The sequence below is a fragment of the Gastrolobium bilobum genome, unplaced genomic scaffold, assembly GCF_033153095.1.
Source record: "Gastrolobium bilobum isolate Gb01-03AN ecotype WA unplaced genomic scaffold, APGP_CSIRO_Gbil_v1 utg3836, whole genome shotgun sequence".
Taxonomy (NCBI): domain Eukaryota; kingdom Viridiplantae; phylum Streptophyta; class Magnoliopsida; order Fabales; family Fabaceae; genus Gastrolobium; species Gastrolobium bilobum.
In genome coordinates, this window is record NW_026897300.1 from 159,816 (window position 1) to 231,904 (window position 72,089).

The window sequence follows — 72,089 nt, forward strand, 5'->3', positions numbered from 1 at the left end:
CTTTACTTTATTATTGAAATTGCATCTTTAGATTATCTTTATCCATTCGCTTGCTTACTTTGTTAATCTCTACACTTGATTTGACACTTAGATTTTTCCTCATTAAATCACTTTATTGAAGAAATAGTCTTTAAAATATCAAAGGAGGCACTTTGCGAAAAGATTTTGTAAAACTCAATTCACCCCCTCTTGAGTATTGAAGCCACTTGTCCAACAAGTGGTATCAGAGCTTGAACTCTTGTGTAAAAAGCTTAACCGCTTCAAGAGAAGGGATGGCTTCTTTGAACCATGATATGCCCCTTGAGGGATCTTCTAGTACTAGACCTCCTTTTTTCAATGGCGTCGATTATTCCTATTTGAAGAGTCGAATGAAAATATTTCTTCAATCTAATGATTTAAGAATATGGAGTGTAGTTGAAAAAGGGTATACACCACCTACTATAAAAAATGAGAAAGATGAAGATATTCCTACAGATATAGATAATTACACCGAAGATGAAATTAAGAAAGGAAATTGGAATGCTAGAGCTCAAAACTTGATTACAAATGCCTTAGGTCGTGATGAATACTTTCGTGTTTCAAATTGTAAGAATGCTAAGGAAATGTTGTATATTCTTCAAATAACCCATGAAGGAACTAGTGATGTTAAATTTACAAAATTAAATGCACTCACTAGAGAATTTGAAATGTTTGAAATTCATGAAAATGAAAGTATTCAAAGTATGCAAAAAAGATTCACACACCTTGTCACTCATCTAAATGCTTTGGATAAATCTTTTACTAACCTAGAGTTAATTGCTAAGGTGATGAGAAATGTTCATAATAGGGAATGTCAACCCAAGTTGACGGCTATTACGGAATCAAAAGATTTGAAAACCATGGATCTTGCAACCTTGTTCGGCAAGCTCCAAGAGTATGAAATGGAGCTAACTAGAATAACCTTGAAGGAACAAGCCATCGAGAAAAGTAAAAGAATTGCCTTGAAGGCCTCAACACCAAGCAAAGAGAAGGATGAGGAAAAAGAAGATGGAGATTCCGAAAATGGCCTTGACGAAGATGAGATGAGTCTCTTCGTAAAGAAGTATGAAAAATTCTTTAAGAAGAATTTTTCAAAGAAATCCGCATTTCCTCCTAGAAGAAGATCTAAAGATGAAGGATCCTCACAACTCACCATCACTTGCTATGAATGTGGAAAAACCGGTCACTACAAATCAAATTGTCCAAATATTCAAAAGAAAGACAAATATGAAAAGAAGCAAGACAAGGATAGAAAGAACTTCAAGAAGACTTATCTTGCTTGGGATGACGAATCTAGTTCTTCCGATGATGACTCCAAGGAAGAAGCAAACCTATGCTTCTTGCAAGATGGGAGACCACCAGAGAAATCAAGCAAAGGAACTCAACATATATGTCTCATGGCAAATGAGGACAAAAATGAATCTGAAACCGAGGTAAACTCGTCTTGCTCTACTCTTTCCCCTTCATATGACGAGTTGTCTGACATGTTTGAAGAAATGCATAATGAAACACTAAAACATGTTAAAACTCTTAGAGCATCAAGGAAAACTATTAGTTCTTTGGAAAAACAAATTGCATCTTTAGAAAAGGAAGTGAAAGATTTGAAAGATGAAAATGAAACTCTCAAATTACTTGATGCTAGCACTAGTTGTATCAAATGCCTATCTTCAAATGATAATGCATCTTCATCATCATGTACTTCATGTAAAAATCTAAACAATGAAATTGATGATTTAAATGAAATTATAAGCAAATTCACATGTGGAAGAGATAACTTAAATGTGTTGCTTGGTAAACAAAGAAGCATGTTCAACAAATGATAATGCATCTTCATCATCATGTACTTCATGTAAAAATCTAAACAATGAAATTGATTATTTAAATGAAATTCTAAGCAAATTCACATGTGGAAGAGATAACTTAAATGTGTTGCTTGGTAAACAAAGAAGCATGTTCAACAAATCCGGTTTAAGCTTTGACACTAGCACACAAGAAAAATCATATAAAAACTTTTTCATTTCTCCATCCTACATGACAAGTAGTCCATTCATTAAATGTTTTCATTGTGGTGGAAAAGGTCATAGTGCATCCACATGTAAAGTTAGAAAGAATGGTATTATTGGGCAAAAGAAAGTGTGGGTTCCTAAGGGAACTAAGCCCAAGACTAACACACAAAGACCCAACAAGGTTTGGGTACCAAAAATTAAATCTTGACTTTGTGATGTAGGTTTGCTTGAAGGCTAAAAGCTCTAAATGGTACTTGGATAGTGGTTGCTCAAGTCACATGACGGGAGATGTGACTAAGTTCCAATCATTCACCAAGAAAGAGCATGGACACGTTTCCTATGAAGATAACAACAAAGGAAAGATTCTCAGTATTGGAAAAGTTGGTAATTCCTCCTCCGTTTCTATAGAAAATGTTTTGCTTGTTGATGGCCTTAGACATAACTTGCTTAGCATTAGTCAATTATGTGATAAAAATTATAAAATTATTTTTGACTCAACCTCTTGTAAAATTGAAAGTCTAATTGATGGGCAAGTTAAAATTCTTGGTCATAGAGTGGATAACATTTATATGATAGACTTAGATGGTATGCCTTCAAATGACGATAAATGTTTGATTAGTAAGGAAGATGACTCTTGGTTATGGCATAGAAGAATAGCACACATTGACATGGGTCAATTGAGCAAATTGATATCCTTAGACTTAGTGATTGGATTACCAAAGCTCAAATTTGAAAAAGATAAAGTTTGTGATGCTTGTCAAATGGAAAAACAAGTAAAGACTTCTTTTAAATCAAAAAATATTGTTTCTACCACAAAGCCTTTACAACTTTTACATATGGATCTTTTTGGACCAACTAGACCCATGAGCTTTGGTGGCAATTACTATGCCTTGGTCATTGTGGATGATTATTCTCTCTATACTTGGACTTTATTTCTTACATATAAAAGCGATGCTTTTAAATCATTCAAGAGACTAGCCAAGCTTATTCAAAATGAAAAATCTTCAAATATTGTTTCAATTAGAACCGATCATGGTGGAGAATTTGAAAATCAAGAATTTGAAATGTTTTGTGAAGAAAACGGTATTGAACATAATTTTTTCGCTCCTAGGACTCCGCAACAAAATGGAGTTGTAGAAAGGAAAAATCGTGTATTGAAAGAACTTGCAAGAACCATGTTAAATGAAAATAATCTTCCAAAATATTTTTGGGCGGAAGTCGTTGGCACCGCGTGTTATGTTATGAACCGTGCTTTAATTAGACCTATTTTGAAGAAAACTCCCTATGAACTTTACCGAGGAAGAAAACCCAATATTTCATATTTTCATGTCTTTGGTTGCAAATGTTTTGTTTTAAATAATGGAAAAGAAAACCTTGGCAAATTTGACTCTAAAGCTGATGAAGGAATATTTCTAGGATATTCACTTACAAGTAGAGCTTATAGAATCTATAACAAAAGAACAATGGTTATTGAAGAGTCTATTCATGTTGTATTTAATGAGACTAACAATGCCTTGCCTAGAAAGGAACCTTGTGATGATGAGGTTATAGAAAGCATGGAAAACATAAACTTGAATGACAAAGAGGAAGACGAATGACAAAAAGAAAAGGAAGCAAACAATGAAGAAACACCAAGTCAACAAACCAATGATGGAAACAATCTACCACAAGATTGGAGAGTAGCTAGACGACACCCCATTGATGCGGTAATTGGTGATATATCCAAAGGGGTAACTACTAGAAACTCAATTAGAAATATTTGTAATCACTTAGCTTTTGTTTCCCAAATTGAACCTAAGACCATAAATGAAGCAATTATTGATGAACATTGGTTCTTGGCAATGCAAGAAGAACTAAATCAATTGAAAGAAATCAAGTTTGGGAACTTGTGCCAAAACCAAATGATTATCCAATAATTGGAATCAAATGGGTCTTTAGGAACAAGCTTGATGAAAATGGCATAATAACTAGAAACAAAGCTAGACTTGTTGCTAAAGGATATAATCAAGAGGAAGGAATTGATTATGATGAAACTTATGCTCCCGTTGCTAGATTAGAAGCTATTAGATTGCTACTTGCGTTTGCATGTATAATGGATTTTAAACTCTTTCAAATGGATGTTAAAAGTGCCTTTTAAAATGGTTATATTCAAGAAGAAGTATATGTTGATCAACTTCCCGGTTTTGAAGATAATGATTTACCTAACCATGTCTTTAAACTTAAAAAGGCCTTATATGGTTATGAATTTGTGGTTGAAATTAGTGATTGATGGAAGTTAAATCGAGTGTGGGACCCACCTAAGGAACAAAGTCACTTAAGTGGGGCATGTGTCACCAAATTCCCCTCACTTTTTCTCTCTCTCCCTCCCTTCTTCTTCTCCTTCCCGTGCGCGCTCCATGGGTGAAGGTTGGAGGTTTTGATTTTTTTCAAACTTGAAATCTAGCCACCAAATCACTTAGGTCCCAACATCAAAGTTGTTTGTAGTGAGATTGTGAGTACATTTCCCTTCTTGAGAGTGGCTTGAAAGTGAGTGTGTGAAGAGATCCTCCTCCACCTCCCTTGGGCGAATTTGAGGTGATTGGGGAGATTGGGTGGTGCTTTGGCTTGTGTGGAGACTTGATTATCACTCCTAGGAACATTTGCAAGCTATTGGTGGTAAGAATCATTGTTTTCCTTTGAATTTTGTGAAGATCATAAATATGAGTGTGGGTTTGATGATGTGTGATGAATGGGGGTAATTAGGAACCTTTAATGGTGTTGCCCCTTTGTAATTTATTGCTTGTAATGATGTATAATGAGGATTGGTGCAATAAAATTTATGGTGATATAGAAAGTTGTAACTTAGTGAAATTGGTGGAAATAGATGAAAATTTGGGATGTGAACATGGATTGTAATGGTTAAGAGTGATTGATTGTGTGTTGGAATATGTAAATAATAGGATTATATGATGAGTATAAGTGTGGATTGGATTGAGAACCTTGATGGATGGTTCCTTGTAAATTTCGAACCATGTAGTGTGCGAGGAAAAAATGATGAGAAAATGTGGTTTTAATCAATGGTTGATACATTGGTAGATTAGTGAGCTAGATTGATGATTCTAGTGGTTGGGATGATTGAATAAGCTGTATGATGGTCTTTGAACCTAAGGGATAATTGTTGATCATAATTATTATGAAATTGATGTGTTGTTTGCAAATGGTTTGGTGGTCATTATGTTGATCAATATAGGTTGCCTCTCACGGACGCTATGGAAGCGGATTAAGCTTGGAGCTTACGTTGGGGACCATTGGCTTCGGAGTTGAGGTAAACCTTTGGAACTTGATTTTCTGGTAGTGATAGAAGGAATTTCTAAGAAGAAAGTTGAATATGGTCAATAAAGCATAAAGCATAAATTGATTAAATGAAAATTTAGCAAAGTCATTAGTGTTATAAGACTTCATCTTTCTCGGTTCTTCATCTTTAAAAATGGATACCCCATTGTTAACCCACTTCAAAACCTAGCTTTTGATTTAGGGGCTGAAACACTTTTGTGTTGGAAGGTTAATTGCTTAGAATTCTCTTGTGAGTAAAACTCTACAAACCATTTCACTTGAGAGGCCTTGTGTGAAGAGAGATCATCATCCAAAGAAATTAGTTATTTCAAGCTTTTGGAGTTTTGAGTGTTGTTTGATTGCTTTGAGCTTGGAAAATCATCACCACTTCATCCTAGGTTGATCTATGGTGAGTAATCTCAACTTGCTTCATGTCTTTATCAAGAATCATGAATGTTGATTTTTGGTGAATAGTAACCTATGAAAATCAGATTTGTGGAAAGAGTTTAATGGATTTTGATGAGTTATTTGATGTTTTAATATTATAGATATGAGCCAAATGATGGTTTGGTGGTAGAAGGTTCATTGGATTCAACATTAGGTTGAAAAATCTAACCTTGGAGTCAAGAACAAAGAGGTAAGGCAATGTCTAAGTATAAATATTGATTCTTTAGCCACAGACTGAGTAATTTATGTGATGTATGTGTTAATGATCACATTTACACATTTGCACTAGGTTGTTATTGTTTTGAAGTGTTGGTTTTTGGCGTAAAGAGATAGAAAAGAAGATATAAAGAGCAGAAAACAGAAGTTTTACAATAGGTAAATTTCCAAACCTTGGGCATCAGTCCTTTGTGTGTTCCACCATGCTTCCTTAGGGAGGAATGGTTTTATATTGTGCATTGAGTGTTAAACTTGTATTATGTATAATGAGAAAGAATAGAAAGTAGACAAAACATAATAGGAAGTAGACAGAGCACTTCCTTGGGTATTTATCCTTTGGAACAACCCATAGAAGTATACCATCCTTGGGTATTTATCCTGTGGGACAATCCTTGATAAGGTATTATACATCTTCTTCGAAAATGCAATGGTTGGCCATACCAAAGAAAAAATAGAATGAATAGTCAAAATAGAAGGAACTTCCCTTGGAAAGCCTTCGGGACTCCTTGGAGTAAAGACACTTAAGAGCCACAAGCAGAGTGGATATGCTTAGAAGTTCCGTCACATAATATTTTTATGTATACATGCTTATTTTAATATTGTTGATACACTGAAAATGAACTATAGGGTGGAGTGATTCTCCAAGGACCCTTAGTTTACTGAGAATTTTATGTCACCCCACGTTTAGGGATATCATTTTAGGTACCTCCACTGATGGTGAGGGAACATCTCTTGGCAAGGGGCCATCTTAGAGTTGATTTCATGCCATGTTGACACATTAGTATTACTTTTGTTGTAAATATAATTGTAATCCCATTTTAAGAAGAATTTTCTTTATGTAGGAACTTAAAAAGATGATCATTGTTATTTTGTATTACCCTTGATGAATACTTCTGTAAGGAACTTTGATCATGTTATGTAATTAAGTTCCCAAAGTTATAATAGATATGAGACATAATGATATACCCTATGATGATATTCATTGGTATGTTTCCATTAGAAGAGAATGTGTATGTTGATATGCAAATAGAATGATTTATAATGTTGATGCATGTATGAAATGATATATGCAAGAAATGAGAAGAAAGATAAGTGTCTATTTTGCATGAGAAAGAGTTAGAAAGATGCATGATAATAAGATAGAAGATACATTGTTATTCAAGTAAAGAAAGAGCAATTGATTGCAACCCAAGAAAGGGATATATTTAAGGATGTAAGTGCATCTTAGGCATATGGTTGCCATTCCAAGTTAATGAAGTACAAAAATGAGGCAAGTGTTCTTAAGGATTGGTTCATAGAACCAAGGGAACCGTTCAAAGTGCAGAGTTGCTCGCTGATTTGCTCACTTAAGTGAGCAGTCCAGCGAGCAAATATAAATGGAGACAGTAGCCACTGTCTGGACAGGGCTCTGCTCGATGTCATACTTTCTTAAGCGAGCAGTTGCTTGGGATACAAGTTGCTTGGGATACAAGAAATCCCTGTTACTCCACTCTCTAAATTAAGAGGTTTTTCATTGGCTTGATAGCTGAAGCGAGCAGCCTAACGAGCTAAATTTGGAGATGGCAGTAGCTACTGCCTTGATTTTGAATTTGCTCACTCACATGCTCACTTCAGCGAACAATGGAGCGAGGAAATATGATCTACTTGCTGAAGCGAGGAGATGCGAGACAACCTTTGCCACTGTCTTGTATTTTAATTGCTCGCTGATGATGCCCGCACAAGTGAGGGGCTTAGTGAGCAAAGGAAAATAAAGAATAGTTATATTAGGACCATGCATGTTCATGGGAACAATGTGGATATGTAATCAAATGAATGTACGATACATTTAAGCAAGATTTAAGTCTTCTGCATAAGGTTGAAGTTACAGTTTTAGATTGTTTTAAATATGAAAAAAGTTTAAAATAAAAAATAACAATTGTTAACAGTAAAGAAAAAGTTAGCCGTATTTTAATTCAACTGCTATGTTTATAACTGTACTTAATGCCATAGATAATGATAGAAATCGGTCATGAACGAGGTGTTACAAAAAGAGAAAAAAAAATGGAATGAAACTTATAGTTAGAGGACGCTCAGAGTGGGCATAGGAGAGAGCTTCAGTAATGTCGGAACAATTGTCGTCAGAGATCAGATTGGTGGCGCAGAAAGCAATTGCTTGTGGTTATTGTGAGACGTCGAAGTCCTCCTGTTGCAAGCGAATTTCTGCCATTGAAGAGAGAGAAAAAGAATACCAAAAAAGGGGATTTTATGGTAGTCAATATATAGTGCGGTGCAGAGGGCTCTTAAATGGTAGAGAGTAGAGACTATCGTGTTGATAACGTTTTGTGAAATAAAATATAATTAGAAGAAAATATAAAAATAAGAGAGAAATAAGAGAATATATTCTTTTTGTACGTGGTGTGTCTTGAAGCTTTGTACGTGTATCTATTATAGGCTCTCAAAACAAGGTATGTTACAATAGGATAAATGACGACAATTACACTTCTTCAATGGTTATAATTTGGGATTAAATATCCAACTATCATATCCAGAGTCATATTATTTTTGAGTTATGGACATCCAAGGATCATTTTATTTATAACAATAAAGGATTTTTTTATTATTTTTCACATGACAAAAACAAATTCCCAGTTGTGAGTTGTGACCAATAGATCACCAGATGTTTGAATTGCAATGCCGTGTTTGTTTACCTTGCTAAGTTTCCTGTAAAATGGCATTAACGGAATTACACATTAGAGAGGAGGACAGTCAAAGGAAGTTTCCTTTTGTACCTACAAATACAAAATATTTCAACAGAAAAGGATATCACAATTCACCTTTGCCAAAAATAACAAAAGAACGAAAGAAGAGAAGATAATTACATATGTAAAAACTGGATTTTCGTAGTGTAATTGGTGTGAATAGGACAAAATTGGGAAAAACAACAGCTCATTGATTTTACCTTTTTCTAGAAAGAGAAAAAATCTCATGAAAGAAAAATAAAGAGAAACAGAAAGAGAAAGAAGATTAAAGAAGAAGAAGAAGGAGACGATGGACCAAGTGTCTGCGGATCAAGTTTGACCCTCTCCTTCTTCCCTCTTCCTTTTCTCAATTCCTCTTTCTCTCCCTTCTCAAAAACCCTCCCTTAAATCATCATTTCTCACAACCCTCTTAACCAATTCACATTCCAATTTTTCTTTCCTTTTCTTCATTACCTTCATTTTCTAATTCAAAAATTTGACGCAAAGATCTTGAATTTCGAATACCCAATTTAACGTAATCGTTATTCAATTATTCCACGTCAATGGGTAATTGTTGCGTAACGCCATCGTCTGGTGGAAACAACAAGAAGGGAAGGAAGAAGCAGAAGCAGAGGGAAAACCAGTTCGAGGATGGGCCGGGGAACAAGCTGGTGGTGCTGAAGAAGCCCACGGGCCGAGAGATCGGGCTTAGGTACGAGCTGGGCCGGGAGCTTGGGAGAGGGGAATTCGGGATAACGTACCTTTGCATGGATAGGGAAACGAAGGAGCAGTTGGCGTGCAAATCGATATCGAAGAAGAAGTTAAGATCCGCTGTGGATATTGATGATGTGAGGAGGGAGGTTGAGATCATGAGACACATACCTAAACACCCAAACATCGTGACCTTGAAGGATACCTATGAGGATGACAATGATGTCCATCTTGTTATGGAATTGTGTGAAGGTGGGGAGCTTTTCGACCGGATTGTCGCCCGCGGCCATTACACCGAGCGCGCCGCCGCCTTCGTCACCAAGACCATCGTTGAAGTTGTGCAAGTAAGTTTTTATTTTTAATTTTATTTATATACGGAGATAGGATCCTGTAACACCAGTGTCAAAATTCAAATTTGACACCCATCTGAGAGCCGTTAGATAAAAAAAGATCAACGACATTGGCAAGCATGTGACACCATAGATATTTTTTGATCTAACGGCTCTCTTAGATGAGATGTCAAATTTGAATTTTGACACTGGCGTCAAAGGATCCTACCTCTTTATATATATATATTCGTTTTATTTACTGTCAATGTCTCAAATGTAAATAGTTTATCTACATTAAACCCAAAATGAATTCGTTTTTAGTATGAAATCAAGCTATTTTTATAATTGTACTTTAATTCAGGATTATAATAATTTTTTTGTTATAATTTTTTAATTTTTTAATCCAAAATAATCTCGTATTGGAAGCAAATATAAATAATTTATCTATATTTATTTTAGAAAAGAAACGTTAAAGGCGTATATATACATCCTTAGATTCTTTCATGTAAATTTTCATTTTTTTAATTTCTCCATTTGTTTATTCATTATATCACTGATTCGGTTATATATATATTTTTTAAAAAAATCGTTGATTATTTGATTAATTCGGTTCAAGTTAGTATTTTTTTTTTAATTTCTTAGTTGGTTTATTGGTTATGTGACTAATTCGGTTTAAGTTGAGTTTTTTTTTTTTTTTTTTTTTTTTTTTTTTTTAATTTTTCCGTCGGTTGGTTAATTATTTGATTAATTCGATTTAAGCGGGGCAGAAGCACATACAAGATTCGGAACTCGAACATGTGATTTTTTTGTATTTATTTATTTTTAGAAGTCGATAAATTTTAATAAGGTGTAGCTATTTAATATCTATTTTTGTGTATTGATTTATTTAAGGGTTATTGGTTTTTTATTGCATAATTAGTTTATAAGATTTAGTGTTTAATGAAATTGGAGCATCTTTAGTGCCTGGATAAGTATATCTAATGAGTTAGTAGTATCTACCAAAAAAAATAAAAAATGAGTTAGTAGTAGAAAATAGTGAATGTAAAATTTTGAAAACTATGTTTTCTTGTGTTATGATTTGTCTTGGTGATTTGACATGATGAATACGGGGTATATGTTATAAATGGCGTTTACTGTGTTATCTGTTGGTGAAAGAGCTAATTGTCGATCACACTTTAGTCAAAAAAATTGTATATTATTTATAAATGGGGTTTTGAACTTTTAGAGTTGAAATGTTGGGGCCAGGTATAATTTGTTTCTCGGTTTGGATGAGGATTTCTATTTTTTCTCTTAATCATTAATTTTCAATAAATGATAATCGTTAATCGACAGAAATCAACGGTTAGAATTTGGTGTCAAAGAATCTCGCCCTATATATATATATATATATATATATATATATATATGGATGGAGTGAATTATTTAATGAATGAATATTCTATTTTTCTTCAATCTTGAATTGATTCACAACTTTCGTTTGTGATAGAGATATTCACAAATAAAATAGTATTTTAGTACATATGTACTAGACATATGTATAGATATATATATATATATATCTATGTTTTTCCTTGATTCTTTCTGAAATTTTGATGGAAGGATTCCTCTTTCCTAGTAGGAATTCTTAGTACAAAAGGAAATGTTGTCAACTCTATTTGTTTTGTTAGAACAGCTTCCATATATATATATATTGCTATTAAAAATTTGGGATTTAGTCATGATTGTTTTGAATTTTTGTTGGTTTTTAGATGTGCCACAAGCATGGTGTGATGCATCGGGATCTTAAACCTGAGAACTTTTTGTTTGGAAGCAAGAAGGAAACAGCACCTCTGAAGGCTATTGACTTTGGATTGTCAGTTTTCTTTAAACCAGGTAATACTTTTGGATAGTAATTGAATATCTTGATGTTGTCGCTTGATCTTCATCATTTTGTTGCTTCTGTATACATTTACAATTAACTGAAGTTTGCCATTTTCTACAGGTGAAAGATTTAATGAGATAGTTGGAAGTCCATATTACATGGCTCCTGAGGTATTAAGGCGGAATTATGGCCCTGAAGTAGATATCTGGAGTGCTGGAGTAATTCTTTACATCTTACTTTGTGGTGTCCCGCCATTTTGGGCAGGTTGGTTTTTGTCTTGTGAATGATGTTTTAGGCTTTTGTGAGTCTGAGATCTTACATATCTAAGGATCCACTTTTAGGGCTCTATGGAGTTCTAGCTACTAACATAAATATATTTATATTTATATTTATAATTGTAATAGAAACTGTTGGAAGTAAAATAAATGCATGTTTTTGAATTTTAGTTCGGTAAAAAAATGAGTGGTTTGTTTGTTACTAAACAAATCTTATCTTCTAGTTCGTCACCTTTCTGGACTGTGACAATAAAGACAATGTCTTTGTTACCCTTCCTTATTCACTAATGATCTTGAACTAACCAGCATGATCTGTTGTCTGAAAATGAGATGATGAGATGATTAATTGCATTACTGGGGATATTTGGCTAATCAACATCTTTGTCCAATGAATTGACAAATCCTTGAAGAATTCAACAATTTTTTGTTTCCATTTCTTTATGGATAGAATATACTCTAGTTATTATGTCCTGTTTGGAATGGATCTTATTCTCATGCAATCATTTACCATGATCTTTATTATGCGGATGAAGTGCTATTTTTGTGCTGATGTGATGTTTTTCATATAATTTATTTGCATTTGTATGTTTGATGAGATAAAGGATGATGATAAAAGTCATCTTTCAATTATTTTCCTTTGCTTCAGTGCAATTTTTATTACATCATTATTTCTTCCTTTCTTCTGTGTGATATTTTTGATTTTCTAAATCTTCTCTCTCTTAAAATGCAGAAACTGAACAGGGAGTTGCCCAAGCAATTATACGATCAGTAGTTGATTTTAAAAGGGAGCCATGGCCAAAGGTTTCAAATAATGCAAAAGACCTTGTGAAGAAGATGCTTGATCCTGACCCAAAGCGCCGGCTTACTGCACAGGAAGTGTTGGGTAATATGATGTTCATATTAGAATGCTTAGGGAGATGAAGTATAAACTGTTGAATTGTGTGGAGTATTGTCTGTTTAGCAGATGAACAGTTTTCATGTTTTTTTAATTTAACTTTGAAATGTAAGGATGATAATGTTGGTTGTTAACTATATGCAGATCATCCGTGGTTACAGAATGCAAAGAAAGCTCCTAATGTTTCATTAGGAGAAACTGTTAGAGCAAGGCTCATGCAATTTTCTGTAATGAACAAGCTTAAGAAAAGAGCTTTGAGGGTAATGTTCTCAACAATATTTGGATATCTCATGTGGAATAGTCCCCAAAATGTTTATCCATATATGACCCTCCTAATTTGGAAGTTATTGATTTTGTTCTGTTGGAATTTCTTATGAGCAGGTGATTGCAGAGCATTTGTCAGTAGAAGAAGTTGCTGGAATTAAAGAGGGATTTCAGCTGATGGATACAGGAAATAGAGGCAAGATTAACATTGATGAGCTACGAGAAGGATTGCATAAGCTAGGCCACCAAGTTCCTGAAGGAGATGTCCAAATAATTATGGAAGCTGTGAGTATTAATTACCCTTTACCTTGAATCTTTCTTCGTTTGTTCCACAATTGATATGTAAAGAAATAATTGTTTTTCCATAGTGTTGTTTTTGTAATATATCAAACTAATTGCAAACTTGGATTGTTTTACTTCGTATTAGTGTATTAGTGTATTAGTTCATATATGCTAACACAAACAGGTTTTATTAGTAATGTTTGAACTAATAAATTGTCACAAGCAGACATTCTTAATTCTCTTGGTGCTGTTTCCTCTTTTACTTTAATAGAAAGTTCTACATGAATGTACTGTACTATGTGTTAATTTATTGTTTTACATATATGGCCTTGGAAAGTTGTCTCTTCTACTTCTAATCTTCGGGGATTGCTTTTACAGGGTGATTTAGATAAAGATGGGTACCTAGATTATGGAGAGTTTTTAGCCGTTTCTATTCATCTGAGAAAGATGGGCAATGATGAACACCTTCACAAAGCCTTCCAATTTTTTGATCAGAACCAAAGTGGGTATATTGAAATTGAAGAGTTACGTAATGCCTTGGGTGATGAGGTTGATACGAACAGTGAAGAAGTCATTAATGCAATCATGCATGATGTGGACACAGATAAGGTCAGAATTTCATTCTTTTATCAATTTTATTTTTTCTGGGGTTAAGAATTTAAATTAAAAGTCTTGTTTTATTCAGTTATGCTTTAATACCCAGTTGAGTATTTGCTTGACGATATTCTCAGATCCAATTTTAAACAACTTTCTTGTGATGGGCACAAAATTATTAAATTAGATATCCCTTAGACCTGCATTATACTCATAAGATTGCCACTTAAGGATTATTTTTTAAATTAATTTTACAACTTACCCCTTCCCTCTAGTTTAAATTTAACTTTCCAAATGGGGGAATAGAGTTCCCTCCTATCCTTTAAGTATATCCCAACAAGGGGAAGTAACCTCCGCTCATTTCTTCCCTCACTCCATGTTAAGTGATCTAGGGGAGACTTCTTTCAATGGGCTAAGTAGCATATCCAAACCACCAAAAAATGAACTTGAATCATATCTCAATCTAAAACCATAAGGAAAAGAGTTTATTTGTTTATGGTTCTTTTCACGCGAATGGATCCTCTTATATGTTATTTAACATGACCAGGTCATATAAGACAATCTTAATCATTCATGGACAAATCAAAAGTGATGAGAGAGAAAAAATATCGGAATAGGAAATGACAAAAAACAACCGTTAATTTGATCATAAATGATTAAGATTGTCTCATATTTAACATGAGATGATCAATTTCCTCTTTTTACTTATGTGGTCCTCATTTAGTTCATTCCTACCTAATATGAAACTTCATCACTCACACTTGAATTCCTAATACTCGTCTATATGGATCTACAAATTGTTCTTGGTCTGGATTTTGATTTTACAAAATTGCTGATAGATCTTTTGTCAAATTCGGATCCAACCTTTAATGTCTTTTCTTCATGAAATTACAGGATGGAAGAATAAGTTATGAGGAATTTGCTGCAATGATGAAAGCTGGCACAGATTGGAGAAAAGCATCAAGGCAGTATTCGAGAGAGAGGTTTACTAGTCTAAGTCTGAAATTGATGAAGGACGGGTCGTTGGAATCAAACAATGAGAGTAGATGACTTTAGAAATGGCATATTTTACTTGTGGAAAGGCAAATATGATAAAGGAGAAGTCATCCTTTTTGCTTTTTCTTTCATTGCAATTCTTTTATTTTAATTTTTCTTATATCCTTTCGAGAATCACCCATTTTTGGGGTGAAATTGGATATAGGCCTGAGCAGTGATGTCTGAGTGATTTTCTTCTTTTCTTTTGGTCCTTCTGGTTTGTTGAGGGTGTCATGGGAGAAAGGCGAGGATGGGAGGATTGTACAAGACTTCAAATTGTGACTGTAAATATTTTCAAATATTATTATAATCATTTTGCATTTTAAGACCAACCTTATAAAAAAAATTCATGTCTAAATTAACAATCGATTTCACATTTATAGTTATATTCACCTTATTGTTGTTATTTTCTATTAATGCATAAGCCATGATTAAATATAGATCACATATAACTCCATAACTTTAGGAATATGAAGAGATGTCATTGGCTTTTGGTTTTATGTCTATGGTCTATTTACACAACTAATGGTGATGGACAGAAAATTGCACTTCATTTGCACCAATTAATAAGGCTATTGGATATGTTTAACACTGGAGGATCTGTGGAGCAGTTTGAAATCTATAAAGCATGTGACACAAAACAAGTATTTGATGACACAGCAACTATTGCTTTGAGAGAAGTGGCAGATTTGAGGTTTACTCCTCTCAGCGGCCACTTAAGTGTGTGGTGGGTGACACTGAAACGGACTTCAACTATGACTCAGAAACTGGGTTGACAACATTCTCCATCCCAGTAACTGATGAGGAAATGTACAAGTGGCCAATAGTGATCCAATTTTGTGTTGTTAATTCTTAGCATTGTGGGAATTGTTGGGTGAGTGAGAGGGGTTTTGTTTTAATTTTACATCTACTAGTATCATTAGAACAATGAAATTATATGCCTAGGTGTTTGTTTCTTTTGATTAAAAGCTTAACATGTTTTCCCAATTTTGAGTGAATTCATATTTTTTCTTGCAATCGATCGGAAGAAATTGAAAACATGAAATACAATTGTTTGGATCTGTTTGTATTACAGTTAAAGCATTAATTAATAAAATAAGTTAATGGCTGAGGGAGGGTAATTAGTATACTTTTACGTCCAAACTGGCAAAGCAGACGTTTAATATTGCAATGTAATTATTACTTCCTCTAAATAAGATGTTTTGTCATGTGCTGCAAATTTGGAGTCTTGCATGGGAAATTCAAGCATGCTTATCAATTCTTGTTGACCTGAAGCTCTTTTTATTTGTTTAATGCTATTGAAAACTGTTAGCACATCAGAATAGATTGTATTTGAAAGTTCAGTAATACTGGATATAGTGGAGCTTGATAAGAATTGGAGAGAAGTAAGAGAATGGAGACACTCATAGAGGAGGATGAATGATGTCTAGGGGCATGTTTGGTGCATAGTATAAGATAAGGCCTGATAGTATAAGATCTGATAGTATAAAGTCTGATTGTATAAGACTTAATACTATCCAGCGTTTGGCACGGTATTGTATAAAATAATATATTGTATAAGATAATGTCATCTAGTATTTGGTAATGTAATATATAATACTATATATGATAAATATATCCTTTAATAAAGAATTTATACAATTCTTCAAAAAATGTCATATAATATTAATTTTTATAAAAATTTATTGATCAGTGTGTTCAAAATATAAATTAATTTTTATGAAAATAAAAATATTCAATATTTTAAAATTAATATATTGAAAAATTAATTTTTATTTTAATAGATTAATATTAAAATAATATATTAATTTTTGAGAATTATATTGGTTAACGATGTTAATACATCAATCTCTTATCAGGCATTATCCCTCACCTTTAGGCCGGATTAAGTTATACATCATTTTGATGTATTAAGGGATTATGCTGTATAAGCTTATACTATACGATGGTCACACCAAACAACTGAAAATATCATAACATATAGTATAAGTTTATACTATCATGCCTTATACATCACACTAAACACGCACCTAATCTACTAACAAATCTTCTTGTTGGGTTAAGCCATTCTTACTAGGAAATAGTAAAAATATTTTTTTTACAATACATATTCAATCTTGTGGATCAACTTCTTGTGCCCGACCTCCAACTAATTACAACTGATATCTCTCACCTCCGTTCACCATCTACGAGATAATTGGGTCATTTTCCACTGCTCTGGGCCTAATGTATACCAGAATAGTGACCAAGTGGGTCACATTCAGTGCATTGCTTATTTTTATTTATTTTTTTGTAAGTTTTACAAAAACCCTGCTACAATGAAAAGATGGTTTTTGCTTTACTCATCCTTTTTAAATTTAAATATATATCTGTTGCCTCACACTCACCCTGCTACATACAGCAGAGAGAGAACAGCAGAGAGAGAACAGCAGAGAGAGAGAGAGAGTGCATTGCTTATTCTAACCTATAGCTTTCACAATCTCCAGGTGAACAAATACACAACCCTGATATTTGCTCGTTGGACTATTGGATAAAGGTGTTGCTCGTATATATAATCACTAGCTTATCAACTAGACGTTCTTTATTTACCGAACATAATCCAACTTGTCAATTATAATAAATGTGTTAGGATCAAATCTATTTTATCATGCGTTAGAATATCTAAAGCAATAAATACATTGATAAGGGAACATGTAAAGCTATTAGGGAGTTATGAAATCTTATCCACTTGACAACCTAATTTTCTAATGAACTTGTAACCACAAGATTAGTTAGGCCATTCCTAATTATACTTTTATACAAGTTTTGATATTGCTGATTTAAATATAAACAGCACATAATATAAAGTATAGAATGACCTTTTTTATTTCTTTTTAAACACTTCTTTTTTGTTTACCAAGAAATTTTAATTGTCCATTTTTTTTGGTTGTCCATTTTATCAGTTATACTTTTAAAAAAGAAAAAAGAAAAAACCAGTAATATGTACCCTAACTTCTCTGGCCATTGACTTCTCTTTCTGAATTGTACAATTTATTGATTTTTTTTTTTTTTTTACCTTGAAGGGAAAGGTGCCCTGGTTCGGCGTCACAATAGGTTTTAAGGCTAATTAACTACACATAACTTTAAAATAGAAAATTCCTAAAATTAAATCCAAATTATGTATTTATTATGGGCAAAAAGGAAAATAGATAGGTCAACTCCTATTTACGAAGTAATCGGACCTTTTTACCCGGGTAAACATGTGCGGGACACTTATGATAAGTGCATGTGTTTATGGCTATAGGTACAGTGCCCTTTATTCATAACATGATTGACAAATTTATTGGTTTATTCAAGTTGCTTCAATACACCGTATTCTATCCCTTTTGGCTTGTTTATACCTAAACACATGACAAAACTTTGTTGTGCAATAGCCAATATGTATATCCAATGGATGAGTTCAAACCAAAGAGTTAGTAAAACATGTGGACTTAATTATAGATGCCAATCACATTTTCATCCATGCAATTATACTTCTTGACAAATCAATATGAATTCTACTAAGATACCTCTCTTTCTATGTTTCTATCTTAAATTCTGTCACAAATTTGTATTAGAGAAATATAATATAAAAATATTAAAATAATACTCTTATAACAATTTAAGTTTTTGAATTAAATAATTTTTTACATGATATCAAAATCTTCACGCCCCATTTTATTAATAAATTATTAAATATTATAGAGTTTTTTAGTACATCTATACATATATTGTTCATCCTTCAAATCTTCTTTTTTACAAATTGCGTGCGATTTGCGATTTTTAAATAGATGCAAATTCTCATAATAAGCTTTGCCTTTCTTTTTAACATCTTTCTGATCAACTTGTTATGTCACCTACAAATTATCTTCAAGTTTGTTTACCCAATTTTGGATTATATGATTTCATGCATGTACAATCGTTTGATATACGCACATGATTATGTCTGTATCCACTATGAATTCATACATTCATAGAGTAAGAATACGTTACGCTAATAATTAAGATCAAATCAAACTTTACCGTTCAACACGAAATTTCTTATCTTGAAGTTTCTAAGGTGGTTATGTATCTAATCCATCCACCAATTGTGCTCCATACCATGATGATATAACAATTCAAAATTTGATGATTATCCTTCTCATGCATGCATCTCTCCCTAACACTACAGTCATGGGGTTTCAATATATAATATTGTGCCACAAGGCACCAACCAATTTCTGCCACGTGGTCATCTTACGTGGAAGGGCATATTTCCAATATAGATTCTTAGGCCTTGATCACTATAGATTGGTTGCTTGTTCTACTACCTTACTAACCATTGCATAAATGTAAACAAAGCTTCTGCATGAAAATTAACAATATGGGTGAACAAACACGTGGAGAGAGAGATGCATTGAGGTCTAACATTTCATCATGGCAGCATTGATACAGTAGTGACAAATGTTCAGGGAACTTTAGAGGCCACAAAAAAAGGTTAATGATAAATTTTTCAAAGTGATAAAAGGAAATGTCTTGTAATCAAAGCCATCCCCTGCACCCAACTACTCAAGCATTTTACGATATCTAAAGCTATTTTGTGATGATGCTGACAAATTAAATAGAGACTGCGTGAACGAATAATAAGCGCCCTCAAAGTGACAAGTATATGTCTATGGTTGCATCATACTCTTGTTGATTGAGATAAAAATAAGGGAGTGCATCATCTCACATATAAATTTTATTAGTCATGGAAAAATTTTATGTTTATTTTGTTGGGTTATGCTCTTATTAATTTAAATTTTTTTTTTTTTTTTGGGTTTTAGTATATAAAAAGGGTCCAATGAGTCCTAGGGTTATGTTTGATCTCTATATATATTTACTTTAGTTTCTGAAATAAGTTATAATGTCCACATATCTCTCTCTCCTCTTGAGTCATATATCACTTGGAAGATATGTCTATCTCATAACCGCTACCTACGAAAAGATCATCCATAATTGTCTAAAGAATGGAGATTTAACTCTAGGGAATGGCATTTCGCACGCTTATACTACAAGAGATACACTGTTAATAAACTATCATGATTCATTAAGGGAAACATAAGAATTATGTTGGAGGAAGGATATTGTTCATTTATGCAACTATTTTTTAAATATGTACTCCTGAAAGTATATAATTAAAAATGACATCCAAGAATAATTCTTTTTTAAGTGGGGAGAGATGGTTGAGTGGACTAAATTAAAGTGTCAAATTGCTAATTTATTGTACGAATTTTTGCACGGAAGGATTCGAATCCCTCTCTTTCCATCTCCGTTGAGGATTTGGTAATTTTTCCTTTTGAAATTACCAAGATTTGTTTGATTTTTGTAATTTATTTTTTAATTTACACTAGTTAGTGAAATATGTAAAATAGAAAAAATACTCAAAATAAATACATCAAAATTCAGCACAAACAAGGAAAACAGAAAAAATAAATTTTTTTTTTTATTCTTCACGTTCATGATTATGTCCTGAGTCGTTAGATAGGAATCCGAAGATAAAAAGAAAAACAAAAAAATATTACTAATGTGTAAACAAATAGTTTTAGAGTAAGTATTACAAAATTTCCAAGATAATAAAAAAAACGACAGAGAAAAGAATAGATTCTCTTTTATTACGCATCCTTCATTAACATCCCAAAACCACAATGATCTCGTATCATCCGTCCGATTCAATTATTCCATCGCATCTCTTTCCTTAAATAGGTGGGCCCTATTAACCGTTGTAAATATTCATGAAAAGGGAAATAGAAACAAAATTTACACATCACCCACATGACCAAATTATATAAAATTAATACATGTGAAGATCTATTCCTATTTCACAATTCAACTGTACATGCCAAACAGTTTGACAAAAAAAGTTTAGTCATACTGAATCCTAACTGTCCTAATTTTTGTGAGTGAGCACCTGGAAAGATAGAGCCGAAATTCCCTACGCATACGAAGAATCAAACATTCATTAGATGTCCTCCGTCATTTCATGCAATGATATGGGAATGTCTCTGTGCTTCAAAATAATAAAATGGATGAAAGAACCAACCTCACGAAACCCCACTATATCCCAAATTCATTACCTCGAGGGGAATAAAAACGGCTACAATAATTTTTTTTTATTTATACATAACGGCTACAATATTTAAATATTTCCATACATGTACATAGGTATTTTTTTTTCTTATTTTAAAGTTCAAAACGCAATATATGATGTGCGCTCAAGCGTATACTTATTAATCATCAATACACGAAAGTCTAACGTGGCAATTGGTAGAAGGTTTTTTTTATGATTCCCGGAAAATTAAGGATGATAATCTTTTTTACCTATCTTTTGGTACGAGAATTCTACAATTTTTTCCAGGAATCTTATTTTTTTGAAATTTTGTTTTGTGTGTAAATTTTTTTGAAAATACTATCCAAAAAGAGGTGGTATTATAGAATTCTCATGATAAGGAAAAAATTAACACACAAAATTGATAAAAATAACCCTCGTAATCTCTCTGTATCAAAAGTCAAAATAATTTTTTCGGAAATATTTTGACCTATTAAATAATTTTTTAGTAACATTTTCGGGTAACTCATTTTTCATCGTATTTCTGTAAATCGTGATTGATGGGTAAAAAAAATAAAAGATATATTACAAGATAAAGGAATAATCATCTTTTTCATTAATTGTCACTGTTTACAAAAGAAATCTATATATTGAAGATGGAAATGAATAACCGTAAGTAGAAAACACAACTCATACCCGTGAAAAGAGGGCAAGAATAACAAACTCTAACAAACCTCAGGTATTCTAGAAGCAGCTAAAAACTAAATGAATAAGAATCAAAATAATACCAACAACTATTCAGACCATAAAACAGAATTAAAACTATTTATTCTAATACTCCCCTTCAAGATGGAGCATGAATATTGAGGATTCCCATCTTGCTTAGTAAGGTCATAAACTGATTTGGATGCAAGGCTTTGGTAAGTAAGTCAGCCAGTTAAGATTGTGAAGATACATGTAAGGCCTTCACATCTCCTTTCAAGATTTTTTCTCTAACCAAATGACAGTCAATCTCAATATGTTTTGTTCTCTCATGCAAAACAGAATTTTCAGCAATATGAAGAGCTGCCTCATTATCACAGAAGATCAATGCTGGTCCTTGATGTATAAATCCAAAATCTGACAGAATAGCACGTAGCCAAACTAATTCACAGGTGACATTGGCCATTGCTCTATACTCAGCTTCTGCTGAGGATCTGGAAATTGTTGGTTGTTTCTTTGATTTCCAACTAATGAGTGAATTTCCCAAGAAAACACAGAAACCAGTCACAGATCGTCTGGTGTCTATGCAAGATGCCCAATCCGAATCTGAAAAGGCTTTAAGTTTCAGATCACCAGAACTAGAATAGAAGAGTCCTTGACCAATGGTTCCTTTAATATAGTGGAGCAATCTGTATGCTGCATGCAGGTGAGGAATCCGAGGTTGAGCTAGAAACTGACTTAGTTTATTTACAGCATAGGAAAGGTCAGGCCTGGTGATGGTTAGATATAATAATCTACCAATTAGTCTTCTGTAAACTATTGGATCTTCAACAAGGTCTCCTTTCTCTTGTGAAAGTTTCAAATTGGTTTCCATGGGTGTTGATTTGGGTTTACAACCAGTCTGTCCTGCATCAGAAAGAATTTGCAAGGCATAGCTGCGTTGGCAAATACTGATCCCTTTAGTTGATCTAGCAACTTCGATTCCAAGGAAGTATTTCAAGTCACCAAGATCTTTGAGCTTGAAATGACTATTCAGAAGAGTTTTCAAGACTTGAACTTGCATATTATCATTGCCAACTATCACAATGTCATCAACATAAACTAGAAGAGCAAGGAAAACCTCACCTTGTGTCTTGATAAATAAGGATGAATCAACCTTTGATTGCTGAAAACCATTCTCGGTCAGAACACTGGAAAATTTCAAGAACCATTGTCTTGATGCTTGTTTGAGGCCATATAAAGATTTGTGTAGCTTGCAAACAATATTTGAATGTATAGACTCCCCTTCATGGTGATATCCAGGTGGAGGAAGCATATAAACTTCCTCGGTGAGGTCACCATGCAAAAAGGCATTATTGACATCCAAGTGAGTAAGAGACCAGCCCTTAATAGCAGATAAAGCCAGAAGGAAACAGACATAAGTAATCTTGGCCACGGGGGAGAAGGTATCAAAATATTCGATCCCTTCTTGTTGGGTAAAACCTTGAGCAACCAATCTGGCTTTGTATCTCTCTAAAGAACCATCTGCATTAAGCTTGACTTTGTAGATCCATTTACTACCAATTGGGCACTTGCCATGAGGGAGAGGAACCAGAGACCAAGTCTTATTTGCTTCCAAAGCAGATATCTCTAACTGCATAGCAGTGCGCCAGGAAGGAGTTTTATTTGCTTCATGAAAGGAAGAAGGTTCAGGGTGCAAAGTGATTGAATTAATAAAACCAGCATAAGAGGGAGACAACCGAGATGCTGATATAACAGAATGGAGAGGATAATTGATGGAAGATGCTACTGAGGAACAGAGGTAGTCTTTGAGGTAAGTAGGAGGATGTACAATACGAGTAGAGGTCTTCAAAGGAAGAGGAGGAGAATTATGAGTAGGCAATACTGTATCAGAAAAAATATCAGTGGAAGGAGATGGTGGTAGGTGGGTAAAAGGGAATTCTGTCTCATGGAAAATGACATCACGAGATATAAAAACTCTGTTGGTTGACAGATCAAGTACCTTGTAGGCCTTGTATCCAGGAGGATATCTAAGAAAAACCACTGGGATGGCTCTGGAAGAGAACTTATGGCGATCACGAGGCAAGGTGGAAGCATAACACAAGCATCCAAAAGTGCGCAAGTGATCATACAGAGGAGGTTTTCCCATTAAGACCTCAAAAGGAGATTTATTGTCCAGCAAAGGAGTTGGTAACCTGTTGATCAAATAAGAGGCTGTGAGTACACAATCAGTCCAGTAAGGAAGAGGAACATTTGATTGAAAAAACGGTGATCTAGCCACATTAAGCAAATGCTGATGCTTCCTCTCAACCACAACATTTTGTTGGGGACGATCCACACAAGCATGTTGGTGAACAATACCATTTCCCTTGAAGAAGTCAGTAAAATTGAATTCAGGGGCATTATCTGATCGGACAGATTTAATATGAGCATTAAAATGAGTAGCAATCATGGTATAGAATTCAGGAAACACTCGCAAGACATCTGATTTAGTCTTGAGAAAATAAATCCAAGTGAACCTGCTGCAATCATCCACAATAGTTAGAAAAAAACGGAAACCATCAACAGAAATGGTGGAAAAGGCGCCCCAAACATCCATGTGAATTAAGTCAAAAGGTAAATTTGAAGTATTATTATGAGAAACAAAAGGCAATCGCCTTTGTTTGGACAAAGGACAAACAAGACATGTGTGAGATGCATCAGAAACTAATGATAAGCGTAATACATCTTTTAAAGCTTGTAAACGGGAAAGGGAAGGGTGACCAAGGCGTTGGTGCCAGAGAGAGCAGAGATTATTTGACAAGACATGAGCCTCATGACTAAGAGGTGGTCCAGCCAAAATATAAAGATTGTCGTGTCGATCAGCAGTCCCAATCTTGTGCCCCGTAGTAGGATCCTGTAAAACACAAGATGAAGAGGAAAAAGAAAGAGTGAGGTTAAAATGAGAGGTCAAGGCACTGATGGATAAGAGGTTGTAATGAAAAGCTGGGACAAATAAAACAGAGGAGAGGGTAATATGTGTAGATAAACGAACGGAACCAATGCGAAGGACAGGAATGGATGTACCATTTGGCAAGTTGACAGAAAAATCAGTAATAGGATGTGAAGATAGGAATGAATTGAGGTCACAGCAGACATGGTGTGTGGCCCCTGTGTCCAAGATCCAAGAAGAAGAAGAAATTGTAGGGGACTCACCAGACACATGGGCAACAGAGGAAACTGACGCAGACGAATCTAACCCAGATTCGATGGCGGTGGCAGACGGTGAAGGAGACTGAGACGAATGAAGAAGGGCAAGCAACTGAGAGACTTGCCCTGGGCTGAGGGTTTGATTTGGGCTGATCGGCCCAATCGAATTAACACAGCCAGCTTTGGATGGGTGGGGATTGGAGTTGTGGGCTGGCCCAGATCCTGTTGAGGTCCGTTTTCCCTTGTAACCGGGTGGGTACCCATGGATCCGAAAACACTTTTCAATAGTGTGCCCATTCATGTTGCAATTGGTGCAATAAGGACGCCTCTGCTTCCCCAAAACCTGCGCCGCTGTCGTCTCAGTCACAGGAGCGGCATGGACGGCATTCATGGTAGAATCACTGGAAAGAAAACCAGAATGAATGTTTCGTTGTCGTTCCTCCTGAATCACCAGAGAGAAAACTTTCCCAAGAGAAGGTAACGGTTCCATCAACAATATTTGGGCTCTGGTAGAGGAAAAAGATTCATTCAAACCCATCAAAAATTGTAGGGAATGTTCTTGCTCACGGTAGAGAGTCCATGGTTTCATGCCTCCACAATGGCAGCTGGGAACGGGTTCGAACTCCTTTAATTCGTCCCAGAGAATTTTCAGACGAGTGTAGTAGGCGTTGACGTCAAGAGAACCTTGGACCAATGTTGTAATCTGAGATTTCAACTGGAAAATACGAGGGCCATTACCCTGTTGAAACCGTTCTTTGAGATCGATCCAGATGCTGGCTGCCGTGGGTGTGTAGAGAAGGCTGTCTGCAATCTCACGGACCATTGAGTTCAGCAGCCAAGAAGTCACCATACTGTTGCAACGAGTCCAGAAGGAGCTAAGTAAATCATCCGGATCGGGTTGAGGAATGGATCCATCGATGAACTGAACTTTGTTTTTGGCAGTGAGGGCCATTAACATGGCTCTGCTCCAAGTGTGATAATTGGTTCCGTTGAGAAGATGCGTCACAAGCACAAGTCCCAGATGATCTGCGCTATGCAGGTAGTAAGGACTGGACACATCCTCAATGGCAGAAGACGATGAGCCACTAGGTGGCTTGGGTTGTTGGCCTTTGGCCATGACAGAGAGAAACAGAGGATAAACGAAAGCAATTTAGCTCTTGATACCATATTACAAGATAATGGAATAATCATCTTTTTCATTAATTGTCACTGTTTACAAAAGAAATCTATATATACAGAAGATGGAAAGGAATAACCGTAAGTAGAAAACACACCTCATACCCGTGAAAAGAGGGCCAGAATAACAAACTCTAACAAACCTCAGGTATTCTAGAAGCAGCTAAAAACTAAATGAATAAGAATCAAAATAATACCAACAACTATTCAGACCATAAAACAGAATTAAAACTATTTATTCTAATAAGATATATACCTATATGGTATAAATGAATTTATATTATTTTAATAATGGTAAAGGAAAGATACCTACCTGGAGTTTACGGTAAACAAACAAGCAAGTTGTAATTCAAATCTCAATAAAATGAATAACATCGACCAATTAAAGGGGATGAAATATCATAAATATAAAAAAAAATTATTTTAGTCTCATAAAACATAGAAAATCAAGTGGGGAAAAGTGGGGAAAAAGTTTGAATTTTAAACTTAGGTATTAAAATTAAAATACGATATAAATTACAATATCTATCAAGTATCCAGTATGGTATCGGTATCATTTACGTATTCAATACTGGTACAGCGTACATTTTATAGTATACATTCTTCTTAACCTTTTTTCGGATCAAAAAGTGATTGCTACTTACGACAAAGTTCTCCCTACTAAGTTTTAACACATTGTAGTAGAAGGAACTCAAACTCAAGATCATTAATTAAATCGGAACAATCTCTTACCAATTAATCCACGTATTTGGTAATTTTAAGGGTATTTATAAATAGCCTATATATCAGAAATTTCTGACGGCGAAAATCAAACTTAATCATTGCAAGTGAAGTGTTTGGATCCTTTCTAGTTAAACCAACTAACATTGGTATCACTTCATATATAACTTAAATAATACATAATGGAGAGAGACATACGTACAAATAATATTTACAAAATGTTTCCATAATAATAATAATAATATTTACAAACATTATTAATATTTAGAGTAAAGTCCATTTTTCGTCCCTAACAAAAAACACGGTTCTCACCTTTATTCCTTACAAAAAAAAAAAAGTCAATTTTGGGTCCCCCTACAATTCCAGTTCTTTGAAAATGTGATCTCATAGAAATTCAATAAATACCCAATTCAGTCCCTAAAAAAGACTAATATAAGTATTTTTTTTGTACGGGACAAAAATGGAGAATGTATTTTTTTGCTAGGGACCCAAAAGAGACTTCACTCTAATATTTTAATAGTATACGTTGATGCACATAGTCACGTAGACACATAAATGACACATTCATGAACGTTTTGGGTACAAGCCCGTATGGAACAAAAGTCAGAGAGTACCTGAGAGATCCTTTCGTCTAAGTCTCTCGTATCATCCCATACCGTAATACCCTTATGTAGATTAGGAACAAATGCTAACATCATTTTCATTTCTTTGTCTATAAATACACAATCTTAACATGACATTGCTCCTCAACAATTCCACAAAGCAAGCTCTAGCTAGTTATAGCCATTTTCAAAACAACATTCTAGACCTTCATTTCAAAGAGCATCTATTCTCAATAACACACAAAGGGAAAAGTAATAATGGCCCTCCACAGATATGTCTTATTCCTTGTCATCATGGTTTCGTTTGGTGCTTGTTATGGCACCTTGCAAGAGGACAACCTTAGTTTATATGTTGAGGATTCACCCTACATTGATGATGGTAGCTCATTCAAGGACTTCATCAAGCCAAGTACAGATGTTCTGAGGACTAATTCTCGTTCGCTTAAAATGGTCAATGTCAATAATTATGGAGCTGTAGGAGATGGTAGAACTGATGACACACAGGTACATATTTTCACCAAGCCCAAATCAATGTTACATGAAAATACTATTTTTTTTCATTCTTCTAGTTCTTTTCATTCCTATCTTAGCAAAGTTGAATAGCTTTTATATGATAACAGATTTAAGGGAGCGGCAAGGATTGACAGTCTTCTCTCCCTAAATTTTATTTGATTTATTATATATACAAAATGATATTTTTGTAATAATAATAGACTATTAGTGCTAATAGTTAACCCCTCTTAACAAAAATACTTGAAATAATTAGGCCCTCCCAATAGCCTTAATAACACTTATAATTTTTTTTTATTTTAATTTTTCCCCCATCATAAAAAATCTTGGGCCAGCCACTGTTTGTACACAGAGTTTGCCCTTTGCCCCCTTTATTCTTTTCCTAGCAAGATTTATTAATTTTGTGGTTAACAATTGAAAAAAATGATAGTATTTGCTCTCATGGCTATGTGGGTTATTTCAGGCATTCAAGAAGGCTTGGCAAGTAGCATGTTCTTCTCGTGGAGCATCCGTTCTTGTAGTGCCTAAGAAGAATTATCTACTCAAGCCAATCACATTCTCTGGCCCTTGCAAATCCAACATCACAGTCCAGGTTTGTTACTATGAAAATTGCTAGTTAGTTCCCAATTTTTTTTATATTTTTAAGAATTAACTAATTAAACTTCAAGCAACCTATAACTGCATGATATCAGAAACAGTAACTTAATTATAATTGACTACAAATTACAAGTCAAATATATAAATTATGATTATTTAATTTGTTTACATATAATGTAATATTTTTATAATTAATGATTATAAATCTTGACTACTCATTCATAAATCTCTATTATTTGGGATAATACAACATTTCAGATATCTGGAACTCTTGAAGCATCAGATAATCCATCTGATTATGGCGAAGACCTCAGACACTGGCTTTTATTTGAAAGTGTTCAGAAACTTTCAGTCAAAGGTGGTGGAACCATCAATGGAAATGGAAAAATATGGTGGCAAAACTCATGCAAAACTCACCCAAAGAACGTAAGATACGAGAAAGCACAACAATATTGTTATCCCTTTATTTGGTACATAAATCCTATTCAAATGCTAACCATTATTTTCATATTTCTCTCTTTTGCAGCCTTGCAAGCATGCCCCTACGGTATGTATAGCCTTCTCACAAATATAATTTAGATTATTCAATCATAAATGTTGATCAACTTGCATAAAATGGGTAAACTCTGGTGCACAAGTTACCGGACTTACGAGGGTAGGGACGAGAGTCAATTATATATCTTTTTATCCTTGTATCTTTGCAAAGAGATTGTTTCTCATACTCAACCCGTGATCTTTTAATCACGAGGAGCAACCTTGCCACTTTTCTAAGGCTTGCTCTCGATCTACTTACACATAAAATCTCTAATTTATTAGTCACGTAAATGTTAAACGCAAGCGGAATCAACGACTAATATTAAAAGTATCATATTAAAAGTGTAACTAAGACCGATTTAAATGTCTCTATATGTGTTATATTTGAATTTTAACCATAGTTTGCCATTACAGGCCGTGACTTTCTATAAGTGCAACAACTCTATAGTTGAGGATTTGACGATAAAAAATGGCCAACAAATCCATGTCTCATTCGAGGACTCCAAGAATGTTAAAGTTTCTGGTCTCACTGTGACAGCACCAGAGGATAGCCCAAACACAGATGGAATTCATGTTACAAATACCCAAAACATTCAAATTTCTAGCTGCGTTATAGGAACAGGTATTCTTAATTGATACTATCCCATATTTTCAAGACAATAAAAATGGTATATTAAAGTATTAAAAAAAATTAAATCTTTCTCTTTCTTAATCCCTTTTGGTTTCAATATTTTGCAGGCGATGATTGTATCTCAATTGTTGATGGATCCAAAAATCTACAAGCTACAGACATAACTTGCGGACCAGGCCATGGTATCAGGTATTTAATTAATTACCTTCAATAATATCTTAATCTCGTATCAGCATCAACATTATCTTTATCCCAAACTAGTTGGATATCTCATACCAATATCAAATTTAATAATTAAATATTGATTAAACTTTGCACATGTTAACAATTGAAAATGTGATTATGTTTGCAATTATGATTTCAGCATCGGAAGCTTAGGGGCTGGGAAATCCAAGGAATTTGTTTCAGGAATAGTGGTGAACGGAGCTAAGCTTTCTGGAACTACAAATGGAGTAAGAATTAAGACATGGCAGGTAATTTGAATTCTGAACAATTTTAATCACAACCCACATTCAATAATATTTGTATATTCTTACATATAAATTGCAGAATTCAATAAATTTCTTTTTTTGGTCTAATTAGTATATATGTATATATGTATGCAGGGAGGGTCAGGAAGTGCAAGCAACATCAAGTTTCAGAATATTCAAATGAACAATGTGACCAACCCCATAATAATAGATCAGAGCTACTGTGACCAAAAGAAACCATGCAAAAAGCAGGTATATTATCAAACAAACTCTAGCTATTACTAGCAAATTCTACTACTATACATAATTTTGTTTATTTAGTGATGAAAAGTTAATTCAATCTAAAAGTTTAAAACTAAGATAAATAATTATTTCAACGCTAAAGATTAAACTGTTAGATGAAAACATATTGATGATATATTATATTTCTTTAACATGCCCCCTGTACACGATATTCTTATTATATCTCTAACTGATTTGGTCTTGTCCTTGCAGAAATCCGCGGTTCAAATTAGGAATGTGTTGTACCAGAACATAAAAGGCACAAGTGCTTCTGATTTGGCTGTGCAATTTGATTGCAGCCAGAACTTTCCATGCCAGGGTATAGTGTTTCAGAACATTGACCTGAAACTTGAAGATGGAGGAAAGGCTAATGCTTCATGCAACAGTGTTAATTTGTCCTACAGAGGAAATGTTAGTCCTCGCTGCCCATAGAAAGAGAGGGAAAGGCATTTATAAATATTTACCGCAGCATAGAATGACTTGTAGCATGAAATTCTATATGCAATATTGCAAGGATACGTATACATGTCAATTTATTTGCTTTGTACAAATGTTCAACCAATTAGGCTTATTCATATGTGACGAATAATGTGATTAGTGTGTCATTATTTGTACCTTATGCTATAAATAAAATCTTACTCATTATTTTATTTTGTGATTTGCGAAATTGTATACAAGCTTCGATGTAAATAAATAAGCAATCTCCACAAACAAAATTTGAATAATCAATGTTAAGTCTTTATTAAGGAAGTATTGTATATTGTAATTTAATTTTTCATAAGATAATTATGAAGACTGAAAACTCCTTGTTAGAATTCTGTGTTTAAATTTTTTACAAAATGTACCAATTAATCATGTAAAGAGTTTAATATTGTAGGGGAATTATATAATTGTAAACACTAAAAACTCTTAATGTAAATAACACATCTTATTACTAAATGCGCTCTTAATATCTCCTAACGAAGAAGTTAACTTAATCTCAATTGATGTTAATATTAATTAAAAAATATGTCGTATTATACAACTGAAAAATTTGTAGAAAATTGAAGAAATTTTGTCACAAAGTTAAAGGCTCCAACAAAATGAGGTTTTCTTCTTCTTCTTTGAATATCGATACTTCCTTCTTCTTCTTCTTTTCACGTTTTCATCACAATCTTCTTTATTTTTATAATGCTGAAAATAAAAATGATATACTTTTCTTGAGATAGGCCGAAAGGTGCCTTGTTGAGTGCAGTTTCCTAACAACGTGTTGAAGGCAGTTTGCATACACAATAATAACAAAATTGTTAGAAAATGAACAGAATGGAGAATAATTCATATCTATGTATTTCCTTCATTCACAGTAATATATGCATGATTTGAGAGTTCCTATCTGCTATACACAAGGAAACAGAATAACAAGAAATAGATAAGTCTTATCTGCTATACATCATAAAACAGAATAACAAGAAATAGATAAGTCCTATCTAATATAAATCACGAAACATAATAACAATAAATAGATAAGTCTTATCTCAATTCAACTTAAATCTCCTACATTTGCTACAACAAACTGATCAAAGATTATCTAAAAAACAAGCTTCTAGATGTAATTCGACACTCCCCTTCAAGTTAGAGCATCAATATCTATTATGCCCAACTTGCTAATTGCATTTTTGAAACTTGTTCCTATCATGGCTTTAGCAAGTTGATCTTCAGATTTAAAAATGGGAAGTGTATACTCTTTTTGATCTAACTTCTCTTTAATGAAGTGCCGGTCAACTTCAACATATTTGGTTAGATCATGTTGAACTGGGTTGTGTGCATTTTCAATAGCAGCTTTATTATTGCAGTGCAGATTAATAGGCTGGTCATGACTAACTCCCAAGTTTTTAAGACGCTTTTGATCCACAACAACTCACAAACCTCATGAGCCATTTCTCTAAATTCAGCTTCTGCACATGATCTTGCTACAACTTTTTTCTTTTTACTTTTCCAGGTAACTAGATTTCCTTGCACAAAGGTGAAATAACCAAAAGTAGATTGCCTGGTAATTTGGTTTGCTTCCCAATATGAATATTTGTATCCCTCAATGCAAGAAGTGTTATTTTTTAGAATAATAACCCTTGGCCAGGAGAACCATTTTAGGTACCTTAGGATTCGATACACAACACTCATGTGGTCTACGCTAGGAGCATGCATAAATCTGCTCACAACGCTCATTGTATAAGCTATATCTAGGCTGGTATGTGATAAGTAGATTAGTCTTCTAATTAACCTCTAATACTTGCCTATATTTTTTATGGAGATAACAAGGAAAGAAAATAACAAATAACAAAAAGATTAAATCCTAGTTAGTCTGGGGAGAGATTAATACTAGCACGACTTATCTACTTGTATTCGAATACAAGGTAAAGACCTCATGAGCTACAGATATGGAGATGTCTTAGCTAAAGTCGTGGGTGGACCTATAAGGGTATAGCTCACACTGAACAGACCCACAAAGAGACTCTATGAGGAAATCTTACAAAAGTATCATTAGAGCGGTCTCTTAATATTTGGGTATGTCTTTTCTTAGACCATAAGTTGTCACCTAGACTGTGTTCTAGAAGGCATATTTTGATTGTATACCTCGTCTGCCTGAAACATGGAGACTCATAGGTATCTTTTGGGCATGTCCTGAAAGAACACAGGCCTAAGGTGATAGACTAAAGGAATTCGTCAAATCTCTGTAAGGGATTAGGTTATCTGTAAACCGGAGAAATCGGGATGACATTTACAGGACTCAGGAATGTATGCATAGTAAAAGAGATCATGAGATGATCTGCCTTTAGAGTCAGTAAATTGAAGATTCCCTATTTCGAATTAAAGCTTACCCTAAACCGCAAGGGTTGATACATTTCCTCACCCTAGGAGAAGTTTGGACCTGATAAATATTATTAGCCCAAGAAAAAGTTTGGAAGCCCCCTTAAGAGGGAAAGGGCGCATGGTACATGTAATGTGCTTGGATGGTCCAAGACATTATTAATTAATTTAATTAGTTGAATTAATTATCAAATATTTAAATTTTGAATTTAAATGTTTGAACGTTTGAATTTAAATGTTTCAATTCGAATTTGAATTGGCTATGAAAAGTTGTTTCATAACAAAAGGATAAGATAAGATCTTGTTGGAACAAATCCCAAGTATCAAGAGGAGATCTTTGCGCATCATCCAAGGCTGATTTGGGGCGCTGATTTTGGGGTCTTATGATGGTCATATGATCAACCAAATAAGCTCCAATCAGATTTGGTTGGTTGAGAGAATAAGTGAGTGAGTTGGTTCAAATTTGAATACAACTACTCAATGTATTTGGACTCTTTTTGGGCTGAATAAGGGCGCACCATATGGCTGGCCATATGATGGTTATTAAGTCAGATTTTTGACTAGGTATAGACTTAGTCTCATGAGGATATGATAGGAGGTTGTTGGCTAGATTTGAATTGCAACAACTCCACTTATTCCTCCACCATTGGGCGCTACATAGGTCAGATTTTTGGGAGAAAAATCTGATTCAATTCAATCATTCTCTCATCTTCAAGTGTGCTTCCTTTTGTGAGGTTCTCTTTAGGGATTTCGAAAATTACCTACCCTTTTCTCATAGAATCCATGCGCCACTTTGTGAGTTTTTCATGCTGAAAAATTCACTCATCTAAATACATTAACCTTGCCTCCTTCTTCTCCTATTGGGACGCCTAAAGTGCCTTCCTTGTGGTGTTCGTTTGGTGGCTTTTCAAGAAGGGTTCTTGCATCTTGACGTAGGGTGGTGAGGATCAACGTTAGAGGGTTTGAACCTTCAAACCTAACACTGATCATCTTGGAGTTTTGAATCACGAACAAGGTACATCGAACTGTCTTAAAGCATGTATGTTGATTAGCATGTGTGATTTCGCTTTGAAAATTTTTTGTTTTCATCCTCACATGCCATCGGCCTTCAAGGCCATTTTCTTTCAATCTGCACCTCTAAAGACACCACCACAACTCATTCTACCAGCAGCTAAATCACAAGCACCATCTGCATTTAACTTCACCCAACCATCTATAGGGAATTTTCAGGAGATAAGAACTTCCTTCTTTGTTTTTGGAATCAGGCTCGCAAATTTCAACAACTGGTTAGCATGCTCAAAGCCATTTATATTACCTTTTTCCCTATACACCAAGCCAAAAGGGTTGATGCTTTTGCCATTTAAAAACCCTGTTGTTTTGTTCCTGCCATAAAGAACAACATACCATACCAAAAAGAGACCTCCAATCAATTTGGTCTCCATGCTTTTGGTGATCACCTAAGTTGTACGAGAGCTAGTCATTAAAATTCAAGCTGTAGAAATCGTCTCTGGAATGTTGCAGAAGAAGAGAATTCCAAACTTATCTAGCAAAGGGACAATTTTCAAAAAATAAGGAGAGAATCCTCAACAGGAAAATGGCATCTTAGGCAAGCAGAATCTTGGAACATATGCCTTCTAACTCTATGACAATTTGTTAGAAGTTTATCATCCAAAAGAAGTCAGAGAAAAGTTGAAACTCTTTGGGGACGTCTCCAATTTTTAAGAATCTTACCTGAAGAGGAGTTTGATCTGGAATCGATACTACACAAGGAATTACAAGCTAACTTAGAGAGGCCCCAGATGACTCAATCTTCACCATGCACAGGGAAGGGGGGAATAGAAGCAACAATACAGTCGCAAGTCTCTTTCGGAAGAAGAGGAGACATATGATTCCAACGCTATAGCCCTTCAGAAGTTACATAATGAGCCACACTGAGGTTAAGGATATCTTACGAGATCTCTCTATTAGCCGTAAAGTCTCAAGGGACAAAATTCTTTTAGCCATATATTAGTCCAAAATTTGGTTGTGAAATTGTTACCAATCAAGATTCTAAACCCATTGGAGATATGATTCCAAGAGCCCTTGACACCTTTCCACATGTTAGATCGATTTTTGGCCCTGCTGATAGAGGGGATAAAGTCTTTCCCCACATTGTACTTACCTCTAAGGACTTGCGCCCAAAGAGAATCTTTCTTTGTCAACAAACCATGACCTATTTTCATAAGCATGGCACTGTTGTAAGGCTTGAATTTTTTCACTCTTAACCTACCTTTCTCAGAAGGTGAACAAACCACATCCCATTTAATAAGGTGAACTTTCAGTTTCTTCGTAGTGGACCCCCAAACAAATTATCTCGTCTCTTTCTCAATTTCATCACAAACCAAGAAAGGAACTAAGGTAGACTGCATTGAATAAGAAGGGAGGGCAGCAAGAATAGAGTTGGTAAGCGTGAATCTACCTGCTAGGGACAAAGAAGACAGGTTCCAAGCATTAAGTCTCGATTTGACCCTGTCCAGCACATGAAAAAATGGCTTTGTTGACTCTCTTGTGGTTGAGAAGAACTCCAAGGTATTTGCCAAGATCACCAGTCAGCTTAGGAGATCCAATATATATTTCCTTTGTAAGAGCGATATTCCCATATTTGAACTGGAAATTTCAATAACTAGAAAGTATTTCAATTCTCCCAGATCTTTCATTTTGAAATCAGTTGCCAGATATTCCTATAATAACTTTATTTCACATTGATCATCCCCAATTAACACCATATCATCAACATAAACAATTAAAGTAGTTATCTTTCCTTCTTTGTGTTTTATGAAGAGAGAGTATGATCTGCATTACTCTGCTTATACCCTAAAGCTTTTGTGGCTAATGAGAATCTATCAAACCATGCCCTAGGTGATTCTTGAGCCATACAATGCTTTCTTCAACCTACAAACTTTGTTTCTTCCTTATTGACTTCCCTTGACACCTAGAGGTATCTCCATGTAGACTTATTCTTCAAGGTCACCATTCAAATAAACATTATTGACATCAAATTGCTTTAAGAACCAATCTTTATTTGTTGTTGTAGATAAAAAGATTCAAATTGTATTGAGCGTAGCTATTGGTGCATAGGTGTCTTGGTAAAGCTCTTCATACTTCTATGTATATCCCTTTTCAAATAGCCTAGCTTTTTACCTATCAATTCTTCCTTTTTCCTTTAGTTTTACATGCAATGGTTTTCTTTCCATGTGGTAAAGGAAAAAACTCTCATGTTTCATTCTTTTGTAAGGTCTCCATTTCTACATTCATGGTTTTCCTTCACTTTGGATCATCCATTACCTCTTGCACATTGTTAGGAATATATACACTAGACACATGATTTATAGTCAAAGCATATCATTTAGACAATCGATGAGTGGATACATAGCTACTAATTAGATATTTGACATTTGCTTTTGGATATGGTTCGTATTGTTTCCTTGGGATACCCTTACTAGGTCTTTATAAACGCCTAACACTTATATTAAGAGAATTCACAACAATCTCAAGAGAGGCATTTATTTTAGGTAATAAGTTTAAGTCAGGAGTTACCTGTGTAGTGATTTTATGTGAGGCATTTAACACATTCCAAGTTGATTCTTCTATTATGGGTGTTAAAGTTGGCAGCTCAGGAGATGGAGTATTTATGCTACCAGTAGAAGCATATTATATGCATTTCATTAGGTATAGGGGAACTTTCAATTGTATTCTTAGTAGAGACAATAATGCACTCAATTTTGTTCCATTTAGCAAAAAGACTTATGCTCCATTATAACTCTTCCCTTGAGGAAAAGTCCCAGAGGCTCCCCCTTGAGTAATATGGCTCAGATTCTTGAAATTATGCTTCGAGGGTGGCATGCATTTTGTGAAGAAGAGGATCATAAAATTGATACATTTTTTGAAGATCTGAATAGCCCATAAAGACACACTTCTTAGCATATGGATCCAATTTATTGTGCAAAGCTTTAGGGACATGAACATAAAATATGCAACCAAATACCCTATGCTTAAGATTAGAAACATGAAAGAGGAAAAAATAGGGCTCCAACTTTTGTTGCGGTGTTTGAAAATTGTGAACCCTTGAAGAAGTTTGATTAATCAGGTATGCCGCTGATTTAACAACTCTCCCTAGTAAGGTCGAGGCATATTCATGCCAAATAAGGAAGCACAAACTATCTCTAGAAGCTTCCTATTCTTCGGCTCTACTAATCAATTTTGATGAGGAGTATAATTGCAGGAAGTCTGAGGTCGAATGCCTTGATGGCTAAGAAACTGAGCAAAGGTGTTGTCTAGGTTTCCATGCCATTATCTAATTGTAACACACATATTTTACATTGGTACTAAGTGTTAACCATGTTGTGAAAGTGCTGAAAAGTTGAAAAAATATCGCTCTTTTTATGTAATAACGTCACCCTAGTCATACGAGTGCATTCATAAATAATGGTAACATAACTGAAGTAAAATGGCCTTGAAGGCCGATGCATGTGAGAGGGAAAAACAAATTTTTTTCTCAAGCGGAATCACACATGCAATCAAGATTCATGCTTTAAGACAGCATGATGTTACCTTTGTTTGTGATTCGAACTCCAAGTTGATCAATGTCAGGTTTGAAGGGTTCAAACCCTCTAACGTTGATCCACATCACCCACGTCAAGATGCAAGAACTCTTTCTTGAAGAACCACCAATTGATCACCACAAAGAGGCTTGCTATGCGCTCAATAGGTGAAGGAGGAGGTAAGGTGAATGTGTTTAGAAGAGTGATATTTTCAGCAAGAAAACATCACAAAAGTGGCGCATAGAATGGAGTAGAATTGGCTAGGTGTTTTGTGAAAAACTCTAAGGAGAACCTACCCAAGTTGGCGCACAAGAGTGTGATGAGAGAGTCATGATGCAATCAGATTTTTCACTTAAAAAACTGATTAAGGTGGCGCACAAAGAGGGAGAAAAAGGTGGAGTTGTTGCAATTTAAAATTCTCAACAACCTACCTTTGAATCCTTATGAGATTAGGTCTTAACCTAGTAAAAATTTTGATCTAATGGCCATCATATGCCCAGCCATATGTGCGCCCCCTTCAGCCCCAGAAACGGTCCAGATACGTTGAGCAGTTGCATTCAAATTTGAACCAACTCACTCACTGATTTTCTCAACAGACAAAATCTGATTTAGAGCTTATTTGGTTGACAAGATGACACTCACCACAACCAAAGTGGTGCCCCAAATTCAGCCTTAGATGTGATCAAAGATCTCCTCTTGATACTAGGGATTTGTTCCAACAAGATCTTATCTTATCCTTTTGTTATAAAACAACTTTTCATAGCCAATTCAAATTCGAATTCAAACATTTCAATTCAAACGTTCAAACATTTAAATTCAAAATTCAAATTCAAATTCTAAATTTAAATTCAAAATTCAAAATTCAAAATTCAAAATTCAAAATTCAAATTCAAAATTCAAAATTCAAAATTCCAAAATTCGAATTTCAAAATTCAAATTCAAAAATTCGAATTTCAAAATTCAAATTCAAATTTCAAATTTCAAAATTCAAATTCAAAATTTAAATATTTCGTAATTAATTTAACTAATTAAATTAATCAGTAATATCTTGGACCATCCAAGCCCATTACATGATCCATGCGCTCTTTTCCTTTTTAGGTGTGCTTCCAAACTTCTTCTTGGGCTAACAACCATTATTAGGCCCAATACCTTTAATGCTAGATCATCATGACAATGAGGTGTTAGTGTGTGACCCATTAGGTCCAACATAGCCACTGACATAAATGGACTCGGGCCTAACAAGCCCACAAACCATTTAATGACAACACAGAGCACTAGCAATGCTTTGTTGCCCCGAAACTAGTTAGATTAATGACTTGATCATCCTTTTATACATATTTGGTTGTTGTATATATTTCCTTTCGTCTCGGTTAGCTTCCCATTAAACCTGGGGTAAGGAAACGTATCAACCCTTGCGGTTTAGGATAAGCTTTATTCGAAATAGGGATTCTTCAATTTACTGACTCTAAAGCAGATCATCTCATGATCTCTTTTACTATGCATAGATTCCCGAGTCCCTGTAAATGTCATCCTGATTTCTATGGTTTACAGATAACCTAATCTCTCACAGAGATTTGACGAATTCCTTCAGCTCATCACCTTAGCCCTGTGCTCTTTCAGGACAAGCCCAAAAGTGTACCTATGAGTCTCCATGTTTCAGAAGACGAGGTATACAATCAAAGCATGCCTTCTAGAACACAGTCTAGATAATAACTTATGGTCTAAGAAAAGATATACCCAAATATAAAGAGACTACTCTAATGATATTATCTGTGAGATTTCCTCATAGAGTCTCTTTTTGGGTCTGTTCAGTGCGAGCTATACCCTTATAGGTCCACCCACGACTTTAGCTAAGACATCTCCATATCTGTAGCACATGAGGTCTTTACTTGTATCCAAATACAAGTAGATAAGTTGTGGTAGTCTTACCCGAGATCACTGATCCCCATTCTCAGTGTCTCTAGACTAGGAACATAAAATTAGGAATAAACGTGCGGTATCCTTGAATCCTATGATCATGATCTCATTACAGATACTCAAGAGATACCTGTTCTATTCCAAGGGGTTTATCCAGTTACTCATATAAAATATTAACAATAATATTGAGACAAAATATGAAACATGATAAAGAGTGCTTTTATTTATTTGCGACAATATAAAAGGTCCACATATATCCTAATCTAATCAAAAGATTGTCTCTAGGACATCTATATACTAACAAGCTCCCACTAGGCCTAGAGCCAATCTGACCTAAGTCGTATACCTAAAGCCTTATAATGACTATCATGTTTTCTCTGAGAAACAGCCTTTGTCAGAGAATCGACTAGGTTATTATCTGTGGGAACATAATCCATCTTTACATACTTCATATCAATGATTACTCTAATCAGGTGATATCTGCGGAGCACGTGTTTAGATCTTTGATGAGACCTAGGTTCCTTTGACTGCGCAATGGCTCCAGTGCTTTCGCAAAGCAACTGTATGGGCTCATCTATGCTTGGAACCACCCTTAGTTCAGATATGAACTTCTTGATCCACACAGCCTCCTTAGCCACTTCTGAAGCAGCTATGTATTAAGCTTCTGTCGTTGAATCTGCTTTTGTTTCCTGCTTGGAACTCTTCCAAGATACTGCCCCACTATTTAAGGTGAATACGAACTCTGATTGTGACTTACAGTCATCTTTGTCACTTTGAAAGCTGGCATCAGTGAACCCTTTCACTGTAAACTCATCAACCCTACCATAGACTAGAAACACATCCTTAGTTCTTCTTAAGTATTTAAGGATGGTCTTGACTGCTGTCCAGTGACCCTCTCCAGGGTCATACTGGTATCTGCTCGTAATGCTCAAAGCATATGAGACATCTGGTCTCGTACATATCATGGCATACATGATGGATCCAATAGCCGAAGCGTATGGAATTCCACTCATGAGATCCTTCTCAGGCTGTGCCTTAGGACACATAGCCTTTGAAAGGTGTACCCCATGACTGACGGGAAGAAAACCCTTTTTTCGACCCTTCCATGCTAAACCTCTTTAGCATCTTGTCAACATACGTGGATTAAGATAAACCCAGCAGCCTGTTGGATCTATCTCTATAGATTTTTATACCAAGTATAAAGGACGCTTCTCCCAAATTCTTCATGGTGAAGCTTCTGAAAGCCACTCTTTCGTTATTTGTAATGTGGGGATGTCATTTCCTATAAGTAATATGTCATCTATATAAAGCACCAGGAAGACAACATTACTCCCACTAACTTTCCTGTAAACACAAGGTTCTTCCTCGTTCTTGATGAAACCATTACTCCTAACGACTTCATCAAAACGAATATTCCAACTCCTTGATGCCTGTTACTATTGCAAGCATGATCCTAATAGATTTAATCATGGCAACCGGTGAAAAAATCTCATCGTAGTCAACTCCTTGTCTTTGACGATACACTTTCACCACCAACCTAGCTTTGTAGGTCTGAACGTTGTCATCTGCATCAGTCTTTCTTTTAAAGACCCATTTATTACCGATAGAAACTATTCCTTGCGGTTTAGGAATCAAGGTCCATACCTTGTTTTGATACATCAAATCCATTTTAGATTCCATGGCTTCAAGCCATCTAGAAGAGTCAACATCCTTGACTGCCTTTTCATAGTTACTTGGTTCATCATCCTCGACGGTTTGCTGATTCTCAATCACAAACCCATACCTCTCAGGTGGATGGATGACCCTCATAGACCTACGGAGTTATGTGTTTACTTCTCCTTTGGAGAACGTCGCCTGCGGAGCAGACTCGGGTTCCTCAATCTGTTCTTGTGGTCCTTGAACTTCTTCAAGATCAATCTTACTCCCACTGGCTCCTTGAGAGATCAAATCCTTCTCAAGGAACTCAGCATTCTTGGACACAAACACCTTGTGTTTAAAGTAGTATCCCTTAGAACCTCTGCTATACCCCACAAATTGACATTTAGTATTCTCAGCACTAAGCTTGTCTGATGCCAACGCTTTGACATAAGCCGGGGATCCCCATACCCTGAGGTAACTCAGGTTGGGTCTCTTACCATTCCATATCGTATATGGTGTGGTCTGAACAGATTTAGACGGTATCCTATTTAGAAGGTATGCCGCTTTGTCTAAGGCATATCCCCAAAACAATTTTGGAAGTTGAGTCTCACTCATCATAGACCTAACCATGTCTAACAAGGTCCTGTTTCTTCTTTCTGAGACACCATATTGGTGTGGTGTGTAAGGTGCAGTAAACTGCGAGAGAATTCCATTTTCTCTCAGATAATCCCGAAACTCATGGCTCAGATATTCACCATCACGATCTGATCGCAGTGACTTAACCATCTTGCCACGCTGTTTCTCTACTTCATCCGTAAAGGTAATGAAATAGGAGTATCCTCCTCTAGCCTTAATAGACATTGGGCCACATACATCAGAGTGAATGAGTTCTAATAACTCACTAGCCCTATGAATCTCAAGCCCTTTGGGCTTTTGACGAATCATTTTCCCAGCTAGACAAGATTCACATTGTCCATAGGATTCCAAATCCTTGGGATCTAGGCATCCATCTCTATGCATCCTAGACAATCTTGTTTCATTTTATGTGCCCTAGTCTACAGTGCCAAAGATAGGATTGATTATCTATCCTAGGTCGTTTCACATCTACATTGAGCACTTCAGTTCCCATTTCCAAAACATACAAGCCATTTATTAAAGAAGCAGTACCAAAAACAATATCATTCAAAATGATAGAAAATGTACCATCCCTAATAGTGAAAGCAAAACCATCTTGTTCTAAACAAGAAATAGAAATAATGTTTCTAGAAATGCCGGGAACATAAAGACAATTATTCAAATGCAATAAGGGGCCCGTAGGCTAATGAGGTCGGTATCTCCAACAGCATGAGCAGCAACTCTTGCTCCATCACCAACGCGGAGGTCCACCTCGTTCTTCTCCAATCTTCTAGGGCTCCTAAGCACCTGCAACACATTGCAGATTATGAGAACCACAACCGGTATCCAATACCCATGAAGTCAGATTAGCACAAGAATAATTTATCTCAATCATGTGAATACCTGAGGTAGAAGCATCACCATGCTCCTTCACACTCTTCAGGTAGTCTGGACAATTCCTCTTCCAATGGCCCTTTTTGCCACAATGGAAGCACACAGCATCGCTTTGGTCCTTGGGTGCACTCTTACCCTTCTTTTTGCCTTTCTTCCTTTTGGACTTTCCTTTGGGCTTAAGGGAGTTGCCTTTCGCAGGCTCCTTGCCCTTACCCTTGGCCCTTTCAGGCCCACCAATCAGAAGAGCTTGTGTCTCATCCTTCTTGATAGACATTTCAGCAGTTGTTAACATACTTAACAACTCTGGCAAGCTCACAAGCATCCCATGCATGTTATAATTCATTATGAATTCACTGAAAGAAGGAGGAAGTGATGATAGAACTAAGTCATTAATTAATTCAACATCCATTGTGAACCCTAGACCCTCTAGCTTCTCAATGAGCGCTATCATCTTCAGTACATGGTGGTTAAAACACATGCCTTCAGTCATCTTGCATAGGAACAATTCCCTAAAGGTCTCATACCTCTCATGTCTGCCTTTAATATCATACAACTCCCTGAGATGCAGGATAATAGAGGGGGTATCCATATGCTCGTTATGTTTACGTAGTTCAGGCGACATGGATGACAGCATGATGCAACAAGCCAACACATTATCATCCATGTGTTGCTTGTGGGCCTCGAAATCAAATTTCGCGAACCCATCTTCCCCTTCCTTAGGCGCAATAGGTAAAGCCGTGTCGAGGACATAAGCAACTTTTTCGGCCCGCAGAATATTTCAGACGTTCCGATACCAGTCCATAAAATTAGGACCAGTCAGTTTGTTCGTATCGAGTATTGAGCGCAGTGACAGTGGATTAGTCATACTAAAAACTGAAAATGTAAAGATAGATTAATTAATATATATTGTCGTGTTACAAATTATTAAAGACTTTAAATAATTTGCCCCTCCCACTATTTTATCTAAGTCAATGACCCTTACCATTTGACTTAGGGTTAATGTACTTTTAGACTTTACCTTAGTGGGATTAAGAGTGCGATTATTTATTTTAACCCCCGTCTGAGACCGCAAGATTAATTTAAATAATGGGTTGATCCTTATCAACAGTATCTCATACCCTCTCTTAACATTAGGTTGACAACTCCTTGTCACTTAGTGGTGCATCTCATACAACCAACCTAGCACTATTACCCTAAGCACATAAGTCCGGCTAAGCCTGCAACTTATGCCTTAGTTAAGCACTAACCAGCACCCTAAGTGTCTCACACTTCTAACACTACTCTTGTTCAACGAAACAGTGGGTCCCAACTGAGTTGAGGAGCACCACTATTTAGAAGAGGTTTGAGTAATATTGGTGGTGGGAGGTAATCATGCGCTTAATAATTTATTCCTTTTAAGGGTTCCTTTTATTTAGGGTTTACTAAGTCTCATCAAACGCATATGTATGTTATCATGCTAGTCATAACATATGTCAAACATCTATCGGTTTACACTAGTCGGAATTGGACATGCATAATAAGGCATACAAACGCGATTTGTCCAATTTATGCATACTAGACGTCTTAAGTCATAAAAGCATACATTCGTGATACACTATCTCATGCATACTAGTCGTACAAAGCATACAAGCATATAAAACACTTTTATTTGAGACAGTCATGGTGCTCGCGCATTCGTCCATCTTGCTTCTCAAGCCACAGCTGCTTCTCGTCTAAACGCCACTAGCCTAATTCTCTAATTACAAATAATTAAAGAAACTCCAAAACATCTTTGGAGGGACAAATGAAAATTACAAAATTCAAAATTCAAATTACACCTCTAATTTAAATAGAGCAAAATTACACCTTTAATTTAAAATTTGAAATTTAAATTCTGGGCACCATGACCATCCCCTTCCTCTTTGCACCTGAAAGGTTAAACAACTTTGCAAGCATAAGATATCAAATATAATAAAATATGTCCTTCACACGTCTCAACATTTTAACAATTAAAATATAATTACAAGAATCATGATTCAAATTTTCTTAATTTTCTCTTAATGGCCGAATTATATAACAACTTTTATAATTCAAATTTTGTTAACTCTTTCTTAAAGAACACAAAATTAAACCATGCATGCAGCCATAAACCCTTTAATGACCGAATCATATATGCATGTATATGATAAATTTTGTCACAAAAATTCATGCTATACTCATGAAACAATTCATGGAGAAAAATAAGAAAACAATCAAGGTACTCTAAGCACCCTTCATGGCCGAATCATCCATTTCAAAAAGTTGTTTCATTTTAAAACTTTCACAAAGAAAAAGAAAAAAAACCATGACTACATATAGATATATGAACATAGCAATCACATTAACATGTTCATAAAAACAAAAAATTTAAAAATTTAAAGCATTGTATTTCAAAATCCATATGCAAAAATTCAAGCTTTAACACTTTAAAGTTTTTTGACCGTGAAAAACAATTTTCACAAACAAGGTACCATCACCCGCCGATGGTAAAGCAAACGAGCTCTGATACCACTTGAAAGTAAAATGGCCTTGAAGGCCCATGGATGTGAGAGGGAAAAACAAAATTTTTTTCTCAAGCGGAATCACACATGCAATCAAGATTCATGCTTTAAGACAACATGATGTTACCTTTGTTTGTGATTCGAACTCCAAGTTGATCAATGACAGGTTTGAAGGGTTCAAACCCTCTAACGTCGATCTCCATCACCCACGTCAAGATGCAATAACTCTTTCTTGAAGAACCACCAATTGATCACCACAAAGAGGCTTGCTATGCGCTCAATAGGTGAAGGAGGAGGTAAGGTGAAAGTGTTTAGAAGAGTGATATTTTCAGCAAGAAAACATCACAAAAGTGGCGCATAGAATAGAGTAGAATTGGCTAGGTGTTTTGTGAAAAACCGTAAGGGGAACCTACCCAAGTTGGCGCACAAGAGTGTGATGAAAGAGTCATGATGCAATCAGATTTTTCACTTAAAAAACTGATTGAGGTGGTGAACAAAGAGGGAGAAAAATGTGGAGTTGTTGCAATTCAAAATTCCCAACAACCTACCTTTGAATCCTCATGAGACTAGGTCTTAACCTAGTCAAAATTCTGATCTAATGGCCATCATATGGCCAGCCATATGTGTGCCCCATTCAGCCCCAGAAACGGTCCAGATACGTTGAGCAGTTGCGTTCAAATTTGAACCAACTCACTCACTGATTCTCTCAACCAACCAAATCTGATTGGAGCTTATTTGGTTGACTAGATGACACTTATAATCACACCGAATCAGCGCCCCAAACAACCCTTGGTGATCTCCAAAGATCTCCTCTTGATACAAGGGATTTGTTCCAACAAGATCTTATCTTATCCTTTTTTTATGAAACAACTTTTCATAGCCAATTCAAATTCAAATTCAAACATTTAAATTCAAACGTTCAAACCTTTAAATTCAAAATTCAAATTCAAAATTTAAATTCAAAATTCAAAATTCAAAATTCAAAATTCAAAATTCAAAATTCAAAATTCAAATTCAAAATTCAAATTTCAAAATTCAAATTTCAATTCAAATTTCGAAATTCAAAATTTCAAATTCAAATTTCAAATTTCAAATTCAAAATTCAAAATTTAAATATTTGATGATCCATGCGCCCTTTTCCTTGCGCCCTTTTCAATTAATTAGTAATGTCTTGGACCATCCAAGCCCATTATATGATCCATGCGCCCTTTTCCTTTTTAGGTGGGCTTCCAAACTTCTTCTTTGGCTAACAACCATTATTAGGCCCAATACCTTTAATGCTAGATCATCATGACAATAAGGTGGTAGTGTGTGACCCATTAGGTCCAACATAGCCACTGACATAAATGGGCTCGGGCCCAAGAAGCCCACAACCCATTTAATGACAACACAGAGCACTAGCAATGCTTTGTTTCCCCAAAACTAGTTAGATTAATGACTTGATCGTCCTATTATACATATTTGGTTACCGTATATATTTCCTTTTGTCTCGGTTAAATTCCCATTAAACCTAGGGTAAGGAAATGTATCAACCCTTGCGGTTTAGGGTAAGCTTTATTCGAAATAGGGAATCTTCAATTTTCTGACTCTAAAGGCAGATCATCATGATCTCTTTTACTATGCATAGATTCCCGAGTCCCAGTAAATGTCATCCTGATTTCTCCAGTTTACAGATAACCTAATCTCTCACAGAGATTTGACGAATTCCTTCAGCTTATCACCCTAGCCCTGTGCTCTTTTAGGACAAGCTAAAAAGCGTACCTATGAGTCTCCATGTTTCAGGAAGACGAGGTATACAATCAAAGCATGCCTTCTAGAACACAGTCTAGGTAATAACTTCTGGTCTAAGGAAAGACATACCCAAATATAAAGAGACTACGCTAATGATACTATCTGTGAGATTTCCTCATAGAGTCTCTTTGTGGGTCTGTTCAGTGCGAGCTATAACCTTATAGGTCCACCCACGACTTTAGCTAAGACATCTCCATATCTGTAGCACATGAGGTCTTTACCTTGTATCCAAATACAAATAGATAAGTCGTGCTAGTCTTATCCGAGATCACTGATCCCCATTCTCAGTGTCTCTAGACTATAAACATAAAATTAGGAATAAACGTGCGGTATCCTTGAATCCTCATGATCGTGATCTCATCACAGATACTTAAGAGATACCTGTTCTATTCCAAGGGGTTTATCCAGTTACTCATATAAAATATTAACAATAATATTGAGACAAAATATGAAACAGGATAAAGAGTACTTTTATTTATTTGCGACAATATAAAAGGTCTACATATGTCCTAATCTAATCAAAAGATTGTCTCTAGTACATCCATATACTAACAGAACACTCTTCCTTCAAGTGGTGCTGAGGAGGCTAAAAGGGACGTCAATCCAAAGTTTAATGTGGATGAGGTGTTTGGTCATGTACACTTAGAGCTGGGGATTGAGTTTGTGAGTTTGCAACACTTTAAAAATGTTGTCAAAGACTATAATATTAGTCTAGGAAGACAATTCAAGTGGGTGAAGAATGACAAAGTTAGAGCCCGAGCCAAGTGTAGTAATGAAGAATGTGATTGGATGATTTTTTGTGCTTGGAACAACAAAATGGCCGCTTTCCAAGGAAAAACTTTTAATGACTCCCACACTTGCTGCAAACTTTTCAGAAACAAGAGGGCAAGTAGGGATTGAGTTGCAAATAAGTTAGAAAAAAGGCTAATGACGTAGCCGAACATGACAAGGGCTGAGGCCTGTGAACATATGAAAGAGGAGTACAAGGTCCATGTCCTTTTGAAGAAAGTGACGAAGGCACTTCATAAAGCCAAGGTCAGAATTGAAGGGTGTGAAAAAGAGCAATATGCAAAATTGAGAGACTACTTAGGAGAGCTTTTGAGTAGCAATCCAGGCTCTACTTGTCAAATGCAAGTCATACCACAACCTGATCCACAAGCCCCACCCATATTTTCTAAGTTGTACATTTGTTTTGATGCATGCAAGAGAGGGTTCAAAGCTGGTTGCAGGCTCTTAATTTGTCTGGATGGATGCTTTTTAAAAGAATATTATGGAGGACAGTTGTTAAGTGCAGTTGGGGAGGATGCGAACAAGAGCTTCTATGTCATCGCATATGCAATTGGTCTGGAAGTGGTTTTTAACCCTGTTACAAGAAGACATTGGCAAACTTTCATTGAATGGGTGGAATTTTATTCCTGTTCAACAGAAGGTTTGTATTGCTTATTCAATTGATCTTACTTTATTTCTTCCTCTGTTTTTTTGACAATGTTCCTTATATTAGCCATGGTTTTTTTGGTTCTTTGGTGTCTATGTGCAGGGGTTGATTCCGGCACTACAAGAGGTGATGCCTGGCGCGCATCATCGTTTTTGTGTGCAACATGTCTAGAAGAACTTTAAAAAATAGTGGAAAGACAAGACAATCAGAGGCATTGTCTGGGAGTGTTCAAGATGAAACACTGTCCCCCAGTTCCAGAAGTCAATGGCACGTTTGAAAGGGATGAATGAGGCAGCATGGAAGTACTTGGACAACATTGATCCCTCAAGTTGGGTAAAAGCTTATTTCAGCCACTGGCTGAAATGTGAAAATATCACAAACAACATGGCAGAGATATGGAATGCTAAGATTGTTGGGTATAAGTCCAAACAGATCATAACTCTCTTAGAGGAATTGAGGTGCTACATTATGAGGAGGATGGCAGCACATCAAAGGGTTTTAGGAACTTTCAGGGGTAAAATAGCTCCTGCTCAACAAAAGAAACTAGATCAAATAAAGGTTCTGAGAAATTCATGGACCCCAACTTGGACTGGAAATCTGCAGCAAGATATGTATGAAGTCAGTGGGAGGGGTGAGAGAGTTGGAGTTAATTTAACAACACATACTTGTGCATGCAATGCGTGGCAGTTAGCTGGACTGCCATGTGAGCATGCAATCGCAACCATTTGTCACCAAAATGAACCACTTGAGAACTATGTCCATCAATGGCTTACAGTGGATGCATTGCATGCCACTTATGCACACACCTTGAACCCCAGTAAATTCAGCCAAGTATTGGCCTGCATCTGATGAACCCAAATCTCTTCCTCCAAAACTGAAAAGGCCAATTGGGAGTTCCAAGAAACACAGGAAGAAGGATCCAACTGAAGAGCAAGGGAGCAGTACAAAGAAAGTGAAGAGGACATATGCAGCCAAGTGTCCTAAATGTGGTCAGACTGGACACTATGCAAAGAGCTGTAAGGGACCACCAACTTCCAACAAAGGTAACAGACAAGCAAGACCAGAATCTGTAAGGATTGGATCCAGGTCAGTAGATGAAATCCCATTAAGTCAAGGAGGCCCTGCAACACTTTCTAGTTCTCAGGCACATGAAGGAAACTTCAGAGGAAGCAGCCCGTCTCAATCAAATCCACAACAAGCAAGTGAAATGTTGAGTGAGGAAACAATGAATGCATATAATGTGACTGACTTTTTTTGTAAATTCTGGCCATTATGTTTTTGGAGGCCTTATATAGTCAATGTTTTTTTTTGTGAATTCTGGCCATATTATATTTAGAGGCCTTTCTTTTGATTCCTGGCAGTTGGCTTTATTTTGTAATGCACTACTGGACATCCATGTCTTGAAATATAATGAAACTGAAATCATGTTCCAGCTATTATGTGTCACAAGGTAGATGAATGCTTAAGTTTACCATTTTTTATGTTTTTTAACTGGTATATGTAATTGTAGTTCTTGGACATCTATATCTTCTGGTTTAACAAATTTGACAGCACTCATGTATCTGATGTAATGCACTTCTGCTTTGTAAACTTGGACTGCATACAAATGCAATGAGGTCATATGCCTATTTTTCTCTGGTTAGGGACCAATAAGGGCCCCGTGCTTTTTGTCAGGGACCAAAAAGGTCACATGGTAGTATTATGTTTGATAAACCCCTGGTTTACCATGTCTTTAGGCTAAATTATACAAGAATTATGTAGTAGAATGCATGGAATTCAAGGTTTTACAACATATAAATCATAAAATAGGAAATTGAGCTGACGTTTTGATGTTTTTTGCATTTTGAAGGTAAAACCACACCTATTGGTGCTAAGAAGTGCTAAAAAATCGTGACGAAGGACCGGTGGCTCAATATGGACCAAAGGAAGCCAAAAGATTACAATTCAAGGGCCAGAAGAGCACGCTCAAGGGCACAAGAGGACGCTCGAGCGCTTCATAGCAGGGAAAACAACCAAACTAGACAAGTCAGGACGCTCAAGCGCACAATAGCACGCTCAAGCGCCCAAGAAGGCAAGAAATTATCCTCGAGGAGCACGCTCGAGCGCCCAGTAGCACGCTCGAGCGCGCTCAGGCAGGAAGAAACAACAAATTGAGGCATATTAGCACGCTCAAGCAGCCACAGCGCGCTTGAGCGCCGAAGCACATTCCAGACAGCAAAGATTTACTGAGATTTGCTGAGATTTTCCAATGGATATAAGATTTTGATATCCGAAATTAAAGCGGAAGCATATCAAACCTGATTTAAAGAGATTCATGGAAGATTGAAGCAAGATTATAACAAGATTCAAAGTCTGAAATCTGTCACCAATCTACAAGATCTTAAAGGCAAAAGGAAACAATTATGAAATCAATTACAAATCTGATACGGATTCGGTGGGAGATGCAATGAAGGATACAACTCCAATGGCTATAAATAAGGAGTTTGAGGGTCAACACCAATACACACGTCCAGAGAATTACATAGAGACCTGAAGGAGGAATCTTGTTGCGGAGCGCTGGAACACTGAAGAACCAAGTCAACATCACACCAATGGAGGCTTGGGGTTCTCTTTTCTTTACTATTATTTTTGAATTCAGTATGCTAGGCTAGATTTTTATGTAGTTAAGGATAGATGGAACCCAATTGAATCTTTATGTTTACGAATTAAATTGTCTCTGAATTCTTTTCTTTTTATAATTGAATAAATTTATCTTTTTTTAATGTTTTCTATGAGTTTGCTCCTAATAGAATGATTTTGGGGAATTGTATGACAATAGGGATGTTGGTGCATGAACCCCGACTTGATAAATTTATCACAATCCTTGTGATCTAGGGATAGACATAGGGTAATTGTGCAATCTTGGAAGTCTTGATCTTAATGCATGTTTTCTTGGGGAATAACCGGGGTACTAGGGTTCTTTCAAGATCACATAGATTTAGGGTAACAAGGAATTGAGCCATAATTTACTTAGAAAGAATTGATTGGCAATATATTAAGAACGAATTCTTGACTTTTTAATTCATAACATATTGAGGAGATTGGGGAAAGTCGAAACCTTAACTACGCTTGTTTTAAATTCTTAATCCAATCATCATCTTTTCAATTGTCTTTTTAATTCTGAAATTTCTTTAATTGCATCTCATTACTTGTCTTTAATTTTTAAGTTCTTCAATTACGATTCTCTTCATCTAAATTCTTGATTGTCCAACTAAAACGCAATTAGCGAACTAGTGCTTGAAATTTCGATCCTCGTGGGAACGATCTCGTACTTCGATACACTTTATTACTTTACGACCGATGCACTTGCCGAGTCGCTATCAATGTTCCAGCAAGTATGTTAGTGGATGATTGATGAATGTTTAAGTTTACCATTTTTTATGTTTTTAAACTGAGATATGTAATTGTAGTTCTGGACATCCATGTCTTCTGTTTTAACAAATTGGACAGCACTCCTGTATCTGTACATTTTGCACTTCTGCTTTGTAAACTTGGACTGCATAAAAAAGCAATGAGGTCATGTGCCTATTTTTCTCTGGATAGGGACCAATAAAGGCCCCGTGCTTTTTTCCAGGGACCAAAAAGGTCCTCGAACAATTTGTCAGGGACCAAAATGGTCCTCGTGCATTGGCATGAATGAGAACTCTATTGTCCAACATGGAACTTCTGTAACAACAATTTCTTGATTTAGTCATCTATATCTGTACATTCTGGTTTGTGATACAATGCAGCAAACTGACACATTCATTCCATCCCTAAGTATGCAATATACCATACTAAGTTTGCAATATGCCTAAGTATGCAATATTCCATGCCTAAGTATGCAATCAGACATAAAGGAATACATTGAAAGCTTCTTTATTATTAATCCAGTAATGTATGACGCAAACAGATTCCAACCAACACAGAATAGGCCATATAATACATCCTTCTTCATTAATTTGGATAACAAGATTACAGAGTACTCATTACACTATTGAAGGAAAAATACATTGGGGTAGCTTGTTTTGACTGTTACAACACTAACAACAAACATACACATGATGATCACACCTACACAAGCAGCACCTAAGACCCTAGCTGACCTGCCAACATTCCTAATTTGTTTGTCCATCCTATCTAACTCCTCCACCATCTTCAGGTATCGATCATTCAGCTTTCTTTCCTGCTCATGAAGCTTAATTTCTTGCTCACTAATCTTCACATCTTGCTCTCTCATCATCATGTCCACATACTTCAACTTGAAATTAATTTCAGCAACATCCAACTCCACATTGTGAATTCTTGCATCTTCCATCTCCATTCGTTCATTACAGACGTCATCCACCCATCTAAAAAAATCACAAAACGGCTTCTTCTTCTGCCAAAAAAACAAACCACGATTATCAAGTATTTCAACTTAATAAAGGGGAAGATTACACATGTATACCTTGAAATTAGGACACCCAAGGAAAGCCCTGTTTGGGTTTCTCTCAGTTTTGGAGGTATACACAATACTTTGTCTCCCACATTTGCACCTACGTCCGGCGGTCCTTGTGAGTGTTCTTTTCCCTATTGAAGTACTCCCACCTGATCCCCCCCCATGCCAGAAGAAAGAATCATCTTTTCCTACGCCCTAGCAAATCCAGTAGATGTCTTCCACTGTGGTCGATTTTCGGTCATCAACGTCCGGAGAGTTTGGGGGCTTATTTCTGTTTAGGGTTCATTTCATCAATTTGGAGAATTTTGATGTTTAGGGTTCGATTGAGCATTTTGGGCGATTTTCATCTTCAGGGTTCATTCTTAACACAAGAAACGATGTCGTCCGCTAATTTGGAAAGCTCTCAACCCATTTGCAACAAAACAATGTCGTCTCTTCTTCCACGCTGTCAATCGTCCAAGCCGCGTCAGCACACTAACGTGCCACATGGGCACCGTTAGTTGGGCCGTTACATGGGAGTTAATAGAAGGGTCAACGTGGCCCCCTTTTTTGTTATTTCAGGGACCATTTTGTCTTTTTTTATTGCTAGGGACTGAAACGGACTTCGTGGATATTGCCAGAAACTAAAAAAAATATTTACTCTTATTTTTATTCATTCAATTATTATTTTTATTGGTTATTTTTTTTTCAAAAAAATAGAAGTCACTTTTGTTCTTTGTGGAATTTCTGGCTTAAGCAAGAGTTTATATGTTTGTTTGTTCAATTGTATAATGCTTTACGAATTATGTCAGATTCAAAATGGTGATGACATGATGCTATTCATTAAGTAAGAGTTTAGTAATAGTTTTGTGATTTATGTGTTCCGAGAGGATAGAAGATAGGGCAAGGAATTCGGGGGATATACACTCAAACTGGGAAGTTAAGATGGATTGTGAGGGAAACTGGTATTATTTCTATTTCAAGTTTAAGAAATGATTGGGAAAATATACCTTTCTGGTTTTTTTATTCTTCTCTTTTGTTGAAGGATCAGTAAAAAGCACAAAGGAAAATTTGTCTTCCTTCTTGACCCCAATGCAATCTTTTTTTAGCTATCGAGTTATGTCTTAGGATATCTTGCTATCTAAACATGATCTTCTAAAAAGTGATCGAGACAGATCACAAGAAAGTGTAGTTCAGTAGAGAAATTTTGGGGTATTCCTACATGAAATATATTGAAAATTGCATTGAACTATTAAGACGCTATTAATGTTGTTTTCTTTAGGATAAATCAAGGAAGAATTCTGAAAATCCCATTGCTTCGGAAATTGTTTACCGGTAATGTTGATAGGAAGAAGCTAGCACCTAACGCTTTTATTCTTGTACCAACTCGTGAACTCTGTCAACAAGTGCCTTTACTATGTTTCAATTTTTTTTTTAATTATCTTCCCCTGTTTCACTTGTTTTAATAATTTCCTATTCTTGCTATCTATAATTTCAGGCATATCCGGAGGTCTTATCACTCCTCGAGTTAACTTTTTTATTGTCTTAACAAAGTACATTCTGGCTAATGCGGAAGTAATGGGGAAGATTCCTGGAGGTCATTGCTGAAGAATGCAGTTATCAATTGTGAGTTTTTTGCTTGTTACCTTGCTACTTATTTAATAATATTATTATTGTTTCTTGGGGGATCATTGTTTATTTTGAGTTTGAACTTTCAACCATAAATTATATTGCTATGTATATAAGGATTTTTGTTGAATATCATAGATACAAGAGGAAATGATAGTAATCCTTGTTGTATTCAACTACACAACATTGGTGCTATTATATAGCAAACCAATTGAAGAATACAAAGAGACACACTCAATGTGGGACTTCTACACTATTAACACTAACACTCTTAACACTCCCCCTCAAGCTGTAGCATATAGATCATATGCTACAAGCTTGATACATAAATAATACTCCCATTAGGAACCAAAAAAAACAATGCTACATCAACGAAATGAAATGACTAAGTACAACAAATCAACTGGAATGACCATCAGTCTGAAGAGCTGATAAAGAGACAGTGCTGGAATGGACATCAGAGCATGGATGGTGCCGGAATTATCATCGGCAAAGACAATTGAGCTGACCAGGACATCAGCATCAAGATCCCTCTCAGACATTTCATTTAACAGTTGGTGAGCAGCCGTGGTTTCCCCTTGACTATGCTACAAGCTTATTACAAGAAAGACCAAGTAACATAACATCAAAATAAATCTCCTAAATGAGAAACCAAAAATCAACAATGTGTTAAAAATGGCGTCGAAATGAACATCAACATGGAAGATGCCGGAATGATCATCGGCAAAGACAATTGTGCTGGAATGACCATCAGCAACATGGACGGTGCTCCCCCTCAAGAGGAACTTCTAAACAGTGCCGAATTATTATCGGCAAAAACAATTGTGCTGGAATGACCATCAGCAACATGGACAGTGCCTTCCTCAAGAGGAACTTCAGTGTCGGAATTGACATCAGCGGAGACAACATCAGCAACTTGGACAGTGCTCCCCCTCAAGATGGATGATGAATAGTATAAATACTCCATCTTGGGAAGAAAGAAGATTAAAGAAAAATAAAGCTTCGCGGAATCGGAAAAGTCGCCGGAGACGGCGGTGGGTCGTCGGAGACGGTGGTGGATCGCCGAAAAAGTCGTCAGAAAGTCATCGGAAAAGTCGCCGGAGACGGCTGTCAACGGTGGACGACGCGGTCAATGGTGGTCGGTCAACGACAATGGTGGTCAACCCAACAACTTCCCAAGGATCATTCTTTTCTGATGTGACAGATCAGTCTAAGCTGCAGTCACAGAGCATACTAAGAAAAACCCGAAAAAGAAATAGCAACGGGAATCCCTCAAGGAGGGTGATATCTCTCTATAACCATGTTGAAATTATGGAAAATAAAACTAAGTTAAACGGATTAAGATTCCTCTTGTTAGGCTCTAGATACCATGTTGAATATCATAGATACAAGAGGAAATGATAGTAATCCTTGTTGTATTCAACTACACAACATTGGTGCTATTATATAGCAAACCAATTGAAGAATACAAAGAGACACACTCAATGTGGGACTTCTACACTATTAACACTAACACTCTTAACAATTTTGTTGAGGAAGTAATTTGTGTTATTAATTGGCTTATTTCTAACTTGCATTTTGAGGTTTGGAAGGATTATTAAAGTGTGGGAAGAGTTGTAGGCTGAGATGGATTAACTATTTGAGGGCTGACCTCAAACGAAGGATTATTTCTTCTGAAAAAGGAATATACCATCGTAAAGCTACGCGTTTTTTTTTTTTTTGCAACAGGTTAGTGTTAGTGGCATATTGAATATATCACAAAAGAAATATAAATTTTTTAAAACCTCTTCTATATATTGGATCACATTCAAGAAACTGGTAAGAAAAGTAACCAAATGGACGAAGTATGTTTCTTAGTACTCAACATCTTCTTTTTAAAAGATTAATTTTCATTTTAATTAAGTACTGCAATTCAGTTTATTTACTTCTGTAAATATATCACAAGTCACAGTGTTAAAAAACAGAAAACCTGTGTGCCAGAAAAAAGAAGATGAGTGCTAGTGGTCGTGCAAGTTGCAACTAGTAATCATTCTTCAATCTTCAATCTCAATTTCCCACATGTAATTTGATTCTTTGCAACAAGGTGTATGTTACATACATGTGTATATATATTATTGTATAGAAATTAAAATTAGCTTGAATTACTAGCATAAGAGTGCTTAACAGAATGCTTAGTTGCTTGTAGTTTGACTTGTGTAGGAATTTTTTGAAATTATTTGTTGTGTATGAAATTCATTGCTGATTTTGGTTTTGGATAACTTTCTGGACTATTGTGAAGAATTTGAAGATCATGCCAGGTACTGCTCTCTATTTGCTCACTGCTGACTGATCCAAATCCTAATGACTCGATGTACCGGAGATTGCTCACATATACAAATCTGACCGGGCCAAGTATGAAGCTGCCACACGCAGCTGGACCCAGAAGTATGCCATGGGCTGATTATTGTTTAGACCTTGTACATTGAATGACATCTATGATTATGAACACAGTTGGGGTGACATTATGTTCCTCTTTCTGCGGGAGAGGGAAGGTGATGTGTTAATTTGAGTTCAAAAACTACTTATGTTCAATTTAACCGCTATGATGTTGTATCACACGGTTGACTTAAAGCTATGTTGAACCGCTATCTCAAAATTTCTACATGCTATGAATTTCTAAACTTGTTGAACTGTTTTTAATTACTATTAGAAGATTATTTCTTTTATTGGTTTTCAATTTTGTGAATTTAGCCACAATGTGGCTGTAATTTTTTTTTATTAAAATAGCCATAATCAATAATCTTAGCTAAAAGAATGTTACCACACTCAAATAAAATGTGGCCAAGTAAAGCAATAAATGTGGCTAAAATATTACTGCGCCATGATTAGCCACATTCATAAAAAGTGTGGTAGCTATTATTAGCCACGTTTATAAACGTGGTTAAACACCAGTTTTTTTTGTAGTGGTTGTGTGACTTCAATTGTTGTATTATTTTGACTTTCCATCAACTTAAACACACAAAATAAACAAAATAATCATAACATATATTTTATAAAGTGAAATATTTCATTTTTGAAAGACTTGGTAGGCTTAATAGGTCAAGTCAAACATTGTATTTTTTAAAAATAAACTAAGTCAAACTTATAATTTAGCTTGTATAGGAAAAACACACTTCAAATATTTTACACAAGCCTAGCTCATTTAGGTTAAAACCTTACTTGACTAGACTCATTTACACCTTATTATACGACATCACTTACAAGCGTACAAGCTGGCTACATTATATTATTTTTTAATTAAAATAAAATAAATAATCATTTAAGTAAATTTAATTAATAAAATATTTTATTTTTTTATTTTTTCTAGTTCTTAATAAGTATAGAATGCTTGATAGACTTAAATAAGTTAATAGGTCTAGATCATACCTTCTAATTTTAAATATACAGACTTATAATTTAGCATCATAAGTTAGGTAATAAGATTTAGAGTAAATACCCTTTTTGATCCTTAGCAAATTTCACGATGCCAGCTTTAGTCTCTAACAAATAAAAAGATCCATTGTGGTCCCTAAAATATTCAAAATGGACTCGTTTTAGTCCTTTTGAGGGACTAATATGAGTCTTTTTTGAATTTGTGAGGAACCACGATTTCAACTAAATGGATCCATTTTGAATTTCTTAAGGACTACGATAGGCCTTTTTATTTGCTAGAGACTAAAGCGAAAATCGTGAAATTTGCTGAGAACTAAAAAAGGTATTTACTCTAAGATTGAAAAAAAATTGAGAGGGGGAATGATTCGTTTACAAATTTGTTTTACAAATTTTTACAAATTACACTATGTACTCTCTGAAGTATATAGTATATAATGTAACCTAGTGTATTTCTTTTTTTTTTTGGTATATAACCTGTATTTCTAGATCAAACCTATTTAGTCTAAAATTTAGCGTTATTTTAGCCAAAATAATGCATTTACACCCTTATTTGTTCACATTAAATACACATTATTTATTAAAAATAATTTTATTTAATGCCTACTCTCCTTTTGTAATAAAAATAAATAGTATTATCAAGCACATGTTCCTTTTGTAATAAAAATAATTAGTATCATCAAACACATTATTTTAGCCAAAATTTTTTCCTAAGCACAAAAATATAATGAAAAATATTTCTTTCCGTAAACAATGTAGACAAACCCTTAATTACTTTTATTCGCCGTAAACATATGGAAGAAAAAGGTTTTAATGGATAACAGCGAACCAAAATAAAATCTAAAAGAAAAAAACCCATTAATTATTATTTTCATAATAAATTCTTCATGTACACATTAAAATATTTTCTATGGATTATTCTTCAACTTTTCAAAAAGAACTCAAACTCTCAAATACTGCTTAATCTCCCACAACTACGTTCTCCCATAGAAAAAGATGACTAAGTTAGTAACCTAATGAAGGTCGCATTCATCAGCACAAAGAGCAGCAGGTCGTCGATGTTACATTCATCCCATTATTTTGTCATGCTTCTTCCGTTGACTTGTGAGAACCAAATGTCATTGGTCGAAAATTTAAGGACCTAGCAGTTACAATTGTGGTACCTACCAAGGCTACCACCATTCCAATCGAAGTTCTTCTCAAGGGTGAAACTCCGAAGATCAAAACCGAGTGGATTGAAAATCTTTAAACTTCTTAAAGAATTTAAAATATAAATTCCCAACTCGGAATATTTTCATTTTACAAAATTTGCACAATCTTGAAGTATTATACATGTGGTATCAGATTGAAAATGCTTAACAATATTGTTTCCAACGGAGAGAAAACCTTAGAGATAATACAAGTTATTGAATTTTAATTCATACGAATCCAAATAATTATATTCTTACCTATTGAATTTGTACGTGAACATTTTATTATGTTGGACTTTTTCTCCTTAAATACTACCAAGGCCCAATGTTATTGTGTGGGGCTCAAGAAATTTTAATCCCCACTTTTATATTCTAAAACCCTCTTCCTCTCTTGTATATAAGTTTGTGGTGTGAAAGGTTAGGTTTAAACAATTTGGGAAAATTCTGAGAGCATCTCTATGGAGGAAAAGCTTGAGAGTTAGACCTCCTTAGAGAAGTTCAAAAAATACCACAATTCAAGGTGATGTTCGAGTGTACCATCATTTATTGGCGAAGTTTGATATCTTATAACCCATTATTAACATACAGGAAATTTGATTCTGGACTAGTGTCCCGTGAATTTTCATTTCTTTACGTTGGAGAAGGTTTTCCACATTAAAAATCTGTTGTGTTTATCTCTCGTCTCTCTCCTCTTTCTTTGCTTCTTACATCATTTCAGAATTAATTAATCAATTAAATAATATTCTATTTGGTGGTTATCAATGAGACAAATTTCGGGCATGCATGCCTGATTTTAAGAGGGATGAGTATATAATCATTATAATTATGAAGGCTATGATAATAATAATAAACAATAATGCAAGTTTGTCCAAAAGAATAATGATGACAGGAGCGAATGCGAATATATTGCCTTTCATTATAGGAGCATTTGGGCATAAAAAGAAGGATGGTGTTTGGAATGATGATGAGGGTTGCAAAGTGTTGTTGACCACAGACAAATGAACATGAGATAAGATGCCTTCAAAGACACTACTCACCCGTGTGTCCAATCATGATCTACCAGTCCATTCTGAATTTTGCTCCCTTCCTAGTTTCTACTTTTTTCATACTCGGACTTCATAATTCAGTGTATCAAAAGTTCAAAACATATAAAATTGACATAACAATGATATAACCAAAACAAAGCACATCGATAAATGAATATGCGGCAGGTTTTTTTTTTTTTTTTACATATAAGAATAAACAGTTTTATATTTATTTATTTTTATTGATATACTTTTATCCAGTAATATAAATCAGATCAATAATTAAGATTAATAGTATAACTTATATTGGTGTTTTAAACCGTCCTTCATAGCCCAATATGGGTTGGCCTTTAAGGGCTCATCAATGGATCACTCCCTTACATTCTCATGGTAAGCATATTGATTTTATTGTAAATGATTTCTCGCTCCTTTGCATAACTGACCCAGTACACAATACATGTTGATAGAGCAATTCTTTACTCACAATAGTGAGGTCACGGTCAAAGACTCTTCTCTATTTTATCATTAGTAAATATTTTTCACCTATATATACTTCTCTCCTCAATACGAAGAAGCATCTTGCATCCATTATTTTACGTGATTACTTTGTTGAAATATAGAACTACCATGCTTTTACACATTTCTCCTCTTCTCAATTATATCTGAAAACACAGTTATTGTGTCTTTTCTAGGAACGTTAATTCATACCATTGCCTCTAAGAACACCTTCATAACAACATAAAGAATACAGACCTAGTTCTATTATTATAACCATTTATATATTGTGCTGAGTTATGTATAAAATGTAAACTGTTGATAAAATATTAAGATAACGAAATTTAAAATGTGCACACGTTTTACTGAACAAGCAACCTAGCCTTACAGGAATTCCAAAGTGGCAAGAGAATAAAGCATCTTTGAGTCCTTAACTATACCAAGGGTGAGACATGATATTGCAGGTACACATGATAATGGGTACGCAAGAAAACTGGGCTCTTGTTCTTGTTTTGACTGGTCCTGGCACTGACCCACTGGTATGTATGTACATCAACTCGAGTCCCATAACCACATGCACAAGACACATTCTTACATGGGCTAGAAACTTTATCAGTTAGCGTTAGAATTTTTTGTTAGGGGGAAATTACTATCTTGGCGAGGACATTTTTTCAAGCATAACCTAACCCAACACATTAGGTTCCTATGCCTAATCTTTATGTAACCAAAAAAGTTAGACCTCGCAGAATTTGTCAATGGAAAGTGGTTAATCAAGTTATGTAACTTATCATTCATGGGCTTCCTCTAGCCCTACATTTTTTTACTTAATTTTTCATTTTAAAATAAATAAATAAAAGCTCACTGCAATTATTTAAAGGAGTGATTATGGATCGAATTGGTTCGATTTTAAATAAAAATAAAAACTGAACAAATTTAATTTAATTCAGTTAGGTTGAGTTGAGAAAATTTTCCTTTTATCAACCTAAACCAACCAAACGCAAACTTGATTCGAGTCCGGTCATTCAGTTAACTTTTTTCTTTATTTATTTTAACAAATTCTAATAAAAGGATTTTGTTTCATATTAAAATTATTAAAAAGTGATGAAAATAATATTTTATAAAATATTTCAAAAAATAATTTAAGTTAAATGAATAAATTCAAATTCGATCAAGTTAAAAAAAGTAAATCAAAATCCGATATACAAACCGACTTAAGTTAAGTTGAACAAAAGTCAACCCAAGTCACTCATTTTTTATTGGTTCGAGTCACATGGGTCAGATTATGGGATCAAACTAGACCATGATGAAACCCTTATCAACGTAGGTCAACATTCATCTTGTAACTGAGGTGCATGGACTTGGAATTGGGATCAGGCTCCCTTTCTCATGTCATGGACTATTTTAGGTTAGATTCTAAGACCAATAAAAAGTCACAATTTCTAAAATTGTCTTATGAGAACCCAGACAAATAAAGAACAAATTATAAGGGCGAGTGGGCTTGAATGACCCAAATGAGACCACACACAAGGATATGGCTACTTTTAATGTTGAACCGTATATTTCAAATATTGTCACTATCATTGATAAGTTAAATAATTTATAAAAATAATTATTACTAGTCAAAATTTCGAGGAAGATTATACTTATTACCTATTTTTCTTACTACTTGTTATTACTAAATTTTAATTGTTGATTTCCGTCAATCTAACGATTATAATTTATTACAAATTAATAATTAATTAATAAATATGACCCCAAAAATTATAACCGTTAAATTGACAGAAATCAACAATTAAGATTTGATAGTAACAAGTAATAAAAAAATAGATAGTAAGTATAACCTCTCCCAAAAATTTTAAGCTTATAAAAGATGTAAAATTAAAATACATTTATGAAGGTCTATAGCAATTATTTTTCTTTTACTTCTCTCTATTTTAGTTTATCTCAATCACTTTTGACTTCTTTTTTTAGATACTAATTCGTATCTGAAGTCCTAATATGTCCTATTAATCCAGTTTTAAATTTAAGTCCTCCATCCTCTCCAGAGATTGCAACTCTTAAAAATCAAACGAGGAAGATTATACTTATTACCTATTTTTCTTACTACTTGTTATTACTAAATCTTAATTGTTGATTTCCGTCAATCTAACGATTATAATTTATTACAAATTAATAATTAATTAATAAATATGACCCCAAAAATTATAACCGTTAAATTGACATAAATCAACGGTTAAGATTTGATAGTAACAAGTAATAAAAAAATAGATAATAAGTATAACCTCTCCCAAAAAATTTAAGCTTATAAAAGATGTAAAATTAAAATACATTTACGAAGGTCTATAGCAATTATTTTTCTTTTACTTCTCTCTATTTTAGTTTATCTCAATCACTTTTGACTTCTTTTTTTAGATACTAATTCGTATCCGAAGTCCTAATATGTCCTATTAATCTAGTTTTAAATTTAAGTCCTCCATCCTCTCCAGAGATTGCAACTCTTAAAAATCAAACTCAAAACTCACTATCTTTTGGACATGGTCAAATCCTGAAATCTAGTTGAATTACACCAACAAAAAGTGTCTTTTGACTTCTTTTTTATCTCCCATTTGAAGGGAGATATAAAACGAAGCTTGAATTACTGGTAAATATCCAAAGAGAGGCCCTTGTCTTAAAATCCAAGAAAAATATCGGTATCCCTTTGGTTGGAGTCCAAACAAAGTAATGTCAATCATAAATTTATAACATTGATAAAAAACATGACACAAGATGACTTTGGCAAATTAAGAGCATGTTCCTATTGGTCTAACGCACAATTAGTAGGCCATTTGTATGCAAGAATATCTCCTCCTGAAAGAGCTTGGAATAACTGAACCACAAATACTAAAATTCAAACATATCCAATCCGGGTATGAGCTTAATGGGAAGATCATTTCCATATTGGCAGAAGATGCTTATTAAGCTTAACAAATTGAAGACCATTTGACACAATGATTAGGACAACCATAGTCAACCATCGATCACAGCAGGGTGCCTTGCAGCAAGAAAGTTGACCGTTGGCTTTCAAGAACTAACATTAAGGTTGAGGGATTCTACTATACAAGGTTCTTGGTGGGGCAGGGCAAAAAAGGACCATGGAGTATTAGCATATATGATGGACACTCAAATCACTATTTCAGACTAAAAACAGAGCATCTATTAGCTTACTACATCTATATCTTTTCTAGAAGCACAACCAACATTATTTGAAAATTAATATTATAAAGCCTAGTAATAATATTTTACAGTGCCACAAAGATGGGGTAGTCCTAGAGGAATTGGTTGATTATAGTTGGATTAATACAACATCAGAATCTTAGTGAATGAATTATGGGGTTCTCATACAAATCCCCTTCTAAAAGCATTTTACTGAGACTAGGAAAATGCTTAAACACCAATCAAGATACAAGGTGGTGATCAGACAGAATGAAACAAGGAAACTACACAACCTGACGTAGAAAAACAGATAAGAACAATACTATTGCTTTCTTTACCTCCACGAAATTCATTGCAGGTGAATCAACGGATATCTTAACACTATCAAAAAAATACCAGCAAACATAACGTTATTTCCAACCATTAAATGTTACAACTTTCAAATAATAATGTAGTCATTATATAGAAGCAATACAATCACGCAAATGAGCCTTCTGTTCTATAAATACTAAAATAGCGTACTAGCATGGTCATTCTACAGCAAAATTTAGTTTCCCCTTAAACAAGGATATTCTTATAGTGTAAGGGACAGAATCCTGAGCCTTCCAAAATCATCTTACATCCATAAAAAAAAAAGGCTCGGTTAAAGTGAACTCATCTCTAAATTGCACAACTAAGGGTGTATCTGTGTCACGATGTACTTTGAATCAAATCAAAGGTGATATATCTTGTACACTTTGAACACAAACTCAGTTTATAGGAACTTTTTCCAAAAAGAAAAACATGTAGTAAAACGTGAATACTTTTCATAAATATAAAGCCACACAAAAGCTAGAAGCACTTACATAGGTGTTGGAATATGATTATCTGGAATGTTAAAGGATGGTATAGTAATTAACAAGAATGAAAAAGACTTGAATCAGGTCAAACGTCTTCGCCTTGGAGCACGAGAATCTCCACTATCCACATCATACACTCTTGCAGCATCATTTCTCCTCCTAGAAGAAGATGTTGACAAGGACACCATGGAATCAATTTCTACAGCAGTGTCCACTTGACTCTCTGAATTTATGACAGCACCAATGCTTGAAAAGGAATCCCTGTCTTCAATTGGAGGAGGTTGTTCTTGGTTTCTACCTAATGTATAGCTGCGGAAATAGGCCTCAGCGAACCTTTCAGCAGAACTCAAAGTGGATGAAAGGGTCCCTCTATGTGTTTGTGCTCTTCTACGCAAAAGGGATTGGACCCTGCGGTTATCTTCTACCAAAGGAGTACTACCAACATTGTTTTGTATCGAACCCGCTTCATCATCATGGGGTGCTGCCCCAAGATTATGCTCTCTCCTCAGACCTCTAGCTGCCAAAAACCTACTCAACAAGGAACTAGTTCTCTCTGCTGTTTCCCTTGCATTGTCAAGCTCATTTGGCTGAACAATATCCTGAGTAAGATCAAGTCTGCTACCGAGATGCCGAATCATCTCTTCCATAGGCATAGCAAATGCATTCCTCTGAATGGTTTGTCTTAGAGGATTCGTTGTCGAATCCTCGGAGACATGGCTTGCATTGGGCCTGAGAGGGATTTTCAATGCAAAATCCTCCTCAGTAACTTTGACATTGTTACCTCGACCATATATAGGGGTAATACTCTTAACACTAACCTCTCCCTTGCAAACAGGACATTCCTTAGCATCAGAATGCAAATGCAGCCATCTATAGAGACATGGCCAACAAAACAAATGACCACAACAAGTCACAACAGGATCCCTAGCCAGATCCAAACAAATATTACAATCAAAAAACCCACCAACACTGCCACCACCACCACCACCACCACCACCACCCTTTTCAACATCCTCCTTCTTCAATGTCTCATCCAATGTAAAACCACCACTTCTACTTTCACATACTTTGTGAACCTCCTCCTCAACTCTTTCCTCAGCTGCCACACTACCTTCACCAGCCTGCAACACACTTCCATTGCCAGAATTAACCAAAAACTGATTCATTTCCATTGAGATATTTTCGGGGTTGCGAAAATGGCGCCACCAGGGTTCAGTTTGGATATGGTGGACATTGCCTTCAGGAAGATGATGGCGCCATCGCCAACGTTGTCTGGCTCTACGCCTCACGGCTTCACTGATTCTATGAAAAGGTTCCTCAACCCAATCATCAACCAAGTTCATAGCTTCATTAGCTATGGCACCAGCTAAGGGTTCCGGGCCTGGACCCAGATTCAAATCAAGGTTCATTGCATCAGATGTTTCTTCCCCCATCCCAATTTCAATGCCTCAAGGTATCAAGAACCTTGCTTTGTTACAATTTTTTCTTCAAAAAAAAAAAAAACAAGATTTGGAGGAAGCTGAGACAAAAGGAAACAAAATCAAAAGAGACCCAGGTTTACGGGTTACAAAATTCCAAAGAAAGGTCTCAAATTGGCGACGAAATTGAACATTTAAAATAAATGAGAAATAAACCCTAACTTGGACACAGACATGAAGGAACCAAGCAGTGGAAAAGATTGACCGAAATTAAATGGAAAATACGGTGTGAATTGGTTGGATTCAACTTAATTTGAAGAAGAATTCAATAATTCATGGGAGAATTTGATGATCTTGGAATGAGAAGAGAAGCTAGGTTTCAAGTGTTTGGGAAAAGCAGATAAAAAAGGTTGAAGAGAGAAGAACTTAGAATGGAGTGGTGGGTGTATGTTGTTCAAGTGTTTCCCATTGAAGACAAAGAAAGAGGATGGAGTGAAGTGATAAATGTGCAGTAAGCATAGCCACAGGCGCGCGCACGCACGCACACACACGTAGAGAGAGAGAGAGAGAGACTTCTTCTGCGTTCTGCTTTGGCTGCTGAGAATTGGATACTTTCACATTCTGCGGTCATATTTACGTCCCATCATAGGAGTAAAAGATATTTGACATATTTTTCGAAAAGAGAGATTTTTTTAATATTATAATTATGTTAGTAGAATATATCATTTATAATTTCACCCGGTGTTTAATACGATGGTAGTACTGAAGATATCCTCTACGATTAGGGTCCCGTTATTCAAGTTTTAGGGAGTAAAGATTTTGTGTTACATTCTCTACTCTTTTACAAATTATTAGACTTGACAATTTTTAACATGATTAGTTAACATGATACGAAAAATTCTTACTCACGTTCATTTGTTTTCAAATTCATGTTATGTTTTGTTGATAAAATTTAATACGAAAAAATTTGTGTCGTATCACATGTTAACCTGTGAACTCGAAATTGACTAATGTTAATATTCTTGCAGGTTATTCATGTCGTGTCGTGTCGTAAATTATTTATTTGTGTCTTATCGTGTTGTGTCAACTTACATAATAAGTGACACACTTTGGGGTTGACATATAATTAGAGGTAGCAATATGGGTTGAGTCTGGCGGATCAACCCGCCAACCCGCCAAAACGGGGCGGGTTGGGTTGAGGTTTTCAACCCACCAACCCACTTCAACCCGCCCCGCTTAGAAGTGGGTCAAAATGGATTCAACTCGCCGCGGGGCGGATTCACCCGCCGGGTTATAAATTTGTTTTTTTACAATTAGGCAATATTTCATTTGTTATTAATTTTTTTTTATATCCAAAAAAATAAAGAATAACAATTTTATTTATGACAAATGTTATCTATATATTGAGACAAATAAGTTCCTAAAGAATGTTTGACAAATATTAGTATACATTTAAGATTGAGACTAAAAAAAATTAAGAGAAGTGTAAAATAAAATAAAATAATATTAGAAAAATTTATAAAATATAATTTATTTTTGAATTTTAATTAATTCCTTTTAATTTGTTGGTTGGTGGGTTGACCCGCCAACCCACCATAAAATGGGTGGGAATTCATTTTTTCAGCCCATGTTTAATGGCGGGCCAACCCGCCCGCCTCGTTTTTGACGGGTTGGTGGTAGGGTGGGACGGGCCAACCCAAATTGCCACCCCTACATATAATAACTCAAATAATCAAAATACTGATTGAGTAAAAATACTGATTTTACGGTTAAGTCTCCACTGGGGCAAAATGGTAATTTGATAAAAACTGTCTAGGCTTATAATTAATTGTGTGTGATACACTCCTCGTATGCCCATGAAATTAAGGAATCAAATAAAAAGAGATTAATTAGATGAAAAATCTAATTATATGAATAAAGTCACTTTTTGGGGCAAAAGTGTAAGTATTGAAAGTTTTAGGGTAAAAATGTAATTATGCAAAAATTACCTAAAACTTTGAAATGATGTAGTGAGACCTTATCTAATGATTTTAGTGAAAGTTAAAATACATGTTAGATTATCTAATACATTGATTAGAGGAAAATTATAAATGATTTTATTAAGGGTAAATTGGTCATTTCCTAGTCAAAGTGTTGACCAAAGTCAAAACCACTTAATATGACCAAGACACATCATTTTCCTTCACTTTTCTCTTCTTCCTCTTCGTTGGATAGCACCTAGCTGAGACCTCCATGAGAGCAAGCTCCAAAATTGTAACTTCATGATTAAGCCACCAAAACACTAAGCTTGTGAGACAAGAGTTGCTTAGTTTCCCTAACTAACATAACCCACCAACCATTTACCATTGAGAAGCTTTGTGTGCAGAGAAATCCCCTCCCAAATCGCAGTTCCTTTTTGAGTGAGGAGAGCTTTGCTTTCACATTGATGTGTGTCAAATCTACTATATCTTAAGGGTCAAATTGAGCATTTAATTAATCTAATATTAATCAAAAGACATTAGAATAGTGATTTAATTGTTAATTCATTCTCAGGAGTATTTTCATGAAATTATTGTATTTTTGTAAGAATTTTTGACCCATTAAAGGAAAGAACAAGCTAGAGAACTCAAAGTAAAGAAGAGAAAGCCATTGCTTCACTGCGCTAAAGGCGCCATAGTGGTGCTAGTAGCGCCATAGTGGTGCTTGTAGCGCCAATCCCTTTTTCTTTTTGCGCTAATAGTGCCAGCTACACGTGGTATTCAGATTTGGGTTTTTCAAATTGCATCTGGTGAAAGAATTGCTGAAGATTATTGGATGATTTCATGAAAATTTGAATGGATCTAATTGGGAAAAAGGAAACTTTCCATTGCTTAAGGGAAGATTTTGAATTTTGAATCTAATTCAAGAAAGTTTAATCATGAAGATATGGCAGAGGATTTGATAGGATTTTAAAAAAGATACTTTCCCTCAAAATAAAAAGAGAACTTTTGGAAACAAAAGAGAGGAGATTCATTCTTTCACACACGAAGGAAGAATGCATAGAGTGAGAGAATTTAGAGTTGTGAAGATCAAGGACGAAGATGGGGGGAGATCAAAGCGTCATCGTTGAGATCAACCAACACCCAATCCATATTTTTTTTCTAGTTTTCTTCTATTTTCTTGTTTTGTTTGTGCCAGATATATCTTGCTAATTTTCTTTGTAGTTAAGGATATGGATCCAAATTGAACCTTTATGTTTTGATTTATTTTTTTCAATAATAATATGTCTCAAATTGTTTGTGTTTATCTTGAATTGCTTGTTTAAATTCTTGTATGATTTGGCTAACTATATAGGATTAAAGAGGGTTAGGGTTCACAATAGACATATTGAGATTTAATCTAGACAGGGATAAACACCGATTCTTGCTTGATCTAGACATAGACTGGTAAGAATTGCAAACTTTTATAATTCATTGTGCATAAAGCTTAATCTAAAAAGGGTTTCTAAGATATTAAGATTCCAATTAGGTTAAAGAACTAAGACATTAGAATTTGACCAACTAATTCTTAGATGATGAATTGTTTGAAATAATGGAGATAGAGAGTTATTGAATTGAGTTAAATCACTTAAGGGGGATCAAAGGTGAAGTAAACCTTAACTACGTTTTCTATTCTTGATTTTAAATCCATCTTTAATTATTAGAATTCTTTTCTTGCATTTAATTGTTGTTCGGCATTTGTTCTTTTAATTATTTTCTTTAAAATTGGATTTCTATTATTCTTCTCAAACAAAATTTGATTTGTTCAACTTAAGTGAAAATAGTGAACTAGTGCTTGAAACATTAATCCTTATGAGAACGATACTCTACTCACTTCTTTATTACTTGTGTGTTTAGTATACTTGCCGTGATCGCAACACACACTTGCTTGAGAAGCCTTCCATTGGTGCTTCTAAGGCATTTCTTGGTAAGAAAACTAACCTCCCTTGTAGTTTTCATGGTGATGCAAATTTTAGAGTTTTTGGATGAATAGTGACTAGCATAATGTTTGACTTGAATTTGGCTTGGGTCCCTTTGGAAAAAATGATAAGGAAGTGTGTTTAATGAAGAAAAAACAATGAAACACCATTTGTTTCATTTTCAAAAATTGACTCAAGAACAAAGTAAAGGTTTCTTGTGTTTTGAGTCTTGAGAATGAACATTTATGGTGATTATTGCTTATATGATGTTATAGTGGTGGACCAAGTGAAGTTGTTATGGTAGAGCATCCATTGGAGCAATCAAGGGACCAAATCATGAATTCTTGAGTGATTCAAGAGAAGGGTAAGTCTTTAAACTCGAGACTTGGTGAATGATAAATGCTAGTTTAATCGTTTGATACCTAAATCCTATGACTATGATATAGGAATCTTGGTGATTGTGGTGGAAGATAATCGGAACAACCAATATACCAATCTTAGACTAGGTTGTGGTCTTATAAGTTTGAAGTATTGGTGAGTTACTAAACCCAGACTTCTTGAGAGCCTATAGGCTTTGGTTTGGTTGTAGTATAATATAATATGATATGTGTGATTGATTGTGTTGTCATCCTTTAAATAGGCGTTTCTAGTAGGAAGTAATTGGACTGATACTTTAATCAAGTGTTGAGAGATTCCTTGGGCTTGAAGAAAGCTTGGAAAGGAATAGACTACAAGAGGTAAACCCTTGTTTCTTGGGATTTTATTCCCTTTTGGTTATTCCACCATGGTCCAATGGGACGATGGTTATATGATTGGATATTAGATATGTAGTATAGTTGCATTCATATAGAGATATTTGATTGAATTGTTCTTGGCCAATGAACTTATACATGAACCTTCTTTGGGGCATTTATCCATTAGGACAACCCTTAGAAGTATGTTATCCTTAGGGCATTCATACATTGGTACAACCCTTATGGCTATCATGTATGGAACTTCTTTGGAGCATTTATCCATTAGGACAACCCTTAGAAGTTGACCTTCCTTAGGACATTTATCCATTGGGACAACTCTTGGAATGGTTATGTGTGGAGTCTTCCTTGGGGCATTTATTCGCTGGGACAACCCTTGGAAGATTCGGATTTTGACTATGTCTATATGAATTTATTATACTATGTTATCTAACCTTTCATGCAAGAAGTGAACTCTTAGATGGAGAAATACTCCAAGAACCTAGGCTTTACTGAGATTTGTATCTCACCCCTTTTAGGTACATATTTCAAGTAGTTCAGCAGCCAGAGATGGATCCTCATAAGGAAAGAGGCCCGTGTAAAGTTAGAGGCTCTCATGATTGAGGAGACCAAACAATTATGAATATGTTGTTATTTTGGATGAGTTTGATGGACATACATGTATTTTGTATAGCCTTATATATTGATGAGAACTTATGTAGTTTTTTATTAAGGCTTGTATATATAGCATGTGTTGCCTTTACTTATTTGGATACATGTTGATGTAATTTTAATGTTCATGTGTTGGATTGGTAAATCCTATGATATTTCCATGAATGTTGACAAAAATTATGTAGTGGATGTAGATTATTGGCATAAAGCCTTATATTTAAAATTCATGGATAGATTGTAGGTGTAATCTAGTGGATAGATTGGAATGTGCATGAAACTTATAAATTGTCTATTTGGTATTTAATAAGATTGGGAGGCATCCCAAATCCTCAAATTGCAGCCAGATGTTGTCCGTTTTATTTTAACCGGGGTGTATATGATTATTATACTCGGGTGTTCGACTACCACTACCTATGGTATTGTAAGCCTTAAGTGTTAGAAAT

General features: G+C 35.1%; 3 protein-coding genes across 4 annotated transcripts; 2 read left to right on the top strand and 1 right to left on the bottom strand.

Moving 5' to 3' along the window:
* The first annotated feature begins 8,977 nt into the window (after positions 1–8,977).
* Positions 8,978–15,286, top strand: LOC133305774 (calcium-dependent protein kinase 32-like). 2 transcript variants are annotated; one of them, XM_061506015.1, is made up of 9 exons: positions 8,978–9,425; positions 9,708–9,771; positions 11,505–11,628; positions 11,738–11,881; positions 12,623–12,775; positions 12,932–13,047; positions 13,169–13,336; positions 13,712–13,942; positions 14,822–15,286. In XM_061506015.1, exons 1-9 carry the CDS (start codon positions 9,280–9,282, stop codon positions 14,975–14,977), a joined length of 1,302 nt encoding a protein of 433 aa, XP_061361999.1. In that variant the 5' UTR covers positions 8,978–9,279; the 3' UTR covers positions 14,978–15,286. The 2 variants fall into 2 exon arrangements, with proteins under 2 accessions (XP_061361999.1, XP_061361998.1); XM_061506014.1 differs by having other exon boundaries at positions 8,978–9,771.
* A 12,408-nt stretch (positions 15,287–27,694) lies between these two features.
* LOC133305777 (polygalacturonase-like) lies at positions 27,695–30,892 on the top strand. The gene is made up of 9 exons (XM_061506019.1): positions 27,695–27,940; positions 28,410–28,538; positions 28,802–28,969; positions 29,070–29,090; positions 29,492–29,699; positions 29,816–29,897; positions 30,073–30,181; positions 30,314–30,430; positions 30,674–30,892. Exons 1-9 carry the CDS (start codon positions 27,695–27,697, stop codon positions 30,890–30,892), a joined length of 1,299 nt encoding a protein of 432 aa, XP_061362003.1.
* Positions 30,893–64,657: 33,765 nt separating this feature from the next.
* On the bottom strand, positions 64,658–66,913 carry LOC133305775 (uncharacterized). Its single transcript, XM_061506016.1, has one exon. The coding sequence runs from the start codon at positions 66,340–66,342 to the stop codon at positions 64,990–64,992; it is 1,353 nt and encodes a 450-aa protein (XP_061362000.1). The 5' UTR covers positions 66,343–66,913; the 3' UTR covers positions 64,658–64,989.
* Between the last annotated feature and the right edge of the window lie 5,176 nt (positions 66,914–72,089).

What these genes read in the sequence shown, in the direction of transcription:
- LOC133305774 (XM_061506014.1), top strand. Translation starts at nt 9,280, where the DNA reads ATGGGTAATTGTTGCGTAACGCCATCGTCTGGTGGAAACAACAAGAAG. An exon ending in TGTCCCGCCATTTTGGGCAG is followed by an intron (nt 11,882 to 12,622) that starts GTTGGTTTTTGT and finishes CTTAAAATGCAG; the next exon opens with AAACTGAACAGGGAGTTGCC. An exon ending in TCCAAATAATTATGGAAGCT is followed by an intron (nt 13,337 to 13,711) that starts GTGAGTATTAAT and finishes TTGCTTTTACAG; the next exon opens with GGTGATTTAGATAAAGATGG.
- LOC133305777 (XM_061506019.1), top strand. Translation starts at nt 27,695, where the DNA reads ATGGCCCTCCACAGATATGTCTTATTCCTTGTCATCATGGTTTCGTTT. An exon ending in TAGCTGCGTTATAGGAACAG is followed by an intron (nt 29,700 to 29,815) that starts GTATTCTTAATT and finishes AATATTTTGCAG; the next exon opens with GCGATGATTGTATCTCAATT. An exon ending in TAAGAATTAAGACATGGCAG is followed by an intron (nt 30,182 to 30,313) that starts GTAATTTGAATT and finishes ATATGTATGCAG; the next exon opens with GGAGGGTCAGGAAGTGCAAG.
- LOC133305775 (XM_061506016.1), bottom strand. Translation starts at nt 66,342, where the DNA reads ATGGGGGAAGAAACATCTGATGCAATGAACCTTGATTTGAATCTGGGT.